This window comes from Beta vulgaris, chromosome 4 (genome assembly GCF_026745355.1).
Source record: "Beta vulgaris subsp. vulgaris cultivar EL10 chromosome 4, EL10.2, whole genome shotgun sequence".
Taxonomy (NCBI): domain Eukaryota; kingdom Viridiplantae; phylum Streptophyta; class Magnoliopsida; order Caryophyllales; family Amaranthaceae; genus Beta; species Beta vulgaris.
This window is the reverse complement of record NC_079205.1, coordinates 6,077,411-6,149,499: the sequence shown is the minus strand read 5'-3', so window position 1 is coordinate 6,149,499 and position 72,089 is coordinate 6,077,411. Positions and strand designations below refer to the sequence as shown.

Here is a 72,089-nt window from a genome sequence, read left to right as displayed (position 1 = left end):
ATAATAATAATCATGTAGGTGATAAAAGCATAACAGGACAATCATATAACCACCCTCCCGGGCAGAGGCATCTCCCGCATGTGGGACAAAATCTCAAACTTCCTACCTCGCTTCCGAAAACAGGAATCCTACAGAGATTGGCTTGCTGCTGGCCAAATACTTCACACCTTGCTTCCTTCCTTCAACCTGGCTTTACATCTCCACCAACTCAGTTATCTAGAATCCAAGTTCCAAGTGAGAAAATATATTTTCGCCAACACCACAACCTATAAGTTAGATACACCTAATTCACATTTGAGCTGTATATTTAAAACACCAAATATATGTCCAATGCCAATATTTTTCTATCTATAAGGGCTCTATGAGGCCGGATTCTCTCGCAAGTCGTTAATCCAACATGGGTTAGCAGGCTAGACACTTTGGAAGTGGATGAAAGGTATAGGAATTTCCTCTTTAAAATACTCCTAGTGAAGATGTGAGTTTGGAAAGTTCTCTCTTTTCCATTAGATCATGCTTAGCTTAATTAGCTTGGTAGGGACACCAATATAACCTCTTTCTTTTTAACTTCAACAATATACTACTATGTTGCCTCTATTTTGTTACATGAAAGGAAATATTTAGTAGTTGTTTGTTGTAGAATTATTTTAGCTTTGTCCATTTTCAATATTTTAAAAATATCTAATTGAATTATCAAGTATGATAGTCTTGTTGGAACATTTATAGTCAAATGCGTCTGTTGTTGATGTGTGATGATATTGCGTTTTGAAGTTGTGGCGTTTGATGAAACGTGATGAAAAGAAGGAAAAGAAACAAAACAGGGAGTTTGGTTCCCCCATACCTCGTACAACGGTGCGTCTGCACCTCGTACAACGGTGCGCCCGCACCTCGTACTCGTACAACTAAACTTACTGTAACATAAATTCTATTGTAGACGCGATTTTTCGTGAATCCTCGTGTGTTTCTTCATGTGAAGAAACACATGCTTTTGTTCATTTATTCTGTAAATCTTCATATTGTATATATATATGAAATGGGGTTAGATTCATTCACATACTTGCTTAGGAGACTTATTTCTTGATTTCTCTCGTTGTTCTTGAGAAAACACATTCTTCAAATACATTGTAGTGGATAGAGTTTGTCATTAATCAATCTCTATTGTTTTTCTTCTTAGTTTCTCGTAGGTATTTACCGTGAACTTGTTGATCATAGTGGATTGGTAAAATACTTATATGAAAGCGTATAAGTACGTGCTTGAAAGATCCATCTGGTTTCCCACATTTCATACACATATAAACATTCATGTAGAACTTGAACATACATTTGTATACAAGAGCACATTGCTCCTGCATTTGAGCTAATAGGTTTTACAAATTAGAGATTTCTAGAAAAATGGATGTTTGTGGAACCAACAAGCATAAAACACTCAATCCACCAATATGTGATAGTCACAATCACAAAGGCACTCTTTTTTTGGTTAAATAAAGCATCAATATTAAAAATTAAAAACAAAGGCGCTCTAACAATCAAAATATGGCTAAAGTACCTTTAGATTTATAGTTATCATGATCACTATTCACTGCCTATTCAAATGGCATATACCATTATCGCTAATAAAAAAACTCAAATAGATTCAAGTATTATATGATGTACTCAGTTTTTATGTAATTAGTTTGTGTGATTGTGATATAGTTCAGTTTTTGTATGACATAGGGCTTGTTCTCTTCGGCATAAAATAGCTGAATTGAACTGAACTAAACTGATCTGAACTGATCTGAACTGAACTGAATTGAATTGAACTAAACTAAACTGAATTGAATTGAACTGAACTGAAATGAATAGTGATATGTGAGAGTAAAAGTATTGTCAAGAGCTGAACTGAACTGAACTGAACTGATCTGAACTGAAATGAACTGAATTGAACTGAACTGAACTGAAAATAAGCTGGGGAGAACAGGCCCATAGTCATTTTATTATGTTATACTCCTGTCATTTTTTAAAATTATATTCACTTTTCATTTTCCATGCGTTTTTTAAATTAGTTCTACCCGCTCTATTTGAGTTAAGTGTAAAATTGGATACTAAACTTTTTGCCTAAAGTTGCAGTTTGAATACTCTAGTTGCAAAAGTTGCAGTTGGATACTCAAACCAAACTTTCGTTACTTTTGCTATTATCTCCAATTAAAAAAGGAAAGTTCAACATGGTTGTCTCCCACTTTGAGTTTTTCTATTTGGTGGTAGGCCAAAAAAAGAAAATTTATACCATATGACCTCCTACTTTAGCTAACTATACTTAGTGGCCTTAATTTACTTAAAACCTAGTTGACCCATCATTTAAAGTAAATTTACTAACCTACCCCTTAGTTAATTATCCTAATTCAAAACCCCCCTCTCCCCTTAAAAAAAATGAAGCAAATTGCATGTCACAAATAAACAATGTAAAGCATAAAATATCTGAGTATGGAGGAACCCCTCATTTTTGACAAACTACCTAGCATGACTACTATGGATATAATTCAGCGGTTTTCATCTGATGCTTGTCAACCCCAAGGAGAGGATTTTGGGCATGGGAGCTTGTTGGATTGAAGGAAGCAGGTGTCGCACGTCCAACAGTTGTAGGTTAGTGTGCTCAAAGGGCTCGTTTTAGGACTTCATTTTTTTTTTTTTTGATAATTTGTTTATTCTCATTAATCAAGCCACAAAAGGGCCAAGCAAAACAGGTTACATGAACTTATAGAACATGACTTAGTAACTGGGCCAAATAGCGAATAAAATCAGGCGAATAAACTTAAGCTAGGTACATGGGGTTAAGGATAGAAAAGGGGAAAGGGTGGGTCAGATCCACGCAACAAAGTTATCCAGGCGAAGAAGGCCTTGCTTGGCTAGGGCATCCGCCACTGAATTTGAGGATCGGTCTTTGTGGCATATCTTGGCAATACAACCAGATTGAAGAGATCTTTTAATGAAGTTGACCTGAAAGTTTAAGTTCCATGGCCCATCACTACATCCGTTGCACCAGGCGACTGCATTTTTTGAGTCAGATTCAATCTCAATATTTCTTGACCGAAGAGATTCATGAGCCCATGAGATTGAGATGGCCCTATGAATGGCGAGAACTTCCGCACTGTTTATTTCCATCGTGGGAATGGGGCAAGAAAATAAGCAGATGAAATGCCCGGAGTGGTTTCGAAGGACGCCCCCAATTGACGAACGATTGAGGCGGGGATTAAAAGACGCGTCCACGTTCCATTTTAAGTACCCAAGGATTGGAGGAGACCATGATGAGGGGTGAGAGGGGCAATTTTTGGTGACTGAGGAGCGCTCCACATTAGGCAGCTTGGGTTCCTCTGGATATCGGTGGGGGAGTATGGGAATGGATCATTCCAGGCACTGATCCACCACCCTAACCTTAGGAGAATCAAATCTTGAAGGTTTGCCACAGAGCTTGAGATATTATTGAAGACTCGGGCATTTCTTTCCTTCCAAAGGGTCCAGGTTATGATGAAAAAGGAGGCTAACCAAACTTTCTTGAAGAAAGTGTTCTTCGATGATACATGCCATTGGTCGAATAATTCCCTTAGGCTGCGGGGGAAGACCCATTGGACGTTCCATAACCTAAGCCACCATTCCATAAGTGGCGAGAGAATTGACAGTGAAGAAAGAGGTGGTCACCGAGTTCGGGAGAATGATTACAGAAGGTGCAGAGGTCCTCGGATTCCGGAATGAGGCCCATTTTAAGGAGCTTGTGCCTGGTGGTGATGCGGTTTAGCAGAGCAGTCCAAACAAACACCTCAATGCGGTGCGGGACAAGGCCCATCCAGAGGCCTTTAATAATATCATGATTTGGAGGAATGGTGGATTTCAGTTCAAAACAAAGGGACTTGGTCGAGAAGTGGCCCGACTTGTTGAAAGCCCATATGAGATGGTCATCACTGGTGGGGTCAAGAGAGACTTGATTCAGCATTTGATCGAAACTTATTTTTTCACATATATCCCTACTTCGGAAGGATCTGTTCCAGGAGAGGGTCCAGACCCAACTGCCGCCATCCCAAAAACCACAATTCTGGATTGATGCTGCCGGGAAAGAGGTGATCGAGAAGAGCCTAGGAAATTTAACTTTGAGCGATTCATCCCCTAGCCAAATATCATGCCAGAAATAAGAAGATGCTCCCGAACCAATTTTTTTGCGGATACCAGACGAGATCAACGGCTTCATGGCAGAGCAATTGGTAATTGCTCGACATATATTCCCCCAAGGGCCGCCAAAAGATGGAGTAGAGAAGTCCCCAGAAGTGATGAAGGGGGGATATTTGTATTTTGACTGAATTATCTGCCTCCACAACTGGTTAGGGTCTTGCAGATAGCGCCAAAACCATCTGAATAAGAGGGAGAGATTTCGAAGCCTCAGATCACCAATACTCAAACCACCGAGATTTTTTGGTAACTTAACAATATCCCATGACACCAAGGGGATGGCTTTTTCCCCATCCATGCTTCCCTATAAAAAATCTCTTTGCATCTTGACCATCTTTGCAAGGACACCCGAAGGTAGAGGGAAAAGTGACATGAAGAACGTTGGGAGGCTGGCTAATGATGCCTTAATCAAGGTTAGACGCCCACCAATTGATAATAGCTTCCCCTTCCACGAGGCAAGCTTACATTCCATCCTTTCAATGATGGTATTCCAAGTATTAATACGATGAGAGGACCCGCCAATTGGCAGGCCTAGATACTTGAAGGGCAGTGAGTCAGTTTTGCATAGCAGAATATTGGCCGAATTTTTTAGCCAAGATGCCTCAACATGAATCCCGATTAATGAGCTTTTATGGAAATTCACTTTGAGGCCCGAAGCCAAGTGAAATAAAATGAGAACCATTTTTATGTTCTTGAGATATTCAAGCCTTGGAGGGGAGAAAATCAAGGTGTCGTCTGCGTACTGCAGATGAGTGATTGTGGGGCCATTACGGCAAGCATCAATGCCTTTCCATAGGTTCAGTGTTGTAGCTTTGATAATCAACTGGTTCAGAGCTTCAACAGTAATAGTGAAAAGAAAAGGAGAGAGGGGGTCACCTTGTCTCAGGCCTCTTTGGAGAGGGAAGGGGGTTGTGGGAGATCCATTGATGAGAATAGATGCTGATGCGGATGAAACACAAGCCATAATCCAATCTCGCCATAAAGGGGGAAAGTTCATTTGCACCATGACCGTATGGAGGAAGTTCCAGGATATGTTGTCAAATGCCTTGTGGAAGTCTAGCTTGAAGAGAGTAGCAGGGGATTTCGTACGTTTACAGGATTCTATCAATTCCCCCGCAATTAGAACCCCGTCGAGAATCTGCCTCCCTTCTATAAAGGAGGATTGAAGGGGGCCAATTAGTGACTTCATGACTTTCTGTAATCTTCTTGCCAGAATTTTGGCAATGATCTTATATACACATCCAACCATGCTGATTGGACGGAAGTCTTTAAATTCTTCTGGGTTCACTGATTTCGGTATTAAGGTGATGAAGGCGGTGTTGCAGCCGGGGGGAAGTTTGCACGATGTCCAGAACTCCTGAATGGCAGAATAGATATCATGTTTGATGATCTCCCATGAAGCTTTTATGAATTTAAAATTAAATCCGTCGGGCCCAGGGGCTTTGTCTGGGTTACAGGAGGCCATTGCTTGGTCGATTTCGGTGGTTGAGAGGTGAGCTGTAAGTGCATCTGACTGCTCTTGTGATAGTTGGTTGAAGCTGAGGCCATCAAATACAGGTCGAGCTTGGTGCTTTTCATGAAATATTGAGGTGAAAAAATCATTCGCACCTGTTTTAATTTCCTTCGGGTCGGATTTTATGGAGCCATTGATTTTGATTGATCCAATATTGTTGCGCCGCCTTCTGTTGGATGCTACCATGTGGAAGAATTTAGTGTTAAGGTCTCCACTTTTAAGCCGCTGGATTCGGGATTGCTGGGCCCAGTAGATTTCTTTTTCGTTTTGCCCATTCCCATAGTTCTGCTTGGGCCTCTTTCTTTTTCAATAGTTCCGCCTGATCAAGGTTACGGTGGTTAGAGATTTCATCGAGATCATTTATCAACTGCTCCATATCATAAATCTTAGTATCAATTTTCCCAAAGACTGTTGAATTCCAGGATTTGAGTCGGGCTTTAACGCCTTTTAATTTCCCCAAGAGTGATGGGCTAGAGCTGTCTAGCCAAGCCTGTTGGATAATCTTGATGCAATTTGGGTCGGATAGCCAGCAATTCTGGAAGCGAAAGGGCTTGGGCCCCCAGTCTCTGTCCATTGAAGTCATCAGTAGCGGACAGTGATCCGAAAGTCCACGCTGAAGGAGAGATACTTTAAGGGTCGGAAGGACTGTGAGCCATTCATCCTGAACAAATAGCCTATCCAGCATACTTTTAGAGTTTCCCCTAAACCACGTAAAACCACCCGATTTTGAGGGGATTTCAATAAGATGAAGGTTGTTGATGAAGTTTTTGAAATCACTCGATCCGGATTGGGATAATGCTAGACTTCCTCTTTCTTTCGCCTGCAAGACTTCGTTGAAGTCACCTATGATAAGACATGGGCGCTGGGTCATGATAATGAAGTCTTGAATTTCTATCCACACATGAGACCTGTCAAGGGCAACACAAGGGTTATAGATATTAATTAGTACACATTCAAAATTTAGGGAGTGTATGACACCACTTAGTGCGATCCAGTGGCGGTGAATAGTCGACTGAGATAGAGTGAAGAAATCCGAATCCCATATTGAAATAATGCCACCCGAGTTTCCGGTGGATGGGCTGAAGGAGTGTTTTAGGTTAGGGGATTTGTAGAGGGATCTTAAGGTTCTGGGGGAGATTTCTTCCATCTTTGTTTCTTGAATAAAGATAAAGGAGGGAGCATGCTTTGTGATCAGTTTCCTCAGGGCGCTTCTCTTGGCTCTAGCACCAAGGCCCCTAATGTTCCATGAGATGGCAGACATAAGAAAATGGGGAATGATTTTGAGGAAGGGCCTAGGCACAATTGGAGCACCAATCTTGCCATTGATCAGCTAGGATTTCATCAATTCTTGCTCTTAATTCTGCTTGGGAGCCATTGAAAGAGAGGCCAAGTGCCTTTGCAATGTTAATGACATCATCCACTCTAATGAAAGTATCATCAGGAGAGGGAGGCTCAGAGAACGACTGCGGATGTTAATGCCAAGTGCCTTTGCAATGTTAATGACAAAAATAGACCTCGGGGAAAATTGACCTGCTGTAGCAGCCTAGCAGGTAAATAACGTCACGTGAAGCTCATGTGATTTTAAATGAAAAAAAGATACTTTTCTTTTTTTTCCTCATTTTTCTTTCATGTTTCGTCTTTTTCTTCATTCTTTCCTCCTGCTTCTAATTCCCCTTCCATAACTGAAATGGTCACAATCTTGCATTCATTCTGCAGGTGTCCGACTAACAATCCACATGGACAACTTGGTTTTATACTTCATCCGTTTCTAAATAAGTGCAACATTTTTCCCGTTTGTCAATGTATTATTTTAACCATTAATATCTTTAATTATCAATTAGAAAAATTATAAAAAGTTGATATTAAAAAAATTCACATTCAGACGAATCTAACAAGATTTTACATGACTATATTTTTCCTGAAATGTAAATCACGAAAGCTAATTAAAGTTTAAACTGTAAATAGTAAATACTATACAAATGTTGTACTTATTTAGATTCTGAGGAAGTACATATTTTCTCCTCATCATCAACCCATGAAAGACCTTTTCTTCATGAACCCAAATTGATTCCCGAAGGAGACAATACACGGGTAACATGAGCAATGATATTCTCATACCCGGTATGTGCCAATACCATGGTATTTATATAATTTTTATGACAAAAATAATATTAAAAAATTATTAAAAAAAAAATTTCATATATTTTTTTTTGGGGCTTGTTAGTTGAAATCTTAAATCATATATGGACTACATCAAATCATATCAGATAGCTATTAAATCATATCTGAACTACATCTAATCATATTAAATAACTGGTATGAGAAAAGTTATCCCATACCAGGTATGGGACTATATTTTCTCGTGGTAACATTACCTTTTTGTTAAACCCCTATACTTCCACTTGCTTGAATTCGTCCTTCGAGCATTCAATAATTCGGTTGTACACTGTACACCATCCTCACCATTTTTTATGCATCACCCTTGAGAGTATCACCATTCTGCAATAACTAAATTAGAAGTGGGGTCCAAGCAACTACATGGCATTTAATCAAACACATTATCTTCATCCTTCATAAACGCACATTTTGCATACAAGAACACAAAAGAAGACACAACCGCACATTTCCCAACAAAGACACCTACTTTTACAACCAACCATGAATTATACTCCATAATTAAATGCCTAAAGGTCACCACAAAGAGTCATTTGGAATCGTGAAATTATTAGGTTAGTCTTATAAGCAAAATGAGAATACCTATGTGAACAAATAGGGTTACTCATATGATTAAATGAGTATACTGAATAAATGGGGTTACTCCTCATGATGAACGAATGAGGTTACTCGTATTGATAAGTGGGGGTTACTAATACGAATAAAATGGGGTTACTTATGTGAAAAAAATGAGGTTACTCATATGATTAAATGGGGTTACTAGTATGAATAATGGGTTGCTCCTTAATAACGAATGAGGTTACTCGTATTAACAAATGAGGTTACTCTTATGAATGAATAAGGTTACTCATCTCGATAAATGAGGTTACTAATAAGTTTACTCACTGTTATGAATTGAAGAAGTTACTCGTTTGAATAAATGCGGTTACTTTTGTGAACCTTTACGGTTATCATATGATTAAATGAGTGAGGTTAATCGTATGATTTATTGAAGTTAATTTTTGAATAAATGAGGTTACTGGTATGATCAAAATATGATTCATATGATTAAAATAGGGTACTCATATGATTAAACAAGTTTACTGAAATAAATAAGGTTACATATATAATATTTTAGGTTACTGATAGGAAATACGAGGTCATTATACAAACAAATGAGGTTAGTGGTATAACAAAATTTAATAATAGAGTTTGAAACAAAAATAAATTAGAACTATAAACTCCATTACTCCTTATCCCCCCTTATTTATAAACCGTTACATGTGAGTTGATATTTTCTCACCCATTTAACTCACTCTTCACTCTCTCTCACTTAATTCTTTAGTTTATCTTCATCTACAGGTATTGACCTACATGTTTCTCTACTTCGTTTTTGTTCGTAAATCTGTATTGAATTTGTGATTTTTGATCTTCGAATTTGCTTTAAATGCTTTATTTGGACCGGCCACACTGTAGTCGGCCATGTATAAAAATTTGCGATAGTTTATAATATAATAATATCATTAAGTCAATGGTACCAGTATTTTAAAACTAATTCGGACAGCCAACTTAATGGCGATCTAAAAGAATCTTTATTAGAAAAGTCAATCTCTTTGAACCCTTGATATATGCATAGATAGAACATAGAAGTATTTTCCATCATAACGTTTGAGGGTAGTAGTGTAACAGCGCAAATCACAAACATGCCATTTCCTCGGATAAATTTACCGGAGAATTTGCATTTCACTTCTTCCTTCCTTTCGTTCATAATCTTCTTAGTCTTTCTTTACAAATGGCTATTTTTTGCCCGAAAGCATGAGTTACCTTTACACCAGTCCACCAAAGCTCCAATATAGGCCACCTCCATCAACTCGGTAAATTCCGCACCGTTCGTTGCGGTCCCTTTCGAAAAGTAGGCGACCTCATGTTGCCCACTTAGGCAACAGGCCGACACTCGTCGTATCGTCCGCAACAGCAGCCGAAGAGATCATGAAGACGCATGATCTCATCTTCGCCAATAGGCCTAAACTACGCTTCATCAACAGCAGCCGAAGAGATCATGGATACATTTTGAAAAAAATGTGGGTCCTGAAAAGACTAATATTGCTGCGGTTTTGGGTGGAAAACCGCAGCAATATATTAAAAAATATTTTTAAAATATATTGCTGCGGTTTCCCGCCCAACCGCAGCAATATTGTCTTGTCTAAAATAAAAAGGACGCGGCGAGTTTGGAAACCCTAAATATAACATTTATAAACTAAAACCGCCCATGTCGCGCCTCCCTCCCTCCCTCTCAAACTCGCCCCTCTTCCATCTCCCTTATTTCTCTCAACTCGTTCGTCCTTTCATCTTCCTTTTCGCTGCACAAACTCCTCTCAACTATTCGTCCTTCGAATCTTGTACAACTTTTCTCAACTCGTTTGCCTTCGTCCTTCGAATCTGAAGCCTTCGTCGTAGATCATCGTCTCGTCGTCGGTTGTCGAGAATCCAGACGTTAGACCTGCGACCGAGGTATCCGCACCAGAGGGTGTAGTTTTTGAGGAGTTTGCGACGAAAGCGACGGAGAACGGAGTGCATCTGAGCATTGGCTAAGTGGAGTACGAGGTGTTCGCGTTGGTTGTGTATGTTGTCGGATTGGAAACCAAAGAAGAGGCCCAGCCAATCCATCAGGTCATTCAATATTCTCGTTGGCCATTGATTATCTCTCCATATTCCTTCGTCGAAATTTGAAGCGTCATCTCACCATTGATTATCTCTCCAGATCTGTTTTGTTATTTTTTCTGGTTCTTTTTTCGTTTTTTTTTGTTTTTTTTTCGTTTTTTAAGATTTGTATGTAGATGTTTTGTTTTAGGAATTTGTTTTTGATTTGTTTCATTTGAAGTAAGGTGATGTAGGAGGATCCCAAGCGACCAAGATTGTTTTCATTATCTTTGTTTCTTAGATCTGATTGTTTTCATTATCTTTATTTTCTTTGTAAGTTGATACAGTTTTAATTTGGTGCAGTTTTTTATTTAGATTTTACTGCATAATATAATTTTCTGGTTCTTATTGTTAGTTTTATCTATTGTGAATGAGAAGTGATGTTGATTTCATTTTGAGTTTAGTTTCTATTAAATGATATAATGCTCATTTGTGTTTGGGTTTGTTGTCGGGTTTTATTTTTCAAATCTTATGGCAAAATGCAAAAAAAAAAAAAAAAAAAAAAAAAAATTTTTGCTTGCAGGACCCTATTGCTGCGGTTTTGGGCTAAACACCGCAGCAATATTACCTCTCAGCCACCTTATTTTCGCCAAAAATTCATATATTGCTGCGATTTGAGCTAAAAAACCGCAGCAATATTGGTATATTGTTGCGGTTTAAAACCGCAGCAATATTATTATATTGCTGCCCCCTTAATTGCTGCGCGCCCCAATCCGCAGCAATAGGGCACTTTTTAACCGCAACAAGTAGCCTTTATTTACTAGTGAAAAGAACATTGGGTAGGAGAGATGAAAGATGGAAGAAAGGCTTAATCCTATTCACAATTACCTTAGTTACCAGCTTATGTATATGATATTAATATAATTCGATGGGTCTAAACTGGTTAGGCTTACTTGGAACCTCCTCCTAGGGCTGGCAATGATGCGAGTCGAGTTCGAGTTTGGTTAAACTCGCGCTCGACTCGAACTCGAAAACTCGTACTCAAACTCGACTCGACTCGAAAACTCGCGAATTTCAAATTTTCAAGCTCGAACTCGAACTCGAAACCTAAATTCAAGCTCATACTCGAGCTCAAACTCGAACTCGAAATCATTTTCAGCTTGAACTCGATCTCGTTTCAAGCTCGAACTCAAACTCGTTTCAAGCTTTTTGGTCATTTGATATAGTTCTATTTTTTATAGAAGAAATTTTTTGCTTTGCTTTTTGGTCATTTTATAAACTTTTTTTTTCATTTTTTTAAAAAAAAATTAAAAGTATATATATATATATATATATATATATATATATATATATATATATATATATATATATATATATATATATATATATATATATATATATATATATAAGTTTATCGAGTTTCTCGAGTCGAGTATTGAGTTGCTCGACTCGACTCGTTAACCTTTCGAGTCGAGTTCGAGTTCAAGTCGAGCTCACTCGAGTCGAGCTTTGACCGAGTTTTGACCGAGCTGAGTTCGAGTAAATCGCGAGCTGTCTCAACTCATTACCAGCCCTACCTCCTCCTTAGGAATAAGCACCAAGAATGCATTATTAAAGCCTTCGGGAAATTCCTTACCTTCAAGTACATATCGAATAAGACGCACAACATTTGGTTCCACAGTAGCTCAAAACGTTGATAGAATATAGGCTGGAAGCCGTCGGGCCCCGACGCCTTATACAGCTTCATACCCTTCAACACCACCATTATCTCACAAGCATTAAACTCACGGCCCAAATATTCTATATCTTCATGGTAATTGATCTTTGGAAAGTAGTCATGAAGGAGCTGGGTTGGGCTGTTTGAGGGTTACTCTTCTTGGAACAAAGCGGCCCAATAATCTTGGCCCATTTCCTTAAACTTCACCGGATCAGATTTCCTCTCCTCATTTCCCTCAACGAGAGCATCAGTCTTATTTCGTCGTCTTCGAATTACAGTGGAGAGGTGGAAATAATCGTGTTCCTATCACCATCACAAATGGCTTCCATTCGGGACTTTTGGAACCACAACATCTCCTCATCATTCAATACTTCCTCCATCTCACGTCGAAGTTTGGCCTCCAATTTAATCAGGTGCGCTTGTCTTCCTTGAGCAAGAATCGACTGAATGTCTTCTAATCTTGCCCAAAGCTCCAATTTCTTCCTAAAATATTATAAAACTCTTCTTCATTCCATCTATGAAGTTTCTCAGCAAAAGTTTTAAGAAAAGGAACTATTGGGGGTGACTTCACCCAATTCATATGAACGAAATCGTGGAACTTTTGATGGTTGAGCCAAGCCGCTTGAAACCTAAAAGGCTTAATGGCTGAATGAATAGGAGCAAATCCATTAGTACTCACCAACATTGGTAATGATCGGAAGAATCTTTCGGGAGGTTACGAATCGCCCCCTCCTCAAATCTCAATCTCCAGTCATCATTAGCAAGCCTCCTGTCGAGGCGAGTCTACTTGAAAGTCGTCGGACAATTGGCCCTATACAAAGTATGGGCTGGGCCTGAGTACCCTAGATCGATTAAATGATTATTAGCAATTCAGTTGGAGAACGCTCTGCACCTTCGCTCCATTTCAGTACCCCCGTTGCCATTGCGTTCACCCAAAGGTGAAGTTTCATTGAAACCCCGCTAAGAGCCATGGACCCAAGTATCTTCTCTTCACATTCTCAAGCTATTGCATAATTATCGATGTGTGACACTATCAGGGCTAGCATACACAGCTGAGAACAACCAAGGATCCTCTCCCAATTTTCTAATTTCCATTATAAGATTTGGGAGTGAGTTCTATAAGTTGTAATAGACACAACTTCAGCTCTCCAAAACATCCAAATACCCCCTGAAAAACCTGAAGCATCCACTAGTTTGGCCAGAGAATACAATTTTATCATAAACTTTTCGAGCTTGTTCACCACTAAGATCAATTTCCACAAGAACTAAAACAGTAGGATTATTAATCCTAATTAGTTCTCTAATAATTGGCACCTTGTTGCCCACACCTTGAATAATCCAAACTAAGATTTTAATCGACATATTAAATTCAGCAAAAAGGGGAAAACTTTCAAACATACTCAACGAGGAGTTATGCATGATTTTTTGAAACGCCTCCTGCAACGCTCTCATCGGGCCATCCGTAATGTAAGGCAGTACGAAATCCATCATCAAGAACGAAGATTCGTTCTCCATGGGGATGAATGAAGAAATTTCCATCCTTGCTCGACTGGCCTGGTCGTTGGGTGAACTTCCACTAGGTACGGTCGCTCCGACGTTTCCTCCACATAAATCTCCATTGAGAGTGAGATCTTTGATATCAGCTGATTGGAATTTGGGTGGGGTTCATTGATAATCACCAAGGAAGCACTAGGGTTTATTTTTGGAACTAACTCCTCACCACAATTCACACCCTTGTTCTCGCTATGAATCAATCGAGAAAGATTTTCTTTACCACCAATAGGCTATTGTAACTTCCTGGAATTACCTACTTTGAACTTTGAAGACCGAACGATATGAAGCTTGTTATTTTGCCTAAGAGGAACTCGGTTAATGGGCTTTCCTTCGATTCCATTCTCCTATTTAGGATAGAGTCTATAGCTTCCTTAACAGGGGCTACTTCCTTAAAATTTCTCTCGAAGATAATCTTCCTGTTGCCTTCTAACACAGTCCTTTCCTAAGTGGGATTTAGGAATTTTATCCGGCTCACTTCCCTGAATTGCAGCAAGTGTTTCCATGTGCATATTATCTTCCAAATTATTTAAAAGATTATTATCCCCTAAATCCATGCTATGAACTTGTGTATTATTCAACTCCTCCGCAACTTCCTCATTTTATGGACCCGCCACCACTTGGCTGTTTTCGTCTAGCTCCACCACCATGTTCTCCTCCTGCATCAAAACATTGAATCTAGACCCTTCACTACCCTTATCAACTTTCTGGTTCAGGTGAACTTCAGCTGCTTTTACTTGATTTTGAACACTTTTGCCCTTCAATTCGCTTTCTTCACCAATCTTCCTATTAGCATTTTGCACTTGCTAGCTAGGAGCCTTATCGCCTTGCTTCTGAACCAACATCCAAGCACCATATTTATCTTTCATTTCAGGCCTGGTATTGACTTGATCCTTTAGAACCTCCACCTTATTTATATGTTGTGTGTCATCATTCGCTTTAATCGCACTTGACGAGTACTCAAAAGCCCTACAAGCATCTTCCTTATGTCCCAATCTTCCACATTTGAAGCATATCATTCTTAGTTAACCCCTCATACTGAATTTTCCAAATCCTACCATTCAATTTTAACTTTGATAGCAAAGGTTTAAAAAGGTCTACCTCGATGCAAAAGCGAACATATTATCCTCTATCTATTGACTTAGTATTGCGATCAATTTTAATGACCCTCCCTATCTTGGCTCCAATTTTATGTAGCACTTATTTATCAATATACTAAGGGCACAACTAATACTAAGGGCATCAAACTTTTACGCTAATGCTATTACAATTAGTAATAACTAGTCTTATATGCTCACAATGCGTGTAAAAGCAAATATAAATTGCCTTGAATAGAATTGTTGTGTAATTTGGCCTTGTCTAGTGTAGGTGTGTTTTTATTTCGCCTACATGGGATGAGGAGTTGACACATATTTGAGTACCTCATTGTAAAGGTTCTATTGAAATCGTTTTGAAGTCACCAACAAGTTTTTAAAGGAATTAAGACTCATAAACCTAATTGGATATTGAAAAATCAAAGGGACAACTTAGGGACTTATCTAATGTACATTTCTCCGTCATGACTTAATAGATGGTCAATGAACCATAGATTGAGTTTGGGGTGAGGGTACGAACACGATTAGGAACTACATTTACCAATCGATTGTCTCTACTTAATATCGAATTATGTCAAATTTTATGCAAATACTAACCAAAGAATATTTTCACACCCTAAAAATAGTTAGTATAGGTTGGTTCATAAAACACATAAAAGATTATTTTTTAGTGATATGTTATTGAGCAATAAAATATTATAGGGAACCTATCAGGTTGTTCAAATTATCTAATTAATATTAGAACAATTATTTAGATCTTGATTAATAATAATAATAATCATGTAGGTGATAAAAGCATAACAGGACAATCATATAACCACCCTCCCGGGCAGAGGCATCTCCCGCATGTGGGACAAAATCTCAAACTTCCTACCTCGCTTCCGAAAACAGGAATCCTACAGAGATTGGCTTGCTGCTGGCCAAATACTTCACACCTTGCTTCCTTCCTTCAACCTGGCTTTACATCTCCACCAACTCAGTTATCTAGAATCCAAGTTCCAAGTGAGAAAATATATTTTCGCCAACACCACAACCTATAAGTTAGATACACCTAATTCACATTTGAGCTGTATATTTAAAACACCAAATATATGTCCAATGCCAATATTTTTCTATCTATAAGGGCTCTATGAGGCCGGATTCTCTCGCAAGTCGTTAATCCAACATGGGTTAGCAGGCTAGACACTTTGGAAGTGGATGAAAGGTATAGGAATTTCCTCTTTAAAATACTCCTAGTGAAGATGTGAGTTTGGAAAGTTCTCTCTTTTCCATTAGATCATGCTTAGCTTAATTAGCTTGGTAGGGACACCAATATAACCTCTTTCTTTTTAACTTCAACAATATACTACTATGTTGCCTCTATTTTGTTACATGAAAGGAAATATTTAGTAGTTGTTTGTTGTAGAATTATTTTAGCTTTGTCCATTTTCAATATTTTAAAAATATCTAATTGAATTATCAAGTATGATAGTCTTGTTGGAACATTTATAGTCAAATGCGTCTGTTGTTGATGTGTGATGATATTGCGTTTTGAAGTTGTGGCGTTTGATGAAACGTGATGAAAAGAAGGAAAAGAAACAAAACAGGGAGTTTGGTTCCCCCATACCTCGTACAACGGTGCGTCTGCACCTCGTACAACGGTGCCCCGCACCTCGTACTCGTACAACTAAAATTACTGTAACATAAATTCTATTGTAGACGCGATTTTTCGTGAATCCTCGTGTGTTTCTTCATGTGAAGAAACACATGCTTTTGTTCATTTATTCTGTAAATCTTCATATTGTATATATATATGAAATGGGGTTAGATTCATTCACATACTTGCTTAGGAGACTTATTTCTTGATTTCTCTCGTTGTTCTTGAGAAAACACATTCTTCAAATACATTGTAGTGGATAGAGTTTGTCATTAATCAATCTCTATTGTTTTTCTTCTTAGTTTCTCGTAGGTATTTACCGTGAACTTGTTGATCATAGTGGATTGGTAAAATACTTATATGAAAGCGTATAAGTACGTGCTTGAAAGATCCATCTGGTTTCCCACATTTCATACACATATAAAACATTCATGTAGAACTTGAACATACATTTGTATACAAGAGCACATTGCTCCTGCATTTGAGCTAATAGGTTTTACAAATTAGAGATTTCTAGAAAAATGGATGTTTGTGGAACCAACAAGCATAAAACACTCAATCCACCAATATGTGATAGTCACAATCACAAAGGCACTCTTTTTTTGGTTAAATAAAGCATCAATATTAAAAATTAAAAACAAAGGCGCTCTAACAATCAAAATATGGCTAAAGTACCTTTAGATTTATAGTTATCATGATCACTATTCACTGCCTATTCAAATGGCATATACCATTATCGCTAATAAAAAAACTCAAATAGATTCAAGTATTATATGATGTACTCAGTTTTTATGTAATTAGTTTGTGTGATTGTGATATAGTTCAGTTTTTGTATGACATAGGGCTTGTTCTCTTCGGCATAAAATAGCTGAATTGAACTGAACTAAACTGATCTGAACTGATCTGAACTGAACTGAATTGAATTGAACTAAACTAAACTGAATTGAATTGAACTGAACTGAAATGAATAGTGATATGTGAGAGTAAAAGTATTGTCAAGAGCTGAACTGAACTGAACTGAACTGATCTGAACTGAAATGAACTGAATTGAACTGAACTGAACTGAACTGAACTGATCTGAACTGAAATGAACTGAATTGAACTGAACTGAACTGAAAATAAGCTGGGGAGAACAGGCCCATAGTCATTTTATTATGTTATACTCCTGTCATTTTTTAAAATTATATTCACTTTTCATTTTCCATGCGTTTTTTAAATTAGTTCTACCCGCTCTATTTGAGTTAAGTGTAAAATTGGATACTAAACTTTTTGCCTAAAGTTGCAGTTTGAATACTCTAGTTGCAAAAGTTGCAGTTGGATACTCAAACCAAACTTTCGTTACTTTTGCTATTATCTCCAATTAAAAAAGGAAAGTTCAACATGGTTGTCTCCCACTTTGAGTTTTTCTATTTGGTGGTAGGCCAAAAAAAGAAAATTTATACCATATGACCTCCTACTTTAGCTAACTATACTTAGTGGCCTTAATTTACTTAAAACCTAGTTGACCCATCATTTAAAGTAAATTTACTAACCTACCCCTTAGTTAATTATCCTAATTCAAAACCCCCCTCTCCCCTTAAAAAAAATGAAGCAAATTGCATGTCACAAATAAACAATGTAAAGCATAAAATATCTGAGTATGGAGGAACCCCTCATTTTTGACAAACTACCTAGCATGACTACTATGGATATAATTCAGCGGTTTTCATCTGATGCTTGTCAACCCCAAGGAGAGGATTTTGGGCATGGGAGCTTGTTGGATTGAAGGAAGCAGGTGTCGCACGTCCAACAGTTGTAGGTTAGTGTGCTCAAAGGGCTCGTTTTAGGACTTCATTTTTTTTTTTTTGATAATTTGTTTATTCTCATTAATCAAGCCACAAAAGGGCCAAGCAAAACAGGTTACATGAACTTATAGAACATGACTTAGTAACTGGGCCAAATAGCAATAAAATCAGGCGAATAAACTTAAGCTAGGTACATGGGGTTAAGGATAGAAAAGGGGAAAGGGTGGGTCAGATCCACGCAACAAAGTTATCCAGGCGAAGAAGGCCTTGCTTGGCTAGGGCATCCGCCACTGAATTTGAGGATCGGTCTTTGTGGCATATCTTGGCAATACAACCAGATTGAAGAGATCTTTTAATGAAGTTGACCTGAAAGTTTAAGTTCCATGGCCCATCACTACATCCGTTGCACCAGGCGACTGCATTTTTTGAGTCAGATTCAATCTCAATATTTCTTGACCGAAGAGATTCATGAGCCCATGAGATTGAGATGGCCCTATGAATGGCGAGAACTTCCGCACTGTTTATTTCCATCGTGGGAATGGGGCAAGAAAATAAGCAGATGAAATGCCCGGAGTGGTTTCGAAGGACGCCCCCAATTGACGAACGATTGAGGCGGGGATTAAAAGACGCGTCCACGTTCCATTTTAAGTACCCAAGGATTGGAGGAGACCATGATGAGGGGTGAGAGGGGGCAATTTTTGGTGACTGAGGAGCGCTCCACATTAGGCAGCTTGGGTTCCTCTGGATATCGGTGGGGGAGTATGGGAATGGATCATTCCAGGCACTGATCCACCACCCTAACCTTAGGAGAATCAAATCTTGAAGGTTTGCCACAGAGCTTGAGATATTATTGAAGACTCGGGCATTTCTTTCCTTCCAAAGGGTCCAGGTTATGATGAAAAAGGAGGCTAACCAAACTTTCTTGAAGAAAGTGTTCTTCGATGATACATGCCATTGGTCGAATAATTCCCTTAGGCTGCGGGGGAAGACCCATTGGACGTTCCATAACCTAAGCCACCATTCCCATAAGTGGCGAGAGAATTGACAGTGAAGAAAGAGGTGGTCACCGAGTTCGGGAGAATGATTACAGAAGGTGCAGAGGTCCTCGGATTCCGGAATGAGGCCCATTTTAAGGAGCTTGTGCCTGGTGGTGATGCGGTTTAGCAGAGCAGTCCAAACAAACACCTCAATGCGGTGCGGGACAAGGCCCATCCAGAGGCCTTTAATAATATCATGATTTGGAGGAATGGTGGATTTCGCCAGTTCAAAACAAAGGGACTTGGTCGAGAAGTGGCCCGACTTGTTGAAAGCCCATATGAGATGGTCATCACTGGTGGGGTCAAGAGAGACTTGATTCAGCATTTGATCGAAACTTATTTTTTCACATATATCCCTACTTCGGAAGGATCTGTTCCAGGAGAGGGTGCAGACCCAACTGCCGCCATCCCAAAAACCACAATTCTGGATTGATGCTGCCGGGAAAGAGGTGATCGAGAAGAGCCTAGGAAATTTAACTTTGAGCGATTCATCCCCTAGCCAAATATCATGCCAGAAATAAGAAGATGCTCCCGAACCAATTTTTTTGCGGATACCAGACGAGATCAACGGCTTCATGGCAGAGCAATTGGTAATTGCTCGACATATATTCCCCCAAGGGCCGCCAAAAGATGGAGTAGAGAAGTCCCCAGAAGTGATGAAGGGGGGATATTTGTATTTTGACTGAATTATCTGCCTCCACAACTGGTTAGGGTCTTGCAGATAGCGCCAAAACCATCTGAATAAGAGGGAGAGATTTCGAAGCCTCAGATCACCAATACTCAAACCACCGAGATTTTTTGGTAACTTAACAATATCCCATGACACCAAGGGGATGGCTTTTTCCATGCTTCCTTATAAAAAATCTCTCTGCATCTTGACCATCTTTGCAAGGACACCCGAAGGTAGAGGGAAAAGTGACATGAAGAACGTTGGGAGGCTGGCTAATGATGCCTTAATCAAGGTTAGACGCCCACCAATTGATAATAGCTTCCCCTTCCACGAGGCAAGCTTACATTCCATCCTTTCAATGATGGTATTCCAAGTATTAATACGATGAGAGGACCCGCCAATTGGCAGGCCTAGATACTTGAAGGGCAGTGAGTCAGTTTTGCATAGCAGAATATTGGCCGAATTTTTTAGCCAAGATGCCTCAACATGAATCCCGATTAATGAGCTTTTATGGAAATTCACTTTGAGGCCCGAAGCCAAGTGAAATAAAATGAGAACCATTTTTATGTTCTTGAGATATTCAAGCCTTGGAGGGGAGAAAATCAAGGTGTCGTCTGCGTACTGCAGATGAGTGATTGTGGGCCATTACGGCAAGCATCAATGCCTTTCCATAGGTTCAGTGTTGTAGCTTTGATAATCAACTGGTTCAGAGCTTCAACAGTAATAGTGAAAAGAAAAGGAGAGAGGGGGTCACCTTGTCTCAGGCCTCTTTGGAGAGGGAAGGGGGTTGTGGGAGATCCATTGATGAGAATAGATGCTGATGCGGATGAAACACAAGCCATAATCCAATCTCGCCATAAAGGGGGAAAGTTCATTTGCACCATGACCGTATGGAGGAAGTTCCAGGATATGTTGTCAAATGCCTTGTGGAAGTCTAGCTTGAAGAGAGTAGCAGGGGATTTCGTACGTTTACAGGATTCTATCAATTCCCCCGCAATTAGAACCCCGTCGAGAATCTGCCTCCCTTCTATAAAGGAGGATTGAAGGGGGCCAATTAGTGACTTCATGACTTTCTGTAATCTTCTTGCCAGAATTTTGGCAATGATCTTATATACACATCCAACCATGCTGATTGGACGGAAGTCTTTAAATTCTTCTGGGTTCACTGATTTCGGTATTAAGGTGATGAAGGCGGTGTTGCAGCGGGGGGAAGTTTGCACGATGTCCAGAACTCCTGAATGGCAGAATAGATATCATGTTTGATGATCTCCCATGAAGCTTTTATGAATTTAAAATTAAATCCGTCGGGCCCAGGGGCTTTGTCTGGGTTACAGGGAGGCCATGCTTGGTCGATTTCGGTGGTTGAGAGGTGAGCTGTAAGTGCATCTGACTGCTCTTGTGATAGTTGGTTGAAGCTGAGGCCATCAAATACAGGTCGAGCTTGGTGCTTTTCATGAAATATTGAGGTGAAAAAATCATTCGCACCTGTTTTAATTTCCTTCGGGTCGGATTTTATGGAGCCATTGATTTTGATTGATCCAATATTGTTGCGCCGCCTTCTGTTGGATGCTACCATGTGGAAGAATTTAGTGTTAAGGTCTCCACTTTTAAGCCGCTGGATTCGGGATTGCTGGGCCCAGTAGATTTCTTTTCGTTTTGCCCATTCCCATAGTTCTGCTTGGGCCTCTTTCTTTTTCAATAGTTCCGCCTGATCAAGGTTACGGTGGTTAGAGATTTCATCGAGATCATTTATCAACTGCTCCATATCATAAATCTTAGTATCAATTTTCCCAAAGACTGTTGAATTCCAGGATTTGAGTCGGGCTTTAACGCCTTTTAATTTCCCCAAGAGTGATGGGCTAGAGCTGTCTAGCCAAGCCTGTTGGATAATCTTGATGCAATTTGGGTCGGATAGCCAGCAATTCTGGAAGCGAAAGGGCTTGGGCCCCCAGTCTCTGTCCATTGAAGTCATCAGTAGCGGACAGTGATCCGAAAGTCCACGCTGAAGGAGAGATACTTTAAGGGTCGGAAGGACTGTGAGCCATTCATCCTGAACAAATAGCCTATCCAGCATACTTTTAGAGTTTCCCCTAAACCACGTAAAACCACCCGATTTTGAGGGGATTTCAATAAGATGAAGGTTGTTGATGAAGTTTTTGAAATCACTCGATCCGGATTGGGATAATGCTAGACTTCCTCTTTCTTTCGCCTGCAAGACTTCGTTGAAGTCACCTATGATAAGACATGGGCGCTGGGTCATGATAATGAAGTCTTGAATTTCTATCCACACATGAGACCTGTCAAGGGCAACACAAGGGTTATAGATATTAATTAGTACACATTCAAAATTTAGGGAGTGTATGACACCACTTAGTGCGATCCAGTGGCGGTGAATAGTCGACTGAGATAGAGTGAAGAAATCCGAATCCCATATTGAAATAATGCCACCCGAGTTTCCGGTGGATGGGCTGAAGGAGTGTTTTAGGTTAGGGGATTTGTAGAGGGATCTTAAGGTTCTGGGGGAGATTTCTTCCATCTTTGTTTCTTGAATAAAGATAAAGGAGGGAGCATGCTTTGTGATCAGTTTCCTCAGGGCGCTTCTCTTGGCTCTAGCACCAAGGCCCCTAATGTTCCATGAGATGGCAGACATAAGAAAATGGGGAATGATTTTGAGGAAGGGCCTAGGCACAATTGGAGCACCAATCTTGCCATTGATCAGCTAGGATTTCATCAATTCTTGCTCTTAATTCTGCTTGGGAGCCATTGAAAGAGAGGCCAAGTGCCTTTGCAATGTTAATGACATCATCCACTCTAATGAAAGTATCATCAGGAGAGGGAGGCTCAGAGAACGACTGCGGATGTTAATGCCAAGTGCCTTTGCAATGTTAATGACAAAAATAGACCTCGGGGAAAATTGACCTGCTGTAGCAGCCTAGCAGGTAAATAACGTCACGTGAAGCTCATGTGATTTTAAATGAAAAAAAGATACTTTTCTTTTTTTTCCTCATTTTTCTTTCATGTTTCGTCTTTTTCTTCATTCTTTCTCCTGCTTCTAATTCCCCTTCCATAACTGAAATGGTCACAATCTTGCATTCATTCTGCAGGTGTCCGACTAACAATCCACATGGACAACTTGGTTTTATACTTCATCCGTTTCTAAATAAGTGCAACACTTCTTGTTTTCCCGTTTGTCAATGTATTATTTTAACCATTAATATCTTTAATTATCAATTAGTAAAAATTATAAAAAGTTGATATTAAAAAAATTCACATTCAGACGAATCTAACAAGATTTTACATGACTATATTTTTCCTGAAATGTAAATCACGAAAGCTAATTAAAGTTTAAACTGTAAATAGTAAATACTATACAAATGTTGTACTTATTTAGATTCTGAGGAAGTACATATTTTCTCCTCATCATCAACCCATGAAAGACCTTTTCTTCATGAACCCAAATTGATTCCCGAAGGAGACAATACACGGGTAACATGAGCAATGATATTCTCATACCCGGTATGTGCCAATACCATGGTATTTATATAATTTTTATGACAAAAATAATATTAAAAAATTATTAAAAAAAAAATTTCATATATTTTTTTTTGGGGCTTGTTAGTTGAAATCTTAAATCATATATGGACTACATCAAATCATATCAGATAGCTATTAAATCATATCTGAACTACATCTAATCATATTAAATAACTGGTATGAGAAAAGTTATCCCATACCAGGTATGGGACTATATTTTCTCGTGGTAACATTACCTTTTTGTTAAAGCCCCTATACTTCCACTTGCTTGAATTCGTCCTTCGAGCATTCAATAATTCGGTTGTACACTGTACACCATCCTCACCATTTTTTATGCATCACCCTTGAGAGTATCACCATTCTGCAATAACTAAATTAGAAGTGGGGTCCAAGCAACTACATGGCATTTAATCAAACACATTATCTTCATCCTTCATAAACGCACATTTTGCATACAAGAACACAAAAGAAGACACAACCGCACATTTCCCAACAAAGACACCTACTTTTACAACCAACCATGAATTATACTCCATAATTAAATGCCTAAAGGTCACCACAAAGAGTCATTTGGAATCGTGAAATTATTAGGTGGTGGGATGTTGGAATCTCGCATACCCAAAGAAGCCAATTGATGTACTCCCTCCGTTTTACAATATAAGGCACGCACGAGGTTCGAGGTCGAACTTTGACTGTTAATTACTCTCAATTTATGATGATAAAAAAAATTTAAAAATAATATTATTGTAGTATTTTTCAAGACGAATCCAACGGTATAATTTTTATAATTTTTATTTATCGTATTTGAGAGATATTTGTGATCAAAGCAAATTTTCGTAAAGCGTGAATGCCTTATATTTTGAAACAGAGGGAGTATCATAATTCCCGCTGGAAAGTGGGATTTGATGACAGAATTCCATAAAAAAGGGTATTTACAATGAATTGAATCAAAGAATGTGGTAAAAAAAAGTTGGGTTTGGAAAGAGAAGCATAGAAAGAGATGAGTTTTGGGCTTCGTTAGGTAGGGTGTAAAATATTTTTCATGAAAATGAGTTTTCTTTTTCCTCTTATTTTTCATTATTTGGTTTGTTAACGGATGTAAAATAAGTTTTGCGTCAAAGGAGCTCTAGGTGAAAATCATTTTTCTTTCAAAAAGAAGAGAAAACACATTTTCCTCCCTCTTCCTTAGCAACCTTTTACTTTCCTCTTATCCATCCTCTCCCTTCTTTTCATTTTTCTCTTTTCCGTAACTTTGTTTACATTGAACCAAATTAAGAAAAATTAGCTTTACACTTGAATTTTTTATTGAAAAATGTTTTACATGAAAAATCATTTTACATTGAAAATCTTTTACATCCAACTAAATGAAGCCTTAGTGCGGTGAACAAATTATTATTATGGAAGTAGAAGTGGAGAACAATAAGGATTAAGGCATAAAAGGAAGAGAAGGAAGGAAGTGAGAGGGGAAATAGGAACAAATAAAAGGTGAAGAAAAAGGTTTTATTGATTATTAAAAGTCATGTGAACATCACCTGATCATTTACCTGCTATAGCTGGTCATTTTTCTCTAAGGTATTTTTTTTTTCAAAAGTGCTCCTGATCCATCTTTAATTAATTGATAATAAATTAAGACTGTTTTTATCATTTTTTCCTAAAAAAAAAAAATATTTTTCCACATAATTTTTCATTTCTATTTCTAAAAAAATTATCATGTCTTTGTCGCTCCTCCACCGTCAAAACCAGATCCACCACCATCCTCACCCATCAATCCACCTCATGTCATTATTTCTTCCTAGCTACCAGTCTACCACCCCTATCCTCGCACCCTCTTCAAACCAAATATTATCTCTCTTTATTTAATTTCTCTCTCTCACATTAATTTTCTGATAACGTGCACACGAGATTTCAGATTCTTCGAGTTGTTATGAGAAGTGAAGCCATGAATCTCGGATTCTCGGGGTGCAGAGGAAGAGCCCTTATTTAAAAAGATCCAGATTTTGTATTATGTCCTTAATTTAAGTTACTAACTTTCACATTTCTCTTTGCTTCGTAAGATGGACAAAATTTTCTAACTTGTTTAAAACTATGGAAAATTCCTATGTTTTTTCATAAGTTTAAATCCCAAAAACCCAGATTTTTTTCTTCTTTCTAATTGTGTTTTTCTTAAGGAATTTATGCTAAAAAACATGCTAATTTCTGGAAATTCGAACTAGGTTTTTCCCTGGAGCTAGGTTGTTCATTTTTTTTGGTTTCATTCTTTGGTATATTTTGAGGTAAGTTTGTGAAATTTTCTCTTTTGGTGTTGATGGAAGTTGTCCAATTTCAAGATGGGTTGTCACTGATTTCTTGGGGTTTCTGTTTTAGGGTTTTCCGGTGAGAAATTTGTGGAAAGTAGAACACTTTCTGATGATATTTGTGCAAAATTTGATGCCCAGAACAAATCGAAATTCAAGAAAAAGAATCTAAAGTAGGTGAAGTATCCCCAATTCAACAAATGAAAGTAATACAAATGCAAAACAAATTATATCAAGAAAATAATCTATCTTTCAAGAAGTAAAAACGGTAGGTATATAGTGACGGGGTTTTGGAGTGGTGGTTGGGAGGTGGTGGATTTGATTTTGAGGGGGAAGGAGAGAGAAAGACCTAATAAATTTTTTTTAATGAGAAAGAGATCGAAATGAAAAATTATGTGCAAGAAGTACTTTTTTTTTTTTTATCATTCAATTAGAGTTAACCACAAAAGTAATGGAAGTTCGTTTTGAGTACCAAAATTGCAACTTTTGCAAGTAGCTATAGTATCCAAATTATAACTTTGGGCAAAGTTTAGTATCCAACTTGTTCTTCATTTGGTAAAATATTATACAAGAATTTAATCATCTTGTGGGTAAGGATCGAACCTTTGACCTCAGGGGCCAAGGGGAGCGCTCTATCCACTTGAGCTAACTCCTATCCTTCCAATGATTGTCCTATAGTTTGTGATGATTAATTATTATATTATTTTCTCACTCTTCCATCTACCCCACCATATGTTCTCTCTCCTCCACTTCCTTCTTTGCTCTTTTTTTCTTGGTCCATCATGAAGAGTTGTTCATCAATTTTTTGACCATTTTTTTTTCTCTCCTAATAAACTAACTAGTTATTAGGCCCGGGCTATGCCCCGGGTAAGAAAAAATTTCATTTATTAATATAATACTTTATGATAATAACACTAAATATAACTTAGCCTAGTCGTTAAAACTTTAGTATATGTACTTGAGGTCTCAGGATCAATTATTTCTTGTTTTTTCACGCCTTTTAATATATTTGTATAGATATTACTTTTATACTCTCTCTCCGCATAACCTACAAAAGTGGTTTATTCTCTCCTCTTTCTCCAATGTAGGACACTTACAAATGGGTATTTCATGGATTTCAACAAGAATATTAAATCTAATTCTGATGACAGCCAACTTAGTAGTTGGTACTATGATTGGTTTATCTTTTGACAGGAACACTAGGATTGTTAATTAATGGCGATCTAAAAGAATCTTTAAAAATTAAATCTCTTTGAACCCTCTTAATATATGAATAGATAGAACATAGAAGTATTCTCTATCATAACGTTTGAGAGTAGTTTAACAGCGCAAATCACAAACATGTCACTTCCTCCGATAAATTTACCGGAGCATTTGCATTTTCACCTTCTTTCCTTCCTTTCATTCATAATCTTCTTAATCTTTCTCTACAAATGGCTATTTTTTACCCGAAAGCTTGAGTTACTGCTACCACCCAGTCCACCAAAGCTCCCAATCATAGGCCACCTCCATCAACTCGGTAAATTCCCGCACCGTTCGTTGCGGTCCCTTTCGAACAAGTACGGCGACCTCATGTTGCTCCACTTAGGCAACAGGCCGACACTCGTCGTATCGTCCGCAACAGCAGCCGAAGAGATCATGAAGACGCATGATCTCATCTTCGCCAATAGGCCTAAACTACGCTTCATCAACAGAATTTATTATGATGGCAATGACATAGCGTTTAGTTCATATCGAGAGAAATGGAAGCGTCTGAAGAGGATTTGTATAATGCATCTTCTAAGCAACAAGAGGGTTCAATCATTTCAAACAATAAGAAAAGAGGTTGTGGATCAAGTGGTTGGAAAGATCGAGAGCTATGATGGTTCAGTATTCAACTTGAGTGAGGCTTTGATAACATTTACTAAAGGTCTAATATGCAGGACGGCGCTAGGAAGGAAGTACAGCGGTGACGACGACGATAATGGAAGAGGTGCCGAGTTTTATCAGCTCTTCAAGCAGCTTATGGAGGTGATGGGAGCGGTAAGTTTGGGAGATTACATTCCTTACTTAGGTTGGATTGATAGATTAACTGGTTTAGAACACCGGGTGGAGATTGTGCGGAAAAAGTTGGACGCTTTTATTGAGGAAGTATTAGAAGAGCATACCATTCGTTTGAATGCAAGCTGTCAAAAATCTCAGAACGACGTTCAAGACTTTGTGGACGTTTTGCTTGAAGTTCAGGAAGACAATCCAGAGGAAATTTCAAGAGAGAGCATCAAAGGAATTATACTAGTAAGCTTTTCTTTTCGAACACCTTATAGTATGGAGACAAGCCTACAACAAGGACACGAACTTAGGGGTGTTCATTTCAGATATCCGATCTGATTCGAAATTTCGGATATTCGAAAATTTCAGATCGGGAAAAATGTGATCCAAATCCATTCCGAAAATTTTCGGATTGTATATCCGAATTTTGGATCCTCGAATATCCGAAAACTAAAAAATTGAAATTTTCAAAGGAAAAGTTCATAAAATAAGTTTCGGATATCCATCCTTGAAAACGGATAATTCGGATCAAATATCCGAAAAAATACGAAAATATTTCATGTTTCACATATTCGAAAACGAAAACTTCTGATCCGTATCCGATTTGGAATTTTCGATTATCCGATCCGAAAACTTAAAAGCGGAACGGATATCCGAAAACGGAATTGGATCGACCAGATTGGATATTGATAAACACTTCTACCCGAACTTTTGAATTTTTCACCATTAAGGACCTAAAACTTCATTTTTTTACTGATTGGGACCTCAATTTATTTTTAGGTAAAATTTGACTATTGTGAGGTCAAAAGGGTGGGATCTTGAGTTAAGAATTTTTCTTTTAAAATAAAAATTGAATAAATTATTTTAAAAAATATTCATCATTTTCATCCATTATTTAATCACTCATAAAACATCTATCATAAATCCCACCACGACCACCCCCAAAACCATTGTGCAAACCACAAACTATTTTTATCGAATATCACCTAAATCACCACAAGATCCACCCATACCACCCCAAAAAAACCCTAGGCACCCATTAAACCACCCCCAACACCTTGAAAACAACCCTAACCCCTAGAGCGACCCAACCCAACTCAAGAAAACCACCACATCCATCCCAAAGTAGCCCTTACCATTAGAAAAATCACCTTATTCAAGTTGAAATCTTACTCAATCAAGTCAAAAACCATCGTAAATAGGCCATTAAAACCACCCCAATGCAATTAGATCTGGTGAAAGATGAAAGAAAGAAGTAAAGAATTAATGTCGGCGAGGTTGAAGTAAAGAGGCGGTGCTGGTGTTGATAGAATGGTAATTAATTTTTATCACTATAAACTTACATGGAGTGAAGAGGTGGTGTTGATTGTTTGAGGGAAAAGCGGTGATGGTGGATATTATTGGTGATGGAAGCCCTAAAAGAGTGTTGAGTACTGACTACTGATATGTTGAACAAAGATAATGTTTCATTTTATATTTTTTTCTTTTCTTGAAAAACCATATATAACTAATGTTGTTGATTTTTTTTTTTATTGTACATGTGGCTAATGGTGGGTTTATAGTGGGTTAATTGACCGAAAATAAGAAAGAGGTCCTAAAGGGTAAAAAAAAATAGAGGTCCTTATAAAAGTGAAAGGCTTGAAAGTTTGGGTGCTAATTAAAGACATAACTCTTATAGTATGAGTTAATTACTTCCTAGTTTGTTGTTTCATATTGATTATTTACATTCCCATAGGTAATTTCTAGCATGCAGTTCTTTTTGAGTCCTATGACTTGATAGGATATAAACCACGACTCCAACTGGATCTAACTGAAGCCTATATGATAATTAAACTATAAAAAGAACTATTATTACATTTAAATAATTTCTAGGTACTATTGGGTATGATTTTATTTTAATTGGGCATTTAAAATTGACACAACTATACTTTTGTTTTAGAAAATTGCACTACACTTTTTATTTTTCACATGGTCTTTTTGTGCTTATAAGATAGTCCTAGGTCTCCTCGTAACCATGCATTAGATTCTGAGAATAGACATTTCTTAGCGAATATCCTCAATTCCTCATTGTTTACCATGATAGGAATTCGAATTTCACACAAATATTAAGCTTATAACATAGGAGGGACATAACATGTTATACATTTACTAATAGTTGACATACTTTAGAAAAATGATAGGGCCACGGTTTAGAAAAATTCTTAAGTCACAACTGATATGAACATAATTTAATTCATGACCAGTTCGTAGTTGTATATACAATAAAAATGTTAAACATTGAATTGTAATTGATATATATATAAAAATCAGGGTTATCAATATCCTCTATTAGTCATGTAATAAGAGCGTGACTTTTGTTAGTACCCTATTTTTGATACATACAACGATATTAGGGGTGCTATTCGAATCGAACAATTCGAGTTCAATCCGATTAAAGCTCGATCAAAGCTCAACTCAAGTTGGCTCGCCTCAGACTCGACTCGGCTCGAAACCTTAATGATCACGAGTCGACTCGCTCGTTAAGTTCGCAAATAGCTCGATATTTTTTTCTTAATATATTTTTTCTAGAAATTTATTTTATTTATTATAAAAGTTTTTTAAAATTTTGAGAAATAAGGTCCAAGTTACCAAGCCCAATTAAAATTTACTTTATGGTCCATGGTCATACTTCATAAACTAGTAACATGAGTTTAAAAGAAATAAAAATTAAAAGAAGATTTTAATTTCTAGTAGTCGATTCGAGCTATTCAAGCTCGAGTCGAGCTGCAAAAAAATTAACGAGCACGAGTCGAGCAAGAGTTTTGCGAGTTTAACAAGTTTTCGAGTCGAGTAGGGTTTGCGAGTTTTCGAGTCGAGTCAAGCAGAACCCTACTCGCGATCGACTCGCTCGATTATAGAATTATATATACAGCATGTGTATATGTTAAAAACAAAAGAACGTTTGTGAAAATATACCTCTTATATATCACCGAAAAAAAACCTTTTAATTATTTTTTGTCAACTTAAGACCTTAAAAAGTAAATTGTTTGAAAGAGACCACCTCAGGTCACTTTCAGGCATTAGCCAAGCTTCTTTGAAACACATAATACATAAAAGAAGAAAGCTTCATTACAAAAATTATAAAGGAATAATGAATGTTTACTATTTTAGGTGGTTGTTAATCAAATTCCTTCATTTAAATGATGCCTAAATTAAAAGTGGCCTAAGATTATTTCTTGCAAACAAATTATTTTTTATATGTATTAGGTTGTTAGAAAAAATTTAAAGGGTGATTTATCGCAAAAAATGGCATATAAAAAGTCTCTTATGAAAAACTTTCCAAAAACAAAAGATGTTCATAATCTCTATTATATAAGGCAAGGAGGGAGGAAGATGGTGCCCCCCTTTATAAATACTAAATTACCCTTAATGATCTAATGGAATAAAAAGAAATACGAAAGAAAACAACTTAAGAATCCTTTCTCATTTCAACTTTCCATTTTAAGTGGATATAAAGTACTATTTTAAAATTAACGCACGCATCGCGTACATATAAGAGTAGTAGCAACTAAGCAAAGCTCGACATTATGATTAAGGGAGAGAGGGGGGTTTACATTAACTAAGATTTGGAACACCCGAAGTGAGAACATGAATATCACATCATTTCAAGTATTGTCAATAGGGGTGAAAGTTCGGTGTACGGTTTGGATTAGGGCCTAATTTAATCCGATCCGAACAAAATTTGGATTTCAATTTTCCAATCCGAATCCAAACTGATTATAGTTTGAATCCGAGCTAATCCAATACGGATTTTCATACTGTAGTTTGGATCCGATCCGAAAATTCGATTATTTAAAACTCTAGTTTTTCGATGAAATAAAATAAGCAAAACAACAACCTAGTAGATTTAGGAAATGAGGAATTTAGTGCTGTTAGGATTCTAGGGGAAGGGTTGAAGTGATACGCCTATTGGGCCACGGACTAGGCTTTTCTAAATAAAAATTCAGTTAAGTACTTAAGCTTAATCCAGATACATAATATAATGCATATTGTTATTCAGTTATATTAAATTTTTGGATCCAATTACACTCAATCTAATCCAATCCGAAAATCCAATTTTTCAAAAAATCTCAATCCGAACACAATTCGAATCCGATCTGAATTACTAATTCGGATTGGATTTGATTTTATCCGAATAACTTTCACCCCGAACTGGTAGATCGAGTAGGAAACATATTAAGCTCAAAATGTAATAATTACTATTAACTTCTATTCGCTCATAAGTGTAAACCAAAATACTATGCATAAAAGTGACATCTAAAAATAAGTACCTATACCATTTGACACTATTATTCGTGAATATTTGCATGTATCTTAGAGCATTCTTATCAATGAACCCAAATAAATGGTTCATCTTTCTCTCTCCTCCACATCATTCTCACAAACCATTTTTAATTTCCCTCTTAACAATGAACCCAATAATAATGGTTCATCACTATTTCTCATTCTTTTTTCCTACCCACCACATTTTCTCTCTCTTTAGGACCTGTTCTCTTCGGCATAAAATAGCTGAACTAAACTGAACTGAACTTATTGGAGCTGAACTGAACTGAACTTATTGGAGCTGAACTGAATTGAACTGAATCGAATTGAATTGAATTAAATTAAATGTAATAAATATATAAATAATATTTTAAATAATAATAATATGAATATTAAATAATAATTATATTGATATGTAATAATAATGAATAATTATAATAATACTTTGGATATTTTTAAATGATAGTTATAAATAAATAATATTAATAATCATAAATTAATAATAATAATAATAATAATTAATGATAATAATGATAATTAATTATAATTATTTTATATTATTTTTATTAATATATTAATACTTGATGATGATATATAAACAATAATATCTAAGAAGTAAAGTAATATTACTATTATAATAATTAAATTTAATAATATAAAAATATTTAGTAATAAAAATAATGATTGGGTTGGACCGCAAAAATTACATCATAAACCGTTTTGACACGGTTTGATTGGTTTATGGGCTAAAAAAGTGGGTTTATTTGTGCTTTGATTGAAGCCATGTTCCTCCTAATAATAATAGTAATAATAATGAGTAAAGCTATAATAAACAAAATAATATATAGAAACAACAATAATAATAATAGTAATACTTAATAGTAATGATATATATTCAAATAATAATAATAATAATAATGATGATGATGATGATGATAATAATAATAATAATAATAATAATAATAATGATGATAATAATAATAATAATAATAATAATAATAATAATAATAATAATAATAATAAATAATAATGATGATGATGATGATGATGATGATGATGATGAAATAATAATAATAATAATAATAATAATAATATAATAATAATAAATAATAATAATAATAATAATAATAATGAAATAATAATAATTAATAATAATAATAATAAATAATAATAATAATAATAATAATAATAATAAGAGTAATTAGTAAAATAAATTATCAACATAAATAATATTTAACAAAATGGTTATAAAAGAATGGAGCTGAACTGAACTGATTGGAGCTGAACTGAGCTGAACTGAATTGAACTGATTGGAGCTGAACTGAACTGAACTGAAAAATAAGCTGGGGAGAACAGGCCCTTAAATAATTCTATGAAGTTGTATTAATTAATGTTAAAAGATTTTACACTAATTAATTGCAATTAACTCTTATAATTATGAATTTATAAATACTAATTTTTATTATATAATAATTATCGAGGAGTAATTAATTATCCTAATCTAATTTTTTTTTCTGAAAGATTGTAAGTTAAAGCAAAATAATGTAAGGAAAGAAATGATAATAGGAAAGAAGAAAAAAGTGAAATTGTAAATAAAGTACAGCAAAATTGGTGTCTATTTATAGAGAATAAAAAAATATGAATTTTGATTTTTTTTTTTCAAATTGTATTTTTTGAATTATTAACGTTAGAAAAATTGTAACCTTAATAATCAGAAGACCAATAGAAACTAAATACTTCGCGAAATATGAGAGGACCGCAGGTGTTAGCTTTCCACATCAGCGCGCGTCAGTAAATGCTAAACCTTTTTGTCCATTGTGAGCTGCTCCAGCGAATCCTAGGACGACATATGGCGTCAATTTGTTTTTGGGTTTTTCTTCCCTTTCCTCTGCCAGCGTGTACCAATGTTTTTTTTTTCACGAACCATTCGAAAATCCGAATGGTTGGGCTCGATTCACGCGTGAACCATTCTGCAATTCACCATTAAGAGAAATTAATGGTTCATCCTCATGAACCAATTTTTTTTTTCATTGTTAACCTTAATATTAAATTTTAATCCAGGACATATTTGCTGCGGGGTCAGAGACCTCTTCCACAACGTTGGAATGGGCAATGACAGAGCTGATAAGACATCCTAAAATCATGAAAAAATTGCAAGAAGAGGTAAGGAGCAATGTTAAATATAGTACCAGAGTAGCCGAAGACGACTTAGGGAACATGAAGTACTTAAAGGCAGTAATCAAGGAGACGCTTAGGCTACACCCTCCTGCCCCGTTGTTGGTGTTTCGAGAATCTTCCGAAGATGTCAAAATTGATAGATATGGCATTGCAAAAAGGACTCAAGTGATTATCAATGCATGGAAAATCCAACGAGATCCTACATTATGGCAAGACCCGGAAAATTTCAGTCCAGACCGATTTTTGGATGACTCCTCAACTGTTGATTATAGGGGCCAACATTTCCAATTTATTCCGTTTGGAGCTGGAAGAAGACTGTGCCCAGGAGTGTCATATGGGATTGTGACTACTGAATTTCTATTAGCAAGCCTTGTTTATAAATTCAACTGGATATTACCTAATGGAAGAAAAGGCGAGACTTTAGATATGGAAGAAAGTGCTGGTTTAACTGTTGCTCGACGAAACCCTCTTATGGTCATTGCAACTCCATTTGATACTTAAACCAAATGATCATGGTGCTGTTTGAGGAAAACGCAAATTCACTCATTTATTTTTCCAAGCTAATTTGTCTTGTTAATGTCTGTGGCTGTCATTGTATTTCTTGTACTTAATGACATGAGAACATCGTTTTCATGGAGCTGCAACATTTTGTTTGTTTGCTTTTTACTTTTTGAGGTTTAAATGATTAAAGACAAATTTGATAAAGTATAATTGTGTTTGTCTATAGCATATGGTAATATAAATGGAAAGCTTCACGTTGTGGTTGCGCAGGTCATATTAGTAATAGGTAGCACATCGATTTTCCTTTATGAGCCAGATTCTCTTGCATGTCAATCGAATTCGAATTAGCGGCCTAAACACTCTAGAGTGGGGAGAAGGATTAAGGGACTCTCTCTTCCGAAAATGTCCCTGTTAGTGGGGATTAGAAGTCTGAAGGTTCTCTCATTTTCACTAGGCCAAGCTTAATTAGCTTGATACCAACACAAATACAACCTCTTTCTAATTTATCTTCAAAAATATAATATATATCATGTATTGCCTCTATCTTGTTGCATAAAAGGAAATATTTCTACATAATTGTTTGTGGTAGAAATTACTTTAGCTTTGTCAATTTTCAATTTTTACAAAGAAATCTAATTGAATTACCAAGTGAACTTGAACCTCCGTTTGTGTACAAGAGTGCATTGTTTGAGCATTTGAGATAGTGAAGTATATTATATTATGGGCTGCCAAGTGCCAACAGAGGCAAATAGCCTCAGTGTTGATGACTAGGATAGAGAAATCTATAGTTATAGATCCTCATCTTGGATTAATTGTTTGTTCACATACCTGTCGTGAACCTTTTCCCTTCTTTTTCTTCCATTGCTTATCCACGCTTGGGAAAAGATTCATACGCTAAATTCATAGGATTTACAAATTAGAGATTTCTAGAAAGACGTATGCTTGTGGAATCATCAAAGCCTAAAAATACCCATCAGTTCATGTTCTTTTCAATTTATTTTCAATTCAATTCAATTTAGTTAAGTACAGTTCAATTCTGTTTAGTTTGGTTTTGATTGAGTTAAGTTCAATTTCTCTAATTCTAAAAAAGTATGTAAGTCATAATCATGAAGGTATTCTAAGAATCAGAATATGCACTGACTTACTAAACTACCTTTAGATTTAGAATTATCATGATCACCATTGACCCTTCATTGTCTCTCCAAATGGCATATTCCATTATGCCTAATGCAATAAAGACAACTTTGATGATTTTCACTACTACTTGTTTAATGAAATGTTTTGATTTGATTAGATTATATTGCCAGGCCGCTTACAGTTTACATATTCTTAATTCAATAGTACTACGATTAATAGTTTAATTTTGACACCCAATTATATAGTACTAGGATTGTTTTTTCTTTTGATACTTGTTTTTTCTTTTGATACCAATGCTATTAGGATTGCTAACTTAATGTCGATCTAAAAGAATCTTTATTAGAAAATTCAATCTCTTTGAACCCTGGATATAATACGCAGAAGAACTCTATATCATAACGTTTGACCGCGTAACAACCCAAATCAACAAACATGTCATTTCCTCCGATAAATTTACTGTAGAATTTGTATTTTCACCTTCTTTCCTTCCTTTCGTTCATAATCTTATTAGTATTTCTCTACAAATGGCTATTTGTTTACCCGAAAGCTCGAGTTACCGTTACCAATCAGTCAACCAAATCTTCCAATCATAGGCCACCTCCATCAACTCGGTAAATTCCCGCACCGTTCCTTGCGGTCCCTCTCGAACAAGTACGGCGAACTCATGTTGCTCTACTTAGGCAACAGGCCTACACTTATCGTGTCGTCCGCAACATCAGCTTATATTAAAAACTCATTATTACTATTAATACTATTATTTACTAGTTGTTATAAAATTGAGAGGATTATAGAGTATTGAGAAGAAAGATGATGGAGAGAGTTCTTTTATTCACCTCATGGGTACATATATATATACACAACAATGGAAGAGTCTAGAGTTACGTAATGCGAAAACTCATGAGGGGATGTTAAAGGTTAGGTAATGCAAAGGGTTGGGCATCCACCTATAATTATTCCATGCATAATAATTATTACATAACACTCCCCCTTGGATGTCCAACATACAAAACATGTCTCATAATGCGCATAAGATGATGCTGCCTCATTAAAAACCTTACCAGGAAAACCCAGTGGGAAAAAACCATGGTTAAGGGAAAAAAGAGTACAACGCGCATTAACTCCCCTCATAAAATATCAGTGAAGTTCTCTGAGAGAACGCATTCCAATTTGTCGAACCAGCCTCTTAAAAGTAGCGGTTGGAAGTGCCTTAGTAAATAGATCTGCCAAATTTTCACTTGAACGAACTTGTTGAACATCAATATCGCCACTTTTTTGTAGTTCATGAGTGAAGAAGAATTTTGGTGAGATATGTTTTGTCCTATCGCCCTTGATGTATCCTTCCGAGAGCTGTGCAATACATGCTGCATTTCCTCATACAAAACTGTTGGAGTCAACCTCTCAGATGATAGACCACAATCTTCTTGTATATGCTGGATTAGAGATCTTAACCACACACATTCACGACTAGCCTCATGAATTGCTAGAATTTCTGCATGGTTGGAAGAATAGCTACAATGGTTTGCTTCATTGAGCGCCAGGAGATGGCAGTACCACCATGTGTAAACACATATCCAGTTTGTATCGAGCATTGTGAGGATCAGATAAATACCCTGCATCTGCAAAACCAATCATTGCTTCTTTCGATAGGTTAGAAAAGAATAAGCCCTTATCCTTTGTACCTTGGAGGTAACGAAATATGTGCTTAATTCCATTCCAATGCCTTCGGGTAGGGCATGAGCTAAACCTTGCTAATAAATTAACAGAAAATGATATGTCAGGCCGTGTATGACTAGCAAGGTACATCATGCTCCTATTGCACTTAGATATGGTACTTCAGGACCAAGGATGTCCTCATTACTTTCCCGAGGACGAAATGGATCATTATTTACATCAAGTGATCTAACTACCATCGGACTGGTCAACGGATGTGCTTTATCCATATAAAATCTCTTAAGCACCTTGTCTGTGTATGATGTTTGATGCACAAGGATTCCATCTTTCAGGTGCTCAATTTGCAGTCCTAGACAAAATTTCGTTTTTCCAAGGTCTTTCATCTCAAATTCCCTCTTCAAGTATTCTATTGTCACCGAAATCTCTTCGGAGTTCCGATGATATTTAGATCGTCAACATATACAGCAACAATGACAAAACTGACCCAAATCTCTTTATAAAAATGCATGGGCTAATAGGGTCATTCTTATAATTTTCTTTCAACAAATATTCACTAAGGCGATTGTACCACATGCGCCCAGATTGTTTCAAACCATACAGGGATCTATTCAATTTAATAGAATATTGTCCTCGAGATCGATCCTGAACTTGCTGCTTCTGGCAGCCTAAATCCTTCCGGAAGTCTCATATATATCTCATTATCCAGTGGGCCATACAAATAAGCTGTGACTACATCTAATAAGCGTAAATCAAGTCCTTCTCTTACTGCCAGACTGATCAAGAATCTAAAAGTAGTCGCATCCACCACAGGGGAGTAGGTCTCCTCATAATCAATCCCAGGTCTTTGTGAAAATCCTTGTGCAACTAAACGTGCTTTATATCTTACAATTTCGCCCTTTTCATTTCTCTTGCGCACAAAGACCCATTTATATCCCACTGGTTTAACACCTGCAGGTGTGCGGACTACTGGTCCAAACACTTCTCTCTTTTGCCAGAGATTTTAATTCTGCATCAATTGCTTCTTTCCATTTTGGCCAATCATCTCTTTGTCACACTGATCCATGGATCTTGGTTCTTGATCCTCTTCATTATTCATGACATCAAGTGTATATTATATGCAAAAACATTATCGACGTCGACTTTATTTCGGTTCCATGTTATTCCAGACATGACATAATTTGTTGAGATCTCTTCATTTTCAGGTACCTGAATTTCTTCTGGAATAATATTCTTTGTCATGTCCACGATCTCTTCTGGAGATCCACCAGAATGTGTCAGATCCTCAAATTGGCCATTGTCAATTGTTGCTCCTTTTCTTTTTCGAGGATTCTTATCTTTGGAACCAACTGGTCTACCACGTTTTAAGCGTGGTTTTGAATCATTAGCAACTTGATGTTGTCCTTCTGGGACATCAATTTTTATAGGAGCATTCACAGCTGGTATATGTGACTTAGTCACTCTATTTGGGTCAGAAAATGCATCTGGCAGTTGATTTGCTAAGTTCTGTAAATGAATTATCTTTTGAACTTCTATTTCACATTGTCTAGTACGAGGATCAAGATGAGATAATGATAATTCATTCCAACTGATTTCCTTTACCAGCTGTTTGTTTTCTCCCCCTAATATTGGGATATCCGACTCGTTAAAATGACAATCTGCAAAACGAGCCGTGAACAGATCCCCTGTTGTCGGCTCTAAATATTCGATTATTGATGGGGATTCATACCCAACATATATGCCTAACCTCCTTTGAGGACCCATCTTAGTACGCTGTGGTGGAGCAATTGGAACATATACAGCACATCCAAAAATTCGTAGATGGGAGATATTTGGTTCTTGACCCAAAACCAATTGTGATGGGGAGAACTTATGATGACTTGTTGGTCTCATGCGAATGAGTGCTGCTGCATGTAATATGGCATGTCCCCAAGCAGAAATGGGAAGTTTAGATTTCATGAGCAATGGTTTAGCAATGAACTGAAGTCGCTTAATAAATGACTCTGCAAGACCATTTTGTGTCTGAACATGTGCTACAGGATGTTCAACACTTATTCCAATTGACATGCAATAATTATAAAAGGCCTCAGAAGTAAATTCACCAGCATTGTCAAGACGAATAGTCTTGATGGGATAATCTGGAAAATGTGCTCGTAATCTGATCAATTGGGCAAGTAGTCTCGCAAACGCCAGGTTACGAGTCGATAACAATGATACATGTGACCATCTAGTGGATGCATCAATTAAAACCATAAAATATCTAAATGGTCCACATGGTGGGTGTATTGGCCCACAAATATCTCCTTGTATACGCTCTAAGATAATAGATTCATAATTTATCAGCGGTGATGGCCGAATAATTAACTTGCCTTGTGAGCAAGCAGCACAAGAATGACTTTGAAGAATCTGCTGGGTCTTCAAAGAATGTCCACATGAATTTTCAATGATTTTTCGCATCATCACAGAACCGGGATGGCCTAACCGGTCATGCCAAATTGTAAAGTCATTAGTAAACTTCTGGTTTAGTATAGAATGTGCTTCAATTGCACTTATCTTTGTGTAGTACAAACCAGTAGAGAATGCAGGCAATTTCTCTAAAACATTTTTGGTGCCTTGGGATATGCTTGTGATTTGAAGATATTCATCATTCCCTTCATTTATTGTCTCAATATGATATCCGTTATGACGAATGTCTTTAAAGCTTAATAAATTCCTTTGAGACTTAGGGGAATATAATGCATCAACAAATTTTGTTCCCATAGGCATTAATATATTTGCTCTTCCGGAGCCTTCAATAATTTTTGTACTACCAGATATAGTACTCACACTTATGCTTTTCATTATCAATTGAGAAAAATATCTCTTGCTTTTAAGTATAGTATGAGTAGTGGCACTGTCTGCTAAGCACACATCTTCACCTCTTAATGCTAATTGAGCTTGAGTACTCATGATCTTCAAAGAAATTAAAATAAGATAAAAACACAAACTAATAATAAAAAAAACTAATTGAGAAGTTTAAACCAAACAAAGTCCATAAAGTCATATATTGATGTTAAAAGATGATAGTAAAGTCCATAATGCAAATAGATCAATAAACGTAAACTATTAGAGTTCTATTCATAAAAGATCAAAGTTCATGTCTCTCAAATCTCAATTATTCCCTTCGGGGGTGGTGAAGAAATCAGCAACTTCCAAGTGTGTTGCATTGTCAAAAATCACCTTCACCGTCCTCGAACACAAGATTTGCCTCTACCTTCTTTCCTTTTTGCTTCAATGATTGCTGGTAGAGATCAATAAGATGCTTTGGGGTACGACATACACGAGACTAGTGACCATTTCCTCCACAGCGGTAGCACACACTGGTCGCATTATCCTTCTCGTGTTTGGTACCATTGTTATTGTCCCACTTCTGGTGAGAATAGGAGTTCTTGGAGTAACCACCTCGACCTCTACTAGGTCCATAACCACCTCGACCTCCACTAGGTCCATAACCACCTCGACCTCTAGTAGGTTTATATCCTCTTCCACGGCCACGACCTCTACCACGGCCTCGACCCCTGCTACAGGCATGGTCTTTATTATTTATTGTCTTTCCATCATGGGATGCAGCATTCGCTTCAGGGAATGGTGCAGAACCAGTAGGTCGTAACTCGTGGTTTTTTAATAATAGCTCGTCATTTTGTTCAGCCAGAAGTAGACAAGATATGAGTTCAGAGTATTTCGTGAAACCCTTTTCACGATATTGTTTGCTTAGAAGGAGATTATCTTTGTGAAAGGTGGTGTAAGTCTTTTCCAACATCTCATCATCAGTTATTTTTTCCCCACATAGTTTCAGTTTAGAAGTTATTCGGAACATGGCTGAGTTTAATCACTGATAGATTTATAATCTTGCAGTCTTAAATTTCGCCATTCATAACGAGCTGAGGGTAGTATCACAGTTTTCTGGTTGTCATATCTTTCCTTTAAATTACTCCAAAGCACCTCTACTGGGTCTTTAACAGTTAAATATTCATTCTTTAGAGCCTCATGAAGGTGATGGCGAAGGAATATCATAGCTTTGGCCTTATCTTGATCCGATTCATTATTTCCGGCCTTGATAGTATTACCATGACCCTTTGCAGCCAAATGGATTTCAGCATCTAATACCCATGATAAATAGTTCTTTCCAGAAATATCAAGAGCCACAAATTCAAGTTTCGCGAGATTTGACATAATTCACTATACAAAATAATATTGCAAGATAAAATTAAATAGGATCCAATAAACATATACTATATGGAAAACCATTATTAAATAATGAAACTCATCAAGTGTGGTATTACTCCATGATGTGTTGTTGATTAGTGCGGATATTGTAATAAAAGTAAACTAAAACAAGCATCTCAAGTTTGTTCACTGTATAAAACAAAGTTTTAATATGTGCATGTCGGGTGGTACTTAGAAACAAACCAAGGCAAGATTTCAGTAAGATTCAAAGATTATTGATGGTAATCCAGTACAATGTAATTCAATAGAAGTAATAAAATAGTTACTGCATCAGTCTGAAATACTTTCACTAGACACTATTCATAACCATATACATTAATGCTTCAAGAATCAGCCATACAGAACCAATTCAACAAAAGATAATTCATACTACTTCGTCTAATTGACGATAATCTCTATAATTTTAGTCAAAGCACTAATCTAAATAAGAGATCTAAGTAGAAGATCAAGAATCCTTCCACGGCATGTCCATTATCGAAAAGAAAGCATGTCAGATAATCTCTATATTCCTAAGCCATTCATGAATTCTAATGGAAAGCATTTCAGTGGTATAACTACAAAATCATGCCATCAAAATCGATAAAGAAGATCACACACAAACATATACAAAGTATAAAGTAAATCCCAAACATGAAGTCAATTTAATATAGTAGATGGAATTTGTGCTTGACTTCAAAAAAAAATCCTTAGGCAAAATCGCAAAAACCATGTAGTAAATATATGTCATGAAAAGGCCTAATGATCAGTTGACCACTATGCAATTTGAAGGGATACGGTGAATAGCATTGACAGTTTGATAGTATATAATATCACCCAAACTTTCAAAATCGATCTAAAACTATAACTTTGTACATACTAAAAGCGACCATCCAATATACTATCCATCTAGAAATCATTGAAAAACAATTAATTTATGAAATAATAAATCATATGCGTACCTTTGCTATTAGATATAATTTTAACAAAGGCCTACTGCTCAGTCAGTTAGAACTGGTGCTGATAACGTGTTATAAAATTGAGAGGATTATAGAGTATTGAGAAGAAAGATGATGGAGAGAGTTATTTTATTCACCTCATGGGGTACATATATATATACACAACAATGGAAGAGTCTAGAGTTACGTAATGCGAAAAGTCATGAGGGGATGTTAAAGGTTAGGTAATGCAAAGGGTTGGGCATCCACCTATAATTATTCCATGCATAATAATTATTACATAACACTAGTATATTTGTTCAAAAGCATTATTATTGTTGTTGTTGTACTTATTAATAATTAATATTGATAATTATTATTAATCTTGTTATTATCATTATAAATGTCATTGTTATAACTATTTTAAGTTATTTTGTTGTTATTAAATAATAGAAAATTAAAAGCCACGTGTTAAGAACATAAGATTGGCGCAAAAATAAGAAATATATAAAATATGATAGCTCAAATTCATGACAACGAAACTGCTAACTTCGGATTCCATTTCAAAATAGCTAAGTGCGAGATACAAATTATAAATTTAGATTCGGTATAACTCTTCCCACAGAATTCCAAATCTCTCTAGCTATTTGAAGTTGCACCCTATCCATTTCTTTCTTGCGCAAGTCATTGAACATATCACAATCTGCTCTACTTGGTGCAATATTTACGGTCCTTGAAATCGGTATATCCAACTCATACAATTGTTATGGGACATCCATGTTCGACATGTTTGACAATATTTTCCATCTTTTTTTAAGGGTTCCAAAACATATTTCAATTGTAGTATGGAGAGATGAGTGACAATAATTAAAGTTTTCCAGGTAAAAGAGAAATTAGTAGTAGTACTTAGGTAAAGTTTCATAGTTGTTTGTATATCTTATTTTATATTATATGAAAAAAATGAGTTGAGTCTGCCGATTATTCAAGTGTAAAACACTTTTTTTAAGGGAAAGTGAAACATTTTAGAAGTACTCTTATAAATTAATGACTTGGGTTATAGAATTATTTTAGTAATTATTATTATTATGATGATGATTATAATTATTGTTGTTGTTATTACAATAATGATAATAATAATAATTATTATTATTAATAAAAATTGTGTAAAAGTTGTGATACAAATAAAATGATAATAATAGTAATACTATAAATAAGATCTTATAATGTTTTTCATAATAATGAGTTACAAAGTAATAATATAATAGTAATAATATATTTAAAAAAGATAAGATCTTGTAAAACAGATCAGATGAGATCAGATCTGATCAGATCAGATCAGAAAAATAAGTTCAGATTTGATAAGTTCAGATCAGAAAATTTCAGGTGAACTAAACATAGCCTTAGTCCCCACATTATCTCTATTCCATGCTCTCTATCTCCCTTAAAACAATAAACCCACACTCTCTCTCCTCATTAAAAAAAAGTAAATAACAATGTAGAATTAGGGCCTATGTTTCCCAGCTTATTTTCAGTTCAGTTCAGTTATTTAATTCTCTAATAATAAAAAAATGATAATAATTATTATTATCATTATTATTACTACTACTATTACTATTATTATAAATATTAATATCATTATTACAATTATTAATATATTATTTTTTGGTAAATATGTAAGAGTTATATTACCAATAGGCATGAAAGCACCAACTACAAACACACACAACACCACACACAACATACATCACACCAAAAACCAACTTACAGACACCAGAGCCTCACAACAGGCTCACACAATAGCAGTCATAAGACTCTCAAACCATATACACTCATTTTCACTCCACTTATTACAAATTTTAGACTTAATTCTAATCTACTAATAATGTCACATTGAATTGTCTTGATAAGAACTTCAGGGTTCCACACAGCATCATGCCAAAGAGCATGGTTTTGTGCCTTCCAAGTGTGATACACTGTGGCTGCTAGACTAGCATAAGCCACCTTCTGTTGGTGTCTCTTTCTGATTTTTCTCCCCCATTTCCTCCAATGAACATACAAGTTATCCTACTCACTACAGTAGATTTGCAGCCATCTCATACTGATTAAGTCTCTCCCTTGTCCTCAGTCTCCCCATGCAGCAAGCCATGCAATAAAAGAGTGTTTAGGGATATTCATTGAGCTCCAAACCCAATGATGCCATCTCAATCTCTCCAGGTCACCCTGAGCCATAGGTAACCTTCCTGAATTGTATACTCTTTCCTGCCATCAAGCCACATATTGTTCTGATATGCAGGTCTTAACTTCTCTTTGACTTTACACATCATCTTCCAAGGCCAACTTGCATTAATTGGTGCAACATAATCCCACCAAGCTGCTTCTCTAATATAAATACTATGAATCCATCTTATCCAGAGAGTGTCTTCTTTTTTTTTGCAATTTGCCAAATATACTTCCCCAAAGCTGTAGTATTCCACACAACACATTCCCTTACTCCTAGCCCACCACATTTCTTACGCCTGCGAACCCATTCCCATGAGACTAGAGGGGGTTTTTGAAGGTATATGTTGCACTATCCCAGAGATATGCTCTACAAATTTGTGTGACTTTTTGTAAAACATATTGAGGTAGCAAGAATACCTGAGCCCAGTAGGTATGAATGCTCAGCAACACAACATTAACTAAAGTAGTCCTCCCTGCATATGATAGATTCCTAGAAGACCAACACATGATTCTTTTCAGAATTCTATCAATCAGTACATCACAATCAGCAATAGGGATTCTCTTGGATGTAATTGGGACTCCAAGATATCTAAATGGGAACAAGCCCAACTGGAACCCTGTCACTTGAAGTATTCTACTCCTCACCTCTTCTAGAACATTGCCAAAATAAATGGTCGATTTCATATGGTTAGCTTGTAAACCTGAAGCATCTGAAAAGGCTTTTAAGGCTCTAACCATAAGGGTCACAGAATGAGTATCACCCTCACAAAACAGCATATATAAGATCATCTGCAAATATCAGATGATTCATTTTTAACTCTTTACACCTGTAATGATACCGAAATGTCTCTCTATTGCCCACTTTCTTCAGAATTCTTGTGAAGTACTCCATAACCAAAACAAACAACAAAGGGGGAATTGGATCCCCCTGCCTAAGCCCCTTCTTCCCTTTAACGAACCAACTAGACCCCCATTAATGCTAATAGAAAAAGATGGAGAAGAAATACATGTTAAGATCCATCTTTTGAATTATTTAGGGAATTGAAATTTCTCTAGCAGCTCACCAATAAACCTCCAACTGACAGAATCATATGTCTTTCTCAAGTCAATCTTCATAGTACATCTGCTAGACTGACTTTTTCTCTTATAGTGCCTAAGTATATCTTGACAAATAAGGATATTGTGCAAAATTTGTCTATTTGCTACAAATGCACTTTGCACTTGATCCACCAAGCTAGGCAATATCAATTTCAGTCTACCACATAGTAATTTAGAGATTACCTTGTATATAACATTGCAGCATGCAATAGGTCTGGACTGACTAACTTCTTCAGGTTGTTCCACTTTGGGAATTAAGCAAAGTGTTGTGGCATGAATTTGCTTAAGAAGCTGTCCTGACTGAAAGAAATCCAATACATCATTTGTGACCTCCTGCCCCACCTGACCCCAAGCCTTCTTGAAGAAACCACTAGAATAACCATCAGGCCCAACAACTCTATTTTCATCAATCTTAAAGAAAGCATTCTTCACCTCCTCAGTATTGAAAGGAGCTATTAGCCTCTGCTTCATACTTTCCTCCACCCTAGGCCCTTCAGCAATTACTGAATTACTTACATGCCATGTAGCCTCACTCTCAGATCCCAACAACCTCTTATAATATTTCAGAAAAGCTCCCTCCACCTCCTTAGGATTCTCATGCCATCTGCCATTTTCATCCTTGACCCTATAAACCTGCATCTGATGTCTTCTCTTCCTCAGACATGAATGAAAATAGCTAGTATTTTCATCACCTCCTTGAATCCAGTCTTGCTTCACTTTCTGTCTAATGAAGCTCATCTTGGCTTTATTAAAATTGTCATAGCTTCTCGTAGCTTCCTGCTCCTGTCTATGCAAATCAGTATTATGAGGATCTCCATGAATACTCTTTTGGATGTCCATAAGCTTTGTCAAAGCCACAACAACTTCATTCTCCACATGATAGTATTTATTCCTATGCAAACCTTTCAATCCTTGTTTCAATTTCTTTAGCTTGCTCACTACCTTGTACATAGGCACCCCTTCCACCCTCTTCTGCCACCCAGTTTGCACAATATGTAAGAAAGAGTCATCAAGAGCCCACATATTGCAAAACTTAAAGGGTCTAGCAAGCCTTCTCAACCAGAGTGTTATCTAGTTTCACAACACATGCATAGTGATCTGAAATTTCCTTCGAAAGAAACATTGCATAAGCATTCCTAGATGAATTAAGCCATTTAGAGTTGGCTAGAACTCTATCAATCTTCGAAAAAACTCTCTGCTCCTCTTCCTGCTTATTAGACCATGTATAGTAAGGGCCAGATGTAGGATGGTCCTGTACTTTACACTCTCTAATACACTTCCTAAATGGAGCTACTTCATCCAAAGTTACTGCAGAACCTAGTCTTTCCCCTAGATTTAAAACACTATTAAAGTCACCCATTATGATCCAAGCTCCTTTCACATGATGGCTAATCCTCTCAAGATCCCTCCATAACTCCTCCCTTACAACAACATCATTAGCTCCATACACTATAGTAATCTCAAAGATTTCAGCAGTAGCTCTATGAAGCACTTCATAATGAATGTATTGTATGTGCAGCACAACTACATATATTCACCACAAAAACAAAAGGCAACCAAATTAACCAAATTCTTCCTCCAACATGAAATTGATAATGTGTAACAACAGACCAATCCTTACATATACTAGGATAGACTTTAGACAAGTTCTTAGTCTTCACCCTAGTTTCTAGAAGTCCAAAGAACCCAATATTATAATGATTTAAGAAGACTTTAGCATCATTATGTTTATTAGGGCTATTTAGACCTCTAATATTCCCACAACCAATTCTATCCATTTGGAGGAATGGGAACCTCCTCTCCCTGCTGCATACCTTCTTTTTTTATGCTCTCAACTACTAGCTTCTCCTGAGCCTGCCCCTGAGCTTTCTCATTCCCCTTACTACCTGGATCCTCAGTTTGCACTATAATATCTTGAGCTGGCAACTTGGGAGAAAGTACCATTGCTGAATCATGACATATAGGCCTTGCCTGCATTTGCACTTGTACTAGAGCTGGCCTATCACCCTGCACCACCTGTGTTATACCCTCTGTCACCCCGGTTTTGGGCACCCAGGTTTGTTTAGCTAGGCTTAATTTTCTTCATAGCCAATTCATATTTTTTCTGTCTACACATCTCCACTATATGACCAATCCCTCCATAATCACCACAAATTATTGGTTTACACTCATAAACCACCTTCTGCTTCACAACTATCCCCTTCTCATTCATAAATTGAATTTCATCAGGAAACCACTGCCCCATTTCACTTCCACAATTACTCTTGCATACTCAATACACTCCTTTTGTGTCGTAGCTTGATCTGTCCTGATAGGTTTGCCTACAAGGCTTGTAATCTTGTTTAGTGCTACCTGTCCCAGAACTTCAGCGCCAACCCAGGAAATCGAACCCATGTTGGTACCACCTTCACCTCCTCCTTCAATAAGTCCATATCAGTGGACCAGTTCTTCATGATAACAGATTTATTATCATATATAACTGGCCCAACATCCATAGCTTGTTGTTTTCCCTCCAAATTCCTGAACCTAACCACAAACACTCATTAACCCCCATTGCAACTCTATCAACTCCAAATTTACCCCACACACGCCTAACAAAACCATTAACAATACGAGCAGGAGGTTTGATCCCAAGGACATAGCATACAATCATTAAATTCCATAATTCAATTTCTCCCTTAACATCCTCCTCTGAAATTACTATACTAGGTATAGATACATCATTATCAATATTAATCTCAGCATCTTGATTCACATTACTACAAACTTCTAAATCAATACCTTCTTCACGAATACTTTCAAAAAGGCTATGATGCCAAGGTATATTACCTATGTGACTTGTCAGCTGCTACATAGGGTGTGGAGAAGGAACAACACTACCTGATGCTGGACACGTTGGAGTCCTCATCGATGCCACCCAACTAGCCACTTATGTACGCGCCGCCTCAAAATTAGCTCGATCAAGCATTGACGCACGATTCTCCACCGACGCAACTGAAACATAATCCTTCTCCTTCTCCGAGGTCCAACTTAGAGCCACATTCTCTGCAATTTCATTGATATTCTTCATCTTCCTAGCATCCCCTGTTTGTGGTTTCTTCGCCACCTTGATTTGTTGCTTAGCCTTCTGTCCACCATTTCCTTTCTTCGAACCCTTAGCCATGATCCAATAAATGCTGAGGTTCAATGAAACAGTAAACAATGGAAAAACTATGGCGCAATTTTAATTCTAGAGAAAAGCGGCAGTTTCTCTCTCTAGACTCTCATTCCAATCATAACTTGTTACCCTATTATTATATTATTATTATTGTTATTATTACTCCTATTACTATTGCTTTTAAAAGTAACGTATGTCTATTTATACATATTATTGGTGAAAGAAAAAAAATAACCTAATACTTATTCGATTAGGATTATTTTTTCAAGTCCAAAATCTCAACTAAAATAAAGCGTAAAGACGCATAATTGTAGAAAAATCAAATCTAGCACAATCAAAATAACCGATCAACGACAAAGTAAAAAGATTTTAAAAAACGGTAGATTTTGAGCTCTTTGCAAAATTACAGTAAAAAAAACATGGATAATAATGTACACATCCTATTAAATTTGTAACATTCTTTTTAAGCGTTAGGCGATAAAGTATATTATATATTTCGATATTATAATATTGTTGGTCAAGTTATTAGTTTATCTGTTTATCACGGACTAATCCATCTATCTCACAATAATTTATTATAATTTATTAAAATAATTTATTATTATTTTATTTAATAACTTATTATTATTAATAAATCATTATTATGTATTTATTATTAATTGAATAATATTATATTATTATTATCACTACTATTAGTTATAATATAATTCAGTTCAGTTCAATTTAGTTCAGCTGTTTTATGCAGAAAAGAACATACCCTTAGTATTTACGCTCTTCTCCAATTTCTCTTAAAGGGTGAATCTATATTAACTTTTTTATGAAAGAGAGATTTCATTAATTGATGGCCAAACGACATCTACAATAAGTATTAAAGAAAAACAAGACATAATCAGACAAGATCAAAACAAGTTCGTCTTTAATTAAACTACAATGAACCAGATTGAGCAATACAACGCAATCCCCTTGTATTTGCTGGATCACGTAGCTATTGATGGGGAAGTCTATCATTCTGACATAGTTTGGGGAGGAAATTTTTTGATTTAACCATGTTGACCGCATCCGAATTTCCAATACTTCGATGTTGATGGTCTTGAACTTCAACCAATAAGAACAATTTCTCATACCAATTTTTAAACTTCAACGCGGGAAGAGAATAAAACCAAACTCCAAACTCCAAACTCCCATAAAAGGAGAGAAAGAACTCAAAAATTGGGTAGAAAACTCTCAAAAAGAGAGAGAATGGAAGATTATTAAAAACAAAAACAATGAAAACTAGAAGAAAAACGAAGAATTGGGGGCTTACACACCATCGAAAAGATGATGACAGTCCCAAATTAGAAGAAAATAAGTAGGGTTTTTCAAGAGAGAGGGGAGAGGAGGAGGCTAGGGTTTTGACTAATCTATATTTAGTAGAATTTTAAAAAATTATTGAATAGTCAATTTTTAATATAATAAATTTTTATATGATAGAATCAATTATTAGTTTGAGACTTTGGGTCAACCCAAAACTTATTGTATGCCTAATGCGTTAAGGACAAAGAAAATGTGTAGTTCTACTTAGATTATAAAATGTTTTGATTTGATTAGATCCCTGGACTAATTATAGTTTAAATATCCTGAAGTCAACGGTACCAGTATTTTAAAACTAATTCGGACAGCCAACTTCATGCATGGTACATACTAAGATTTTTTTTTTCTTTTGACAGGAATACTTTGGATTGTTAACTTAATGGCGATCTAAAAGAATCTTTATTAGAAAAGTCAAATCTCTTTGAACCCTTGATGTATGCATCGACAGAACATAGAAGTATTCTCCATCACAACGTTTGAGAGTAGCAGTATAATATAACAGCGCAAATCAGAAACATGTCATTTCCTCGGATAAATTTACCGAATTTGCATTTTCACCTTCTTTCCTTCCTTTCGTTCATAATCTTCTTAGTCTTTCGTTCATTTTTAAACTTTTGAAAATAATTTATTTTTAAAGAATTATTTTTGAGTTATTTGTGATGGAGTTTTCGAAATGAAAAAAAATATTGCGAACTAACAATTGTGTTACTTATATAGTACAATTCGTACTCAATTTCATACTGACGTGTATTTCCTTTTTCCTATTTGGCTTTCCCGGTTTATCTTTTTGGTAAGCAGTTTTACAAGTGAATTTTGGATGTGAATGGGAACATACTAAGAAGGGGCTTTCACCTAGATTAGGGTGTTTTTTTATATCGAGTATTGAAACAATATTTACTTTTATTGATAAGAAGTATTATTATTTTTGGTTAAATTCTTCCGCTGCAAGTTATTTTATTAGTTAGTAGTTAGTTGTCGAAAGCGTGTTAGTCACGTGGCTGTAATACTCCTAAATTACTCAAATATTATTTACTAAATTATTTAAGAGAAATTCACAAGAGGGGGTCCAACTATTACCCATTTTCTTTTATAGGTCCTAACACTAGTACATAATTGACGATTTGCGTCGGATGTGAGGCACCCATTTGCGTCGCACATGGGTCCGACGACACAGGTCTCGACGCAGATGAGATAGACAGGATCTACATCGGACTAGCGCACGACGAAATTGATGAGTTATTTGGGTTGGACATTGCCCAACGTGCGATGCAAATGGGAGATGCCAAGCCATAACCCTAGCAGCCCAACAAGCCTAGGGACCTACCATCTGCGTCGCATGTGGTACTTGTGCACGCAAATGGTAGGTTGTTTTTTTCCAGCCTTTTCTTTCCACCAGCATTCAAATTGCAATAAAATAAAAACAACAGATTAAAATACGCTTAATTGCAGCAGATTAAATAACCATTCATATTCCAAACCATGATTTTTTTCCTCTTTACAATTGTTATGTAATCAGAAAACATGAACAATAAAAATCTAAAATGAAAAACTTATACAAATCATATATAGAAAGATCGAAATATAGAAGTTTGGAACAAGTTGCAGTAGCGGGGAAGCGGCGGCCGGGGCAGCGGGACAGGGTGGCACATAGAGCGGAAGGCCGAGAGTTGACCGGGTAAGCGAGTGGAGGACAGAGACTCAACTTGTTCCATTTCAACCATTCAACCACCAAATTCAATCCCTTGGAAAAAAAAATTCACCCCAATATTTCCTAGGTTTTGAAACAAACCACAAAATCAAAATCGACGAATCCATCAGATCCTAAAATGCAAAGCACAAAATCAAAATCGACGAATCGAATCGAATCAAAACAAAATTGTGCCCTAGAAAAAGGAAATAAAACGAGAAAAAATAAACTAAAATAAAAGGAAATACAATTGTAGTAATGAAGAAATCGTATTTTGAAGGATTAGATTTCAAAAAAACTAAATAACAAGAAAAAAGAGGGAGCGTACCTTGATGTTGACGACTAGATTTCCAAAAACCGCCATTGAAGGATTCATTGAGAACACGGGGAAGTGAACGACAAAATCGGTGAAAGCGAGTAGGAGGAGAGAGAAACAACTAATGTAAACCGGCGACAAATTGTTGAATTTCTTGGCGAGAAACACCGCGACAGTGAGAGAACGAGAGAGAAGGAATAAAGATGGGAAAGAGATAAGGAGAGAGAGAGAGAGACGACTGTGTGAGGAAGAAAGAGTTGGAGGAAGCGACTTTTGGATCCATGGGCTGGGCTTTCACTCATCTGGCGTCGCACCCTACTTAACATCCGACGCACATTATTGGGCTTTAAACATTGTTATGTGCGTCGCATTTTTGGCCCATCCGACGCACATAGCTGTTTTGCGTCGCACACTAGTTAAATACGACGCACATAGGTTGTCTTTTGCGTCGATTCTTTGTTGCATGCGACACAAATGAGTCTTCTGCGACGTTTGTCCTGTTGTGCGATGTAGATGGTGAGAGGCAAATCGTCGTTTTTCTACTAGTGCAACTATGGATTATTTTTTGCAGGTCCCAAGTTACCATATTGTGATTTTTATACGTCCTGAATTACTTATAAACGGTTTAAAAGGTAAGATTTTTAATGTTGGCTCCATTTTATAGGTCTTTGTCACTTGATGAAAGTTTTCGAAGATGGTAACATTTAAAATAATTACCTTCTAAACCGGTTATAAGTAACTCAGGACCTATGAAAATCACAAGATAGTAAACGTTGGAGCTGTAGGGAATCCATAGTTGGGACTTATAAAAGATAATGGATAATAGTTGAGCTCTCTCTTGTGAATTTTTCCAATTATTTATTTAAAAACGAGCAATTTGGGGCTGTTACAAAGTGGTGTCAATTCTTCAGGTATTGAAAAGATAAAGTTGAACATTAAAATTGATGGGTAGACATAAGATGGGTATATAGAGTATAGAGTTTCACATTTGCATTTTAAATTATTTTTGTTAAGTTTAATTGTTTTTTTTTTTTTTGACGATTTGAATAGATACATCTTGATATATAGTCAATTTTTATACTACCTCTGTTTTTATTTAGTTGCAACAATTTCTACTTTTAGGTGTTTTTTATTAGTTGCAACATTTCCCTTTTTAGGAAAGCTTTTGGGATAATTTGACTATATTACCCTTACTTCACCTACTCTTTTGAACCTGATCAGTAATAGTAGCAGGGGAAAGTGGGTCAATTATACTCTCTTTTCTCATTTCTTAAAGTTTGTGCCAAAAGGTGAATATTACAACTAAATAAAAACAGAGGTGGTATGATATAGTCAATTTTCAGTTTGATACTTTGGGTCAACCCAAAAACTTATTGTATGCCTAATGCATTAAGGACAAAGAAAATGATGTATTTCTACTTAGTTTATAAAATGTTTTGATATGATTAGATCCATAATTCCCTGGACTAATTATAGTTTAAATATCCTTAAGTCAACGGTACCAGTATTTTAAAACTGATTCGGACAGCCAACTTCATGGCACATACTAAGATTTTTTTTTTTCTTTTGACAGGAATAAATGGATTGTTAACTTAATGCCGATCTAAAAGAATCTTCAAAAATTAAATCTCTTTGAACCCTCTTGATCAAGCCATTTGTAGAGATAGACTAAGAAGACTATGAACGAAAGGAAGGAAAGAAGATGAAAATCCAAATTCTCCGGTAAATTTATCGGAGGAAATGACATGTTTGTTGATTTGCGCTGTTACACTACTACTCTCAAACGTTATGATGGAGTATAATTCTATGTTCTATCTATTTTTTGCCCGAAAGCTTGAGTTACCGTTACCACCCAGTCCACCAAAGCTCCCAATCATAGGCCACCTCCATCAACTCGGTAAATTCCCGCACCGTTCCTTGCGGTCCCTTTCGAACAAGTACGGCGAGCTCATGTTGCTCTACTTAGGCAACAGGCCAACACTCGTCGTGTCGTCCGCAACAGCAGCCCAAGAGATCATGAAGACGCACGATCTCATCTTCGCCAATAGGCCTAAATTACGCTTCGTCAACAGAATTTTTTCTGATGGCAATGACATAGCGTTTAGTTCATATGGAGAGAAATGGAGGCGTATGAAGAGGATTTGTGTAATGAATCTTCTAAGCAACAAGAGGGTTCAATCATTTCAAACAATAAGAAAAGAGGTTGTGGATCAAGTGGTTGAAAAGATCGAGAGCTATGATGGTTCAGTATTCAACTTGAGTGAGGCTTTTATAATACTTTCTAAAGGTCTAATATGCAGGACGGCGCTAGGAAGGAAGTACAGTGGCGACGATGACGATAATGGAAGAGGTGCCGAGTTTTATCAGCTCTTCAAGCAGCTTATGGAGGTGATGGGAGCGGTAAGCGTGGGAGATTACATTCCTTACTTAGGTTGGATTGATAGATTAACTGGTTTAGAACACCGGGTGGAAATTGTGCGGAAAAAGTTGGACGCTTTCATTGAGGAAGTATTAAAAGAGCATAATGTTTCTGTCTAGAAATTAAGGTTAATGGTCTGTGCTGAACAAGTCCTTAGGTCCGAGCGGGGCTGGTTATCAGTTCACCGGAAACCTGCAAAACACAGAAAAACTACCCCGGGGTTGTTCCGGGATCGCCCCTCCGACGCTCAAGTCAGTTGATGATTGAGGTAGAGAGAGAATCTAGAGTGAGAAACTCAAGTTAGTTAGGTGAGTATTCAATACCTTTGCATTGATGGGACAAGAGGTATTTATAGTGGTTAGAATTTCCATAAAGTGGTGTGCTGGACATGACAGCTCACTTGGGGATTGGTGATACCTTTTCATAGGATGATTCTGGTGGGACCCACAATCCTTAGGTGGCAGTGCCATATGGCATGATTTCCTTGGGGGGATTTAGTGGGCCCAAACATTTAGCCCCACGCCAGGAAGAGGCAGAAGGGCCGTCCGACCGGGTGAAGCCTCTTGGTGGCGTAAACTCCCCTCATGCGACCGACCTCCGCAAAGAGGCCAGCGGGGGACCGGGTCGGGCATGCGCCGACCAGGTTTACATAATCAAAACGATCTCTTGAACCGACCTCCATGAGAGGAGATTAGGGGGAGACCAGGTCGGGCTAGCGCCGACCAGGGACAGTTTGACCAAGAACATTGGAACTTGACTGACCGACCGGGTTCCTGAGAGGAGAACCGGGTCGGCTGAGGGGCTAGAGAGCCCCTTGGCTGACCGACTAGGTCTTGGGAGCAAGAGACCAGGTCGGCTGAGGGGCTAAAGAGCCCCTTGATTGACCGACCGGGTTCCTGAGAGGAGAACCGGGTCGGCTGAGAGGCTAGGGTGCCCCTTGGCTTACCAACCAGGTCTTGGGAGCAAGAGACCAGGTCGGCTGAGGGGCGAAAGAGCCCCTTGACTGACCGACCGGGTTCCTGAGAGGAGAACCGGGTCGGCTGAGAGGCTAGGGTGCCCCTTGGCTGACCGACCAGGTCTTGGGAGCAAGAGACCAGGTCGGCTGAGGGGCTAAAGAGCCCCTTGACTGACCGACCGGGTTCCTGAGAGGAACCGGGTCGGCTGAGAGGCTAGGGTACCCCTTGGCTGCCTGACTGACCGACCAGGTCTTAGGAGCAAGGGACCGGGTCGGCTGAGAGGCTAAGAGCCCCTTGGCTGACCGACCAGGTTCTTAGAGCTAGGGACCAGGTCGGCTTAGAGGCTAAAAAGCCCCTTGATTGACCGACTAGGTTCTTGCAACAAGGGACCAGGTCGGTTGAGAGACTAAGAGCCCCTTGACTGACCGACCGGGTACTGGATTGACGGGCGCAGCTCGGACAGGGCTAACATGCCCTGGAGAGGCCGACCGGGTGGCTCCCTAGCACTTGGTGATTCTGGCCAAGTGAAGGGAACGAAAGGAGACCGGGTCGGTCAAGGGGTGATGGAGCCCCAGGTTGACCGACCGGGTACTGGATGGACGGGCGCAGCTCGGACAGGGCTACCATGCCCTGGAGAGGCCGACCGGGTGGCTCCCTAGCACTTGGTGATTCTGGCCAAGTGAAGGGAACGATCGGAGACCGGGTCGGTCAAGGGGTGATGGAGCCCCAGGTTGACCGACCGGGTACTGGATTGACGGGCGCAGCTCGGACAGGGCTAACATGCCCTGGAGAGGCCGACCGGGTGGCTCCCTGGCACTTGGTGATTTTGGCCAAGTGAAGGGAACGAGCAGAGATCGCCATTTTGCCCGACCGGTATCCCGAAGATACTTATTTCCAGACGACCGATCGGGTGGCAGTGAGCTGGAAATCAGTGATGGCCACTTGGCGTTTTTCGATGAGCTGGATGGGACTTTCTAAAAATTTTGACGTTTCGTCTTCCCGGAGGCCATGTGGAGGCTTTTGATAGGTTTGTGAAGGGACGCGTCCCGAGGCGTGCTTATATATTTGTACGGGGAGGAGAGAGAAATCATTTGCACAAACTCACTTCCAAATTTTCACTTTCTCTCTCTAAAAGCTCTCGCTTCTCACTAGGTTCCCGAGCAACTTCTCCGGTTTCCTTCGTCCGACCAGGTACGCTTTTGCTTTTTTAGTTTCCTTTTCGCTTTTTACTTTTCAATAACCTCGGCCGACTCCCTTGTCCATACAATAATGGGAGAATCGTCCGAGTCGGTGACACCTCCGACCTCACCTCCCTACAATAGGTTCGAGGAGGTGAGAGGCATGGGAATAACGTTGGTGTCAACCGTAATAAGTTGTCCCGACCCCTCGGCCATTCCCGACGCGGTTCCGCTTCCGAGCCCCTCATCGTCAGTGGAGGAAGAGGCCGAGGGCGCTGTTCCCTTCCCTTGGGAGGTGTCCCTGGCCTTTCCTTCCACAGCTAGCTACTTAGACAAATATATTGATGATGTGTAGTGAGGGTGACCATGTCGGATGGTGAAGAAGAAGCGTCAACTTCCGGCCGACCGGAGTTCCCGGATTTGGATCCGAAGGAGGGTCCAGGGTCGAAGTTTCCTCTACCTTCGCTGATGAAGGCTATCCTCGAAGATCCGAGGGGGCAAGCTGCCCGATTCCATATAAGGGATCCATATATTGTCACCGGAGCCTTTCACACCGTTCTTACTCCTCCCCCGGGCTGCACTGCGGTATATTACAAGTCCATGGAGATGGGGCTCCGCTTTCCGCTGACTTCTTTTGTGAAGGACCTCCTCAACGCCTACAATCTGACAATAAGCCAAATTTCTCCGAACTCCTGGGGAGGGATTGTTGCGGTTCAGACCATATGTGCCATGTTGAGCGTCCGACCCACCATCACGTTGTGGCGCAACATGTTCAAATTGGTCGAGATGATGGCCGATGACAACGGACCTGATTGGTGGTATTTTCAGGCCCGACCGGGGTATAAGGTGGTGCTTGATCTCCCCTCTTCTCAAAAGGGGTTCAGACGGGAATTTGCCTTTATCTATTATGGTGGTGACTGGGGTATCCCGACTGTCCGACCGGACGTGGGGCCGAACCACGAATTAAATTTTCGGGTTCCTGAAATGTCCGAGGAGGAGGCTGTCGCGGCTATTTATCTGCAAACCGAGGCCCAGATTGTCCAAGGGGGGGAGGTTTATGTTGCTAGCAACTGGATCCCGAGCTGCCGGCTCTTCAAAAGCGAGCATGTTCTTTCGGCGGTTGGACTGAGCCGGACATTCCCCCGGGGTAATCGGCCGAGGGGGTTGCTTTGTTTGCTTCCTGTTCATGCTTACATTTTTTAACTTGTGCTTCTTTTTGCAGCTTGCTCTTTGTCACGCCTCTTGGAATCCGACCCAGACATGACCGAAAAGCTTAACTATGCTGCAATGAGGGCGGCTCAGCTGAAAGCCGAATTGAAAGCCAAGAAGATAGGCATCCCAAAGAGCCCCAAGGTAGGTTTTTTCTAGCCGAGCACCCTTCCCCATTGACTCACCGTTCCTCCATTTTTCAACGTTGACATTGGTTTATGCAGGATCCTTCGAAGCCCAAGGCTTCGAAGAAGAGGAAAGAACGGGACCCGGAGAAGGTGGCCAAAACTGCCAAGGCCTTGGCCAAGGACCAAGCTGAGAAGGCCAAGTCTGTAGAGGTCAATAGCCCTCGCCCCGAGGAGAAGGCCGATAAATCCGAGGGGACTCGCATCTCTGTCCACTCAGAGGACTTCCGACCAGTTCGGAGCCCTGAATACACGCCGGCCACCCCTCGTGGCCCCCATGATGACCCGGAAGAGCTTAGCCTTGCTCTGTCCAAGCCTTTCGCTGAGTTAGATGTACATGGGCTCGACGCTCGCTGGACCAATGCGGTCGAGTGCTTGTATAGCCCAACCGATCGGGAATATATTGCACAGACCAGCGGCCCAGAGGAGACGAACGACCTGTTCCGTAGCTGGGTTGAGGTGAGTTCCTTTCTTGCATTTAACTTCGCTCTTTTCTTGCCAAGTACTGATTAGTTGTTATTGCAGTTCTCTGCTCGGCTTGTCAACGTAGCTCGGAACAAAGTGCACTTGGTCGACAAGGTCTCTGTCTTGGAGGCTCGAGGCAAGAAGCACTATGAGGAGCTCCGCGCTGCTAAGGAGGGCCAGAGGATAGCTGAGGCCGACCTCGTCAACGCCAAACGCTGCATCGACCGGGACCAAGAGGATTTTAAGGCCGAGCGGGCGCAGTGGGATTTGGCTAAGCAGAAACTCATCAAGGAGAGGGATGAGGCTGTGATTGCCAAGACGGCTGCCGAGGCCCGAGTGGTGGAGGCGGAGGGCCAAATTACCCAGCTGCGATTCCAACTTGCTGAGCTGGAGAAGGCTCCCAAGACCGAGGACCAATGGTTTGCTGGTTGGAAGGAGACCAAAGCCTGCGAATTGTTCGTCAACGAGGTCGGCTCGACCGCCCAGAAAATGGGGGTGGATGACGCCCTCAAGCGGATGAAAACAGCTTTGGGGAGATCTCATCCGTCTCTTTCTTGGTCCGAGGTCATGGGGAGCTATGAAGCTCTTCTGAAGGAGGAGGATCAGGCCATCCTCTCTGAGCTGCATATTGCCCTCTCGGATGATGATGATGATGATGATGACGACGATGCGGAGGCGGCTGAGGATGATCAGGGCCAAGGGGTGGCCAGGTCTGAGGAGCATCACGGGAGTACTAATGATCAGACCGACCCCCCTGTCGCTTAGGTTTCCCTTAAATTGTATTTCGTTTTCCTTTTTGCTCTTAACCTTGGTAGTACCAAGGTTTTAGGATGTAATATTTTTCTAACTTAATGAAAGTCTCTTTTTATTTTATCCGAGCACCTTTTATGATTGTCAATTGCAATTTTGCTTCAAGTATAGATTCTCGAACTGGTTAAGTTTTGCTTGATAGTGCTGGTCGGATTTAACTCGAACAACTTGTGATTGAAACTGGTTAAGTTTCGAAGAATATAGTTGGTCGGGCTAAATTCGAGCAATTAAAACTGGTTAAGTTTAATTCGAACAATTGAAATGACTGGCTAAGTCTTTTTATAACTTAGAAGATTGACTGGTTAAGTCTTACAATTTCCCGGACTGGACCGAGTGACTACATGCCACGTCTGGCCAGTATCTCGGCTATATGCCCCTAATTGCAATTGACTATACATAGTATTTCTTTAAATTATCCAGATTCCATGGCCGAGCAAGTGGTATGCCTTCAGGATTCTCGAGCTGAAATGTACCAGGCTTGATGACTTTGGTTACCTTGTAAGGACCGTCCCAGTTGGCCCCTAGTTTGCCTTTCAGATGTGATAGCCCCGTAGCTTCGACCTTCCTGACCACCCAATCTCCGAGCTGGATCGGCCTTGACTTGACTCGACGATTGAACTGCCGAGTTACTCTTTGCTTGTAGCGGATCGACCTTAACAATGAGTTGCCCCTTGTTTCTGGCAGCAGGTCGAGGTTGATAGGTTTTTCTTCTTCATTTTGCTCGAAGTCATAAAAGGTGATCCGAGGTGATGGGATACCGACCTCTACGGGTAGTACTGCCTCACTACCGTAGACTAGTCCGAATGGGGAGTGTCCCGTTGCTTCCTTTACAGTTGTCCGAGCAGACCACAAGACTCCAGGCAGGTCGTCTACCCAAGCCCCTTTTGCTGCGTCAAGGGATTTTTTGATCCCCTTGAGCACTATCTTATTGGCCGCTTCGGCTTGGCCGTTAGTTTGTGGTCGGGACACGGCAGAGAACCTGGTCTGTATTCCAAAACGAGCACAATATTCCCGAGTTGGTCCACTATTAAATTGCCGACCATTGTCCGAGACCAGGGCTCGGGGCACTCCAAACCTTGTGATTATGTTCCTCCAGATGAAGGCTTGGACCTGTTTGTCAGTGATGGAGGCAAGGGGTTCGGCTTCAGTCCACTTGGTGAAATAGTCTATGGCCACTATCAAGAACTTCCGCTGACCAGATGCTGGTGGGAAAGGGCCGAGCAGGTCCATGCCCCATTTGTCAAACGGTAGAACTGCTGAATGGGTTGAGGGGGTAGCTGGGGATCTGGGAATATCCGAATGGATTTGGCAAGATGGGCATCTCTTCACCAATTCTTGTGCATCTGCCTTGAGGGTAGGCCAGTAATACCCAGCCCTTAGAGCTTTTCCTGCTATGGTTCTCCCCCCTTGATGGCTGCTACACGCCCCTTGGTGTATTTCCCTTAGGATGTAATTTCCTTCTTCAGGGGTTACACACTTCAGCAATGGGTGCGTGTATGATTTCTTGTAGAGCTGCTCGTCATGCCATAAGAACCAACCTGCTCGGTGTTTGATTCGTTCGGCTTCTTTGGCATCTGTTGGGAGGACTCCATCCCTTAAGTATCCGACCACCTCATCCATCCAAGTGGCGTTCGGTCTAGAACAATGTTCCTTGGCATTTATGCTGGGCTGGCGAAGCACCTCCCACATGATAGTCCGAGGGGCTGACCCCTCTGCCGAACTAGCCATACGAGCCAAGCGTCGGCTTGTTGATTCTCCGACCTGGGTATGTGGCTGATGCGGAAATGGGAGAGTTTTTTGAAACTCTTGTGCCTTGCCAGTACATTCTCATATTGTCCTCCTTGGCCTCGTACTCTCCCGAGACCTGACCGACTATAAGTGGGAGTCTGATCGGGCCTCAATGGCCGTGGCCCTGCAAGAATGCACAGCTGAAGTCCGAGGATGAGAGCCTCATATTCCGCTTCATTGTTCGACCCAGGAACTCGAATTTGATTGCATACTCCATTTTTTCTCCGACCGGGGGCTTAAGCACTAGCCCCGCCCCACATCCTGACTTGGTGGAAGAACCATCCACGTATATTCCCACTCTTCATTCTGGCCGACCGGGGCCGAGTTGTGCATTCAGTTATAAGTCCGCCAAGGCTTGAGCTTTGATGGCCCTTCTGGGCTCATATCCAGGCCGAAATCAGCCAACTGGTCAGCCCAATCAGTCATCCGACTGGAGTGGTTCCTGCTTTCTATGACCTTGCGGAGAGGCTGTCCGGTAAGGACCTTGATTTGATGGGCTTGGAAGTATGGTTTCAGCTTTCTACTAGCCATGACGAGGGCGAAGACCATCTTCTCCACCTCACTATATTTTGCTTCTGCCCCTCGGAAGGCATGGCTTATGAAGTAGACCGGGTGTTGCGTCCCTTCCCTTTCGGCTACCAGAACGGCACTTAGGGCGTATTCGGATACGGCCAAGTATACAAACAATGTTTCCCCCGGCAAGGGGGACATGAGCTTGGGAAGAGTTGATAGATGAAGTTTGAGGGAGGCGAAGGCTTGCTCAGCTTCTTCGTCCCATGCGAACTCTTTTCTCTTAAGGGCCTTGAAAAAGAATAGGCTCTTATCAGCCGACCGTGATAGGAACGTCCAAGGGCAGCTAGACATCCGTTAGGCGCTGCACTTCCCTGACGTTCCGGGGGATTTCATTTCCAGAACTGCCTTGATCTTGTCGGGGTTGGCCTCAATACCCCTTTCATCTACCAGAAATCCGAGGCACTTACCCCTTTCACTCCGAAGACGCACTTTTTAGGATTGAGCATCATACGATACTTCCTCAGTGTGCTCAGCGTCTCCCTCAGGTCGTCTGGATGATCAGAGTGGGCCTTGCTTTTGACGATCATGTCGTCAACATACACCTCGATGTTCCGACCCAACTGATCACTGAAAATTTTATTAACTGTCCGCTGTAGTGGCTCCGGCTTTTTCAGTCCGAATGGCATCATTTTATAGCAGTAACCCCTTGCGGGTGGTGAAAGCGGTATGACCCGATCATGTTCCGCCATGGGAATTTGGTGATAGCCTGCATTAGCATCCATGAAGCTTAGAAGGGCATGACCAGCTGTCGAGTCGACTAACCTGTCTATTTTGGGCAGAGGATGGTTGTCTTTCGGACAGGCCTTGTTCAGGTCTGTGAAATCCACGCACATGCGCCAAGCCCCGCTCGGCTTTTTCACCAATACACGTTAGCCAGCCATTCCGAGTACTGGCATTCCTCAATGAATCCTGCCTCGAGCAGTTTTTGACCTCCACTGCGGCAGCTTTGCACCTTTCCGGCCTTGATGCCTTAGCTTTTGCTTGACTGGCTTGTACCCTCCTTAATATTCAGCTCATGACACATTATTTTGGGGTCAAGTCCAGGCATCTCTGAGGCCTCATAGGCGAACACGTCCTGGTATTCCCTGAGCACTTGCACTACTTGTGCTCTTGTTTCTGGGTTTAGGGCCTTGCCCACTCTTACAGTCCGACCGGGTTCTGTCCCGATCTCTACTTCTTCGTCTTCCTCAGCTGGCTGAGGTCGTTCGTACTGTTTGGGGTTTTCTGTTATGTACCCCCCAAGTTCCTTGGTGAACTTTCTTCCCTTTTTCTCTTCTTCGAGTCCTCTTGGACGTCGATCTCAGTTCTGCTCTTTAAGCTATTAACATAGCATTCTCGTCCAGCCTGCTGATCTCCCTGAATTTTTCCGACCTTCCCCTCATCTGTTTCGAACTGCATGAGGAGTTGGTACGTGGAGATAGCAGCTTTTGTTTTGTTCAGAGTGGGTCGCCCCATTATTATGTTGTAGGGAGGGGATGTCGACCACTAGAAAGTCGATCGGTAGGCTTCTGCCTTTGCCTTTCTCACCCATCCGAGTGGGAAGCTTTATCGATCCCACGGGTTGTACCGAGTTACCCCCGAAGCCTATGAGTGGCTGGTCGAGTGGTATGACATCCTCTTCGCTGTATTTCAGCTTTTTCAGGCATTCTAGAGTTATGACGTCAGCGGACGACCCACTATCGACCAAGACTCGCCTCACCCGGGAGTTGGCTACCTTGAGGTCGATGACCAGGGGGTCATCGTGGGGTACACTGACTGGTCGACTGGATTCCCCGAAGGTCATCACAGGACAGTCCGACCGGCTTGGTTTGACCTCGAGTACTTGGTGCTTGAGGTTTTGGAGATGAGCTTTCCTGGCTCGGCCGGTTAGGCCCCCGAAGCGAAGCCACCCGAGATGACCCCGATGTAGCCCTCAGTATCCCCACTGTTGGACTGACCGACCTTCTGCTTCCCCTTCTCTTCACTCGTGTGCTTGAGGTAGCGGTTCAGCTTCCCCTGGTCAGCTAGATTGTCCAACCCCTTCTTCAGCTCCCTGCAATCTTTTGTGGTATGACCACATTCCCGGTGGTACTCGCACCACTGGCTTTTGTCCCTCCGGTAAGCTGAGGTCCGGATGGGTTGGGGATTGGGCAGCATGGACTTGTGCTTGATGTCCAGGTATATTTCTCTTCTGTTTTATTGAAACGAGGGTCGTTTCCATGATCAGTGAACCTATCCGACCTACCGCCCGTTTTCTGCTGTTTGGGCTGATCTCTGTTATTTCCTTCTTCCTTTCTCTTCTTACTTCCCTCTTCCGAGTGGCGGCAAATATCCGCCGCTTGGATAAATCTTTGAGCCTTTGCCATGGCCTCTGAGAAGGTTTTGACCTCACTTTCAGCCAATGTCCATCTTAGCCGGCCAGGTTGTAGTCCGGACATGAGAGCAGCAAAGGCCACAGCATCTTGTAGGTCGGATACCTTCAGGGACTCCTCATTGAATCTTTTTATGTAGTCGACAAGACTTTCATTCTTCTCTTGCTTGACCCCCATGAGGTGCAAGCTAGTTTTCTTTTGCCTCTTTCCGGCCACGAACTGATGGGTAAACATGTCCTCGAGTACGGTGAAGTCGGTGATGATTCCGGCCGGCAGTTCTTGAAACCAATTTAGCGCGAGACCTTTCAGTGTGGTAGGGAAGAACCGACACCATGTGGCCTCGCAGCTGGTCTGCACACTCATCTGGGCCTTATACGTGGCCATATGATCTTCCGGGTCGGTTAGGCCCGCGAATGGTTCAATAAGTGGCGTTTTGACTTTCCCCTGGGTAGGGGTGTCAATAATTTCTCGGCTGAACGGGGTCATGAACTTGAGACTCCCGCTGCCGAGCTTTAGAGGTTTGGACTGAGCGGAATCACCATGCCCCTCACGCTGAGCAGCCTTACGATCTAGGAACTGACGAGCATCATATCCCTGACTACGGCGTTTCTCATTAAGGATATTTCGAGCATCTTCCGGTTTGCGGCCAGGATTTCCCCTTGGCGATCTGGAAACATGGGTCTCCTCCCTCCGGAGAGCTGCTTCCCGAGGGGCCGACCTCTCGCCCAGAGGTGGGCGCTCATCTTGCCGAGAGGGGGGCCTTTGAGACCGAGTTCTCTCCTTAGCAGCTGACCTTTGTCGGTTAGGCTGGTCATGAAGGGAGCGAGGGTTTTGCTCTTCCCTATGAGAGGGCCTCTGGATGTTGTCCTCACGTTGCTGGAGGTTGAGCTGGTTATGCCCTTGCCCTTGCTGGAGAGTGGTCAGCATCTGCATAATGCTTTGTTGCAAGGTTTGTTGCAGCTGAGCTGCTATGAGTGCAATGTCAGCTGTGATCAGAGGCTGGGGGTTAGCGCGCTGGATTTCCCGAGAGGGAGAAGGCTGAAGTTCCTGAGAGAGCTCCAGGTGAGGGTCCAGTGTATGAACCGATGGGGATCTAGTTCGTGCTGACCTCCTTGGTTGGGGTGAGGGTTCCCTCTCGGTTTGCTGAGGTTGGGTAGATCTGTTACGGACGTTCTTGGAAGGTGCCATGGCTGACTAGCACTGTGATTAAGTCCTGCTGAGCAGCGAGTGAGTCTTTCGAAGTGGTGGCGAAGTAACTTTTTGTACTATCCCCACAGACGGCGCCAAACTGTTTCTGTCTAGAAATTAAGGTTAATGGTCTGTGCTGAACAAGTCCTTAGGTCCGAGCGGGGCTGGTTATCAGTTCACCGGAAACCTGCAAAACACAGAAAAACTACCCCGGGGGTTGTTCCGGGATCGCCCCTCCGACGCTCAAGTCAGTTGATGATTGAGGTAGAGAGAGAATCTAGAGTGAGAAACTCAAGTTAGTTAGGTGAGTATTCAATACCTTTGCATTGATGGGACAAGAGGTATTTATAGTGGTTAGAATTTCCATAAAGTGGTGTGCTGGACATGACAGCTCACTTGGGGATTGGTGATACCTTTTCATAGGATGATTCTGGTGGGACCCACAATCCTTAGGTGGCAGTGCCATGTGGCATGATTTCCTTGGGGGGATTTAGTGGGCCCAAACACATAACATTCGTTTGAATGCAAATTGTCAAAAATCTCAGAACGACGTTTAAGACTTTGTGGACGTTTTGCTTGAAGTTCAGGAAGACAATCCAGAGGAAATTTCAAGAGAGAGCATCAAAGGAATTCTAATTGTAAGCTTTTCTTTTCGAATACCTTTTAGTATGGAGACAAGCCTACAACAAGGACCCAAACTCAGGGGTTCATTTTGGAAATCCGATCCGATTCGAATTCTTGGATATTCGAAAATTTCAAATTGGAAAAATGCGGTCCGAAAATTCCGGACCGGATTATCCAAAAAATAAAAATTAAAATTTTCAAAGGAAAAGTTCATAAAATAAGTTTCGGATATCGGACTTTGAAAACAGATATCTTGGATCAAATATCTGAAAAAATGCGAAAATATTTCATGTTTCGAATATTCGAAAATGAAAATTTCTGATCCGTATCCGATTTGAAATTTTTGGATATCCGATCCAAAAACTTAAAAGCAGAACAGATATCCGATCCAAAAACTTAAAAGCAGAACGGATATCCGAAAAACGGGATCAGATAGACCAGATCGGATATTAGTAAAAACCCCTACCCAAACTTTTGGGTTTTTTTTACCATTGAGGACCTAAAACTTCATTTTTCACTGTTTGGGACCTCAATTTATTTTTAGGTAAAATTTGACTATTGTGAGGTTAAAGGGTGGACTCTTCAGTTAAAAATATTTTTTTAAATAATAATTGAATAAATGATTCTTAAAAATATTCATCTTTTTCATCCATTCAACCATACTCATAAACATCTACCATAAAGTCCACCACGGCCACCCCCCAAAACTACTGTGTAAAACCACAAACTATCTTTATTGAATATCACCCAAATCACCACAAGATTGATCCACCCAAACCACCCCAAAACAACCCTAGGCACCCCTTAAACCACCCCCCAACACCTTGAAAACAATCCCAACCCCTAAGGACCCATCCCAACTCAAGAAAACCACCACACCCACCCTAGAATAGCCCTTATCACTAGAAAAATCACCTTATTCAAGCTGAAATATTACCTAATTAAGTCCAAACCATCGTAAATATCCCATTAAAACCACCCCAACACAATTAAATCCAGTGAAAGATGAAAGAGAGAAGTAAAGCATTAATGTCGGCGACGTTGAAGTAAAGAGGCGGTGTTGGTGTTGATAGAATGGTAATTTTTATCACTATAAACTTAAATGGAGTGAATAGGCGGTGTTGATTGTTTGAGGGAAGAGCCGTGATGGTGGTATTAAGTACTAGGACTATTGATATGTACGATAATGTTTCTTTTTTTATATTTTATTTTCTTGAAAAACTATATTTAACTAATGTTGTTGGAACTTTTTTAATTGCATGTATGGTTAATGGTAGGTTTATAGTGGGTTAGTTGACTCGAAATAAAAAAGAAGTCCTAAAAAATGAAAAAGAAGTTAGAAGTTTTTAAAAGTGAAAAACTTGAAAGTTGAGGTCCTAATTGAAAACTTAACTCTTATAGTTTGAGTTACTTTCTAGTTTGTTGTTTCATATTGATTATTTACATTCCCCTATGTAATTCTAGCATGGAGCTCTTTTTGAGTCCTATGACTTGATAGGATATAAATCACGACTCCAACTGGATCTAATTGAAGCCTATATAACAATTAAACTATAAAAAACTATTATTACATTTAAATAATTTCTAGGTACTATTGGGTATGCTTTTATTTTAATTGGGCTTTTAAATTTGACACAACTATACTTTTGTTTTAGAAAATTGCACTACACCTTTCATTGCTTAGTGAATTACAGGACCGTCTCATAAAACTAGGGGCCTTGTGCTAAATTAAATTATAAATTTTAAATTTTTTGGTGATAAAAAGAGATGGAAGAGTCATTAATGGTACTCTTTTTTGGAGAATAGGAGGAGAAGAAACACCAAATAAAAATTTCTGTAAGTTTGCATCCAACATTACACTCTATAAAATTGAAAAAGGAATAGTCTGTAATTAGAGTTAGATTTTTTTCCCCTTTAGGAAGACAACTAATAAAATTAGGCCTCTATATTTTGAGGGTTCTGTACAGTTGCTCACCTTGCATAAGCCTTAACCGCCTCTGGTGAATTACATCCTCAATTCCCCATTGTTTACCATGATAGGGTTTCACAAAAATACATGTTATACATTTACTAATAGTTGACGTTCTTTAGAAAAATGATAGGGCCACGGTTTAGAAAAATTCTTAAGTCGCAACTGATATGAACATAATTTAATTCATGAACACGTTAGCAGTTGTATGTACAAGAAAAATGTTGTACATTGAATTGTAATTGTTATATATAAAAATCAGGATTATCAATATCATCGATCTATTAGTCATGTAATAAGAGGATGACTTTTGTTAGTACACTATATTTGATACATACAACAATTTTAGGGGTGCTAATCGAATCGTTCAATTCGAGTTCGACCCGACTAACGCTTGATCAAAGCTCAACTCAAGTTGGCTCGCCTCGAATTTGACTCGGTTCGAAACTTCAATGATCACGAGTCCAAAAGGATCCTGCTCGACTTGTTAAGTTCGCGAGTTTGCTCGATATTTTTTTCATAATATATTTCTTCTAAAAATTTATCATACTTCCCCCATTCGAATTACTCGCTACACATTGAAAATTCCACTATTCATCAATGAGGTTTGACCATGCATTATTTACTACTAGAATTTTTTGCACGCGATGCGTGCTTGAATTTTTTCGAAACTGAAACTCGATTTTCTTCGGCATAAGAGTCAAAATTTGAACATTAGACATACGAAATATAATTGTTTTTAGTTGCAAATTTTGATTGGTTTAGTCAAAATAGAAATTTATTGAATTTATTTATGATTTTTAATATTATAATTTTTTAGTTGATTTTGAAATTAAGTACAATAATACTCTATTAATTTTCGGTAGTTTTCTTTGAGTGTCGATTTTGATTTTGATATTACTTTCGTAGTTTAGAAAGGAAAGGGGGGCAAAATAGGCATTTCAAAAGAGGACACCATTGCTCCCCCCTTCCCTTATATAATAGAGATTAGATAAAATCAAATGTTATAATGTAATATGTTGTTGGATTCTTTTCAATGTATATTTTCAGAAAATCAAATTTCTATACTTTAATCTAATGCATAATTAAAGATATTAATAGTCAAAGTAGTGCATTCACAAGCATGAAAGTCAAAGTGTAGCGAGTATTTTAAAACGGAGAAAGTATTTAATATAAAAGTTTTTAATAATTTTGAGAAATACGGTCCAAGTTACCAAGCCCAATTAAAATATACCTTATGGTCCATGGTCATACATCATAAACTAGTAACATGAGTTTAAAAGAAATAGCAAATTAAAAAAATATTTCCAAATAGTCGATTCGAGCTAATTAAGCTCGAGTCGAGCTGCAAAAAAATTAACGAGCACGAGCCAGGCAAGAGTTTGGCGAGTTTAACAAGTTTTCGAGTCAAGTAGGGTTTGCGAGTTTTCGAGTCGAGTCAAGCAAGACCCTACTCATGATCGACTCGCTCGATTATAGAATTATATATACAACATGTGTATATGTGAAAAACAAAAGAACATTTGTCAAAACAGGCCTTTTATATATCAGATGCCCTTGTGATTTGCATAAAATGCACCAAACACCCTTGATGACTAACGGTGTTAAGTTTCCGTTAGCTTTTAGGGTTAATTAACTATTTTAATCCTAATTAAACCCTAATTATTCCAAATTAACTAACTAAACCCTAACTTCTAACCTACCTTAACACTAACCCCCTTAACTTCAAACCCTTACCTAACCTTAACCCCTAACTTAAAACCCTAATGCCACCACAATCCAATCACCTCCCCTCCCCTTGCCCCACCCCCACAGCAGTCCACCACCCCTACACCACCTCCCCTCCCCTTCTCCCACCACCTCAGCAGTCCACCACCTCCACCCTACCCCACCCACAAACCCCATTATCACCCGTCGATTCCCCCACCTCACCCAAGCAGCAACACCCCACCTTCGTCCCCCACCTTCGTCCCCCCACCCCCGTTAATTTCTGTCAAATCCCCCACCCCTGTTGATTCCCGTCGAATTCTCCCCACCCCTGTTGATTCCTGTCGAATTCTCCCCACCCCGTCAATTTCTGTCGAATTCCCCCACCCCCGTCGATCTCCGTCGAATCCACCCCACCCGCGTCGAATCCCCCCACCCGCGTTGCTTTCAACCAACCAACCCCACCGCTTCGGGGAAAATGTGGACTTTGTTGTGTTGTGTGTGTTTTTTACGGAGCAAGGGGGATTCAACGGGGGTGGGGGAGGTAGGGGCTGTTGCGGGGGGTGGAGGAGGAGGGGGCGGTGGGGGAGGGGAGCTGTTACGGGGGATGGGGGAGGAGGGGGTGGTGGGGGAGGGGAGCTGCTACGGGGGAGGAGGGGCTGTGGGGGATGGGAGGAGGGTTGGGTGCTGAGGTGGTGGCGTGGGGGAGGAGGGTTGGGTGGTGGGGGAGGATTAGGGGGGTTAATCTTAGAGTTAGGGTTTAGGGTTAGAGTTAAGGGTTAGGGTTTAGGGTTAGAGTTAAGGGTTAGGGTTTAGGGTTAGGGGTTAATAATGACAAAATGGTAAATAAAGCTAACGGAAACTTAACATCGTTAGACATTAAGGGTATTTGGGGAATTTTATGCAAATTACAAGGGCATCTGGTGCATTTTTGAAACAACGAGAGCACTTGGTGCATTTCGTGAAATTAAACCTCAGGGGTACCTGGTGAAAAAACCGTAAATTTTTTGTAAGAGACCACCACATGTCACTTTTAGGCATTAACCAAGCTTCTTTGAAACACTAAATACATAAAAGAAGAAAGCTTCGTTACAAAAATTATAGAGGAATAAGGAATGTTTACTCTTTTAGGTGGTTGTTAACTAAATTTCTTCATTTAAATGATGCCTAAAAAGCGGCCTAAGATTATTTTTTGCAAACAAATTCTTTTTAATGTATTAAGTTGTCAGAAAAAATAAAAGGTGATTTATCGCCAAAAATGGCATATAAAAAACTTCCCGAAAACAAAAGATGTTCATAATCTCTATTATATAAGGAAAGGGGGGAGGACGATGATGTCACCCTTTAAAAATACTAAATTACCCTTATTGATCTATAATGAAATAAAAAAAATACAAAAGAAAACAATTTAATAACCCTTTCTCATTCCAACTTTCCATTCTTAGTGGATATAAGGCACTATTTTAAAATAGCTTTATTTACATGCATATAATGAGTGCGATAGCGTGTGAAGTAGAAAACAAAATTAATTGGGTAGAAGAGTTGTCTTTACATTTTGTTTTCTCAAAAAGTTGATGTTCAGTTTAAATGTCCTACTTTCCCCTTTTTTTTGTTCAAACGAAAAAGTTAGTTATCCCCCTTTTTTTCTTATACTCCTTTTTCGATTCTTTGGTGTCCCCCATGTATTGTCTTATATAATAGAGACTAACGAAGTAAGAGGGGAAAATACATTAACTAAGATTTGAAACATCCAAAATGTGAAAATGAATATAACATCAAGTATTGGCAAAGGGAGTAGGAAATAGGGGTGTTCATAAGTATTTGATCTGATTGATCCGATCCAATTTTTCGGATATTCGAACTATCCTATGATCCGAAGATTTTTAGATTGGATCGCTTTTTTCGCAATCCAATTAAAACGGATCGGATATTCAAAATTTTGGATTGGATCAGAGATTCGAAATGAACACCCTTATAGGAAACATATTAAGCTGAAAATGTAATAATTACTATTAACTTCTATGCGCTCA

General features: G+C 39.0%; 4 protein-coding genes and 1 pseudogene across 4 annotated transcripts; 2 read left to right on the top strand and 3 right to left on the bottom strand.

The window, feature by feature from the left end:
- Nucleotides 1–21,164: 21,164 nt before the first annotated feature.
- LOC130591042 (uncharacterized) lies at nucleotides 21,165–22,061 on the bottom strand. Its single transcript, XM_057393931.1, has one exon. It carries the CDS (start codon nucleotides 22,059–22,061, stop codon nucleotides 21,165–21,167), a length of 897 nt encoding a protein of 298 aa, XP_057249914.1.
- A 4,947-nt stretch (nucleotides 22,062–27,008) lies between these two features.
- On the top strand, nucleotides 27,009–35,028 carry LOC125496315 (cytochrome P450 736A117-like). The gene is made up of 2 exons (XM_048641815.2): nucleotides 27,009–28,089; nucleotides 34,207–35,028. The coding sequence occupies exons 1-2, from the start codon at nucleotides 27,157–27,159 to the stop codon at nucleotides 34,822–34,824; spliced, it is 1,551 nt and encodes a 516-aa protein (XP_048497772.1). The 5' UTR covers nucleotides 27,009–27,156; the 3' UTR covers nucleotides 34,825–35,028.
- A 5,871-nt stretch (nucleotides 35,029–40,899) lies between these two features.
- Nucleotides 40,900–41,477, bottom strand: LOC130590936 (glycine-rich RNA-binding, abscisic acid-inducible protein-like). The gene has a single exon (XM_057393732.1). The coding sequence runs from the start codon at nucleotides 41,426–41,428 to the stop codon at nucleotides 40,955–40,957; it is 474 nt and encodes a 157-aa protein (XP_057249715.1). The 5' UTR covers nucleotides 41,429–41,477; the 3' UTR covers nucleotides 40,900–40,954.
- A 16-nt stretch (nucleotides 41,478–41,493) lies between these two features.
- LOC125496448 (uncharacterized) lies at nucleotides 41,494–41,841 on the bottom strand. The gene has a single exon (XM_048641902.1). The coding sequence runs from the start codon at nucleotides 41,839–41,841 to the stop codon at nucleotides 41,494–41,496; it is 348 nt and encodes a 115-aa protein (XP_048497859.1).
- A 12,587-nt stretch (nucleotides 41,842–54,428) lies between these two features.
- LOC125496447 (cytochrome P450 736A117-like) overlaps nucleotides 54,429–72,089 on the top strand; it is a 19,110-nt pseudogene continuing 1,449 nt past the window's right edge.

Bases quoted from the DNA above. Each gene is read 5' to 3' on its own strand.
- LOC130591042 (XM_057393931.1), bottom strand. From the start codon at position 22,061: ATGCTGGATAGGCTATTTGTTCAGGATGAATGGCTCACAGTCCTTCCG.
- LOC125496315 (XM_048641815.2), top strand. From the start codon at position 27,157: ATGTCACTTCCTCCGATAAATTTACCGGAGCATTTGCATTTTCACCTT. The intron at 28,090-34,206 runs GTAAGCTTTTCT...ATTTTAATCCAG, and splicing joins GCATCAAAGGAATTATACTA to GACATATTTGCTGCGGGGTC.
- LOC130590936 (XM_057393732.1), bottom strand. From the start codon at position 41,428: ATGTTGGAAAAGACTTACACCACCTTTCACAAAGATAATCTCCTTCTA.
- LOC125496448 (XM_048641902.1), bottom strand. From the start codon at position 41,841: ATGTCAAATCTCGCGAAACTTGAATTTGTGGCTCTTGATATTTCTGGA.